Source organism: Schistocerca nitens, chromosome 8 (assembly GCF_023898315.1).
Source record: "Schistocerca nitens isolate TAMUIC-IGC-003100 chromosome 8, iqSchNite1.1, whole genome shotgun sequence".
NCBI classification, from domain to species: domain Eukaryota; kingdom Metazoa; phylum Arthropoda; class Insecta; order Orthoptera; family Acrididae; genus Schistocerca; species Schistocerca nitens.
In genome coordinates, this window is record NC_064621.1 from 191,504,961 (window position 1) to 191,577,049 (window position 72,089).

The following is a 72,089-nucleotide window of genomic DNA, read 5'->3' on the forward strand; positions in this document are numbered from 1 at the left end:
GAAATTAGTAAATTCTTTAAATTGAAATGAATGGTCGTCAAAAGTTACTTTTTATGAGGAAGATTATTACTAAGCGATTTTTTTAAACATTTACTTGATATAACAATACTACATATGCACGAGGCTGCTTTTACGTTATACACTCCTGGAAATGGAAAAAAGAACACATTGACACCGGTGTGTCAGACCCACCATACTTGCTCCGGACACTGCGAGAGGGCTGTACAAGCAATGATCACACGCACGGCACAGCGGACACACCAGGAACCGCGGTGTTGGCCGTCGAATGGCGCTAGCTGCGCAGCATTTGTACACCGCCGCCGTCAGTGTCAGCCAGTTTGCCATGGCATACGGAGCTCCATCGCAGTCTTTAACACTGGTAGCATGCCGCGACAGCGTGGACGTGAACCGTATGTGCAGTTGACGGACTTTGAGCGAGGGCGTATAGTGGGCATGCGGGAGGCCGGGTGGACGTACCGCCGAATTGCTCAACACGTGGGGCGTGAGGTCTCCACAGTACATCGATGTTGTCGCCAGTGGTCGGCGCAAGGTGCACGTGCCCGTCGACCTAGGACCGGACCGCAGCGACGCACGGATGCACGCCAAGACCGTAGGATCCTACGCAGTGCCGTAGGGGACCGCACCGCCACTTCCCAGCAAATTAGGGACACTGTTGTTCCTGGGGTATCGGCGAGGACCATTCGCAACCGTCTCCATGAAGCTGGGCTACGGTCCCGCACACCGTTAGGCCGTCTTCCGCTCACGCCCCAACATCGTGCAGCCCGCCTCCAGTGGTGTCGCGACAGGCGTGAATGGAGGGACGAATGGAGACGTGTCGTCTTCAGCGATGAGAGTCGCTTCTGCCTTGGTGCCAATGATGGTCGTATGCGTGTTTGGCGCCGTGCAGGTGAGCGCCACAATCAGGACTGCATACGACCGAGGCACACAGGGCCAACACCTGGCATCATGGTGTGGGGAGCAATCTCCTACACTGGCAGTACACCACTGGTGATCGTCGAGGGGACACTGAATAGTGCACGGTACATCCAAACCGTCATCGAACCCATCGTTCTACCATTCCTAGACCGGCAAGGGAACTTGCTGTTCCAACAGGACAATGCACGTCCGCATGTATCCCGTGCCACCCAGCGTGCTCTAGAAGGTGTAAGTCAACTACCCTGGCCAGCAAGATCTCCGGATCTGTCCCCCATTGAGCATGTTTGGGACTGGATGAAGCGTCGTCTCACGCGGTCTGCACGTCCGGCACGAACGCTGGTCCAACTGAGGCGCCAGGTGGAAATGGCATGGCAAGCCGTTCCACAGGACTACATCCAGCATCTCTACGATCGTCCCCATGGGAGAATAGCAGCCTGCATTGCTGCGAAAGGTGGATATACACTGTACTAGTGCCGACATTGTGCATGCTCTGTTGCCTGTGTCTATGTGCCTGTGGTTCTGTCAGTGTGATCCTGTGATGTATCTGACCCCAGGAATGTGTCAATAAAGTTTCCCCTTCCTGGGACAATGAATTCACGGTGTTCTTATTTCAATTTCCAGGAGTGTACAATAATGCTCAGGCTCCGCCATCGCTGCACCACGACCGGCCCAGCCAACACGATACACCAGACCGCACGCTAGCAACAACTTACTGCCACTGCTACGCAGTTCCTACTGCAGTCAACACTACTCTTTGGTCTCAGATTCTCTTATATCTTACATATCGCAGGCAGCGCGTGAGCAATCCATCGAAATTACATCTGCTCGAGTGCGCTAGCAACAAATTCTTTAATCATGGACCTCTTACAAGCGGAGCGTGGAATTTCCACCTTCCAGTGAAGAGGATTCAAGTCCAGCACTTACGTCTCCGCCGTGTGCCGGTGTTGTGGAGTGCCGTTTATTATTTTTACCGTTAATATTTATAGTATAAGCTCTCCATCACGGCTTGCTGCCTTACAACAGTTTATTTATGATTGCGTCACTGATATCGAGTATTTGCAAAAAGTGTTATTTGGTGTGATTTGTCTCTCAACTTCTTTTATGCTCCATCTGGATCTGGTCGAACATTGACCGCTCGATCTTTTATATGGAAGATGCCATTTATTTACTTCGTCAAAATCCACGAAACTATAACAATATAAATATAAATTAATAATATGGTGGTGCCGTTGACACTACCGGATGCGTGGATCTGCAGATATCCCAAACTAGTGCGTTTAGCTTCCCTATGTAGCCAACTCTTGTGAACTGATGAAACTCCTGCCAACTTCACCGACTACTGCGGTGTTTCAATGAATCTTAGTCACGTCCAAGCCAAGCCAAATATTTTGCATCTGGCGGAACCTTCTCTGGATGATATCATTGCCGCCGTGTGGGGGCGAGCAATCCGTTCCCAAATGCGTCATCCCTCAATCATGAAATGATGGTTACCATTGCCAAACCTCGGCTTCGCACTGCACTCATGCGTTTTAGTACTCGTGAAGCGGCTGAACTGAGGTCGGCTCGTGAATTTTATAATGCAGTCCTTTGTGATCTTTGTGATAGACCTCAAGACGTCCCTTTAAGAATTGCGGAAGTTCACCGCGTGAAGTCGGAAATCCTGCAACTCAAAAGACTGCCATTAGATGGTGCTTGTTTGAAATATCAGCCACTTTCGATTCTCCAGGATGAGTTAGCGTCTCTGTATCATCTAATTCGTTTTCGACCGCGATCTCGAAGGACATTTTTCACTGTCATTCGTTGTATAGACGGACGCGAGTGGTCTTCCAAACCTGATATTTTTCCGATTTTAACACCGGAGTGGCATCAGACGTTATACCTCCTCCTGATTCTACGCTCCTCCTTGATAGTGTTGTTACGCCAGCTCTCCGAGGAGTTTTTGGCAGATTTTTACCGTGTTGAGGTATCTGACATCGCAGTTCGCACGGTTTCTCGCAAATCACAGAGTTTTGATGGGCTTCCCAAATAATTTTATGTTCGGTTTTGGTCTCTGATAGGAGGTACGATAATAGCTATGGTGAATAAAGTGGTGCAAGGGGTACACATCTTGCTATCGTTTAAAGTCGGAGAAATTGTTTTAATTCCATAAAAGACAGGACGTCTCTCCGTGGATCATGTGTGACCCATAAACTATTCAGTTCTGGGTATAAAATCGTAGGGATGTATGGATGGCTGTCGGTTCTGCTTGCTGACATTGTCTCGCGTTATCAAAGTTGTCTCCGCGTCGTACTGTCCTCACTCCTGTTGCTGAATGTCGTGATTTTATCTCCATTGCTTCCACAGTTCCGATGTCGGGAGCGTTACTTTTTATTGATTATCATACGTTAGACTGAATTAGTCATGATTTCCTGTTCCGAGTGTTGACGGCTGATGGTTTTAATGATGTCGCAGGACGGATATTTACGTCTGTAGTTACTGGTATTCAAGCGTCTATTGGTGTCATTGCTCGTCTTCCCCCCCCCCCCTCCCACCCCCCCATAGAAGTATGCTGAGGTGTCCTGCATGAGATCTCCCGTTCTATGTCGGTATTCGTGCTATTTCAGGAACCCTTACTGCGTTCCTTACCTGATCGATGGGAGGCTGGTCGTTATCGGGAGAATGGGTCGTTGTTCGGACATGGGCCGATGACGTTCTGGTACATCTTCGTACCCACGACGACATACCAGTGCTCAAGGACGTTTTTAATGCATTTTGTTGACCTACGGGAGCACAGATTAACGTCAGGAATTCTCGGTTACTCAGTTTGTGTGGTTTGACATGGTTGAAATTCCAGCGCCTGTGGCAGTCGCCGGCCATCGATCATGGCTATTATAAACGACAGGTCCGATGTAGATGGCTGCTTGAAACTGGAAGTGCGTCACTGACGGGATTCAACGAGCGATCTTCGAACACCAGAGTCGCTCCTTTTCGTTACTTTGCAAGGTTCTGTCCTTGGAAACTTGTGGGTTGAGCAAAGCCTGCTTTGTTGCCCAAACTCTTCCCCTTTCTGCAACGATGTCCCTAAAGCTACAACGATTGTGAGGCAAGTTTATCAGTTGAAACTACGAGGTTATGGTGAGATCCCGGCTGATGGGAGTTTTGGGTCTTCCTGATGTTCGGTCCAAGGCTTCTGCTTTATTTCTTCAACGCATTGTTCTAACGTGTCTTCGCCTACCCCAGTCACTTGCGACTCTCCTTTTTTTCCTCTGTCCGATCATCGAGCTTAATCCCTCCCATAGATGCTGATTGGATAAATAATGAATTAAGGCAAGTTTGTGAATTTTTTTTGACGTCAGTTGCCTCTGTGGAGTCCCTACAACCAGAGACGTGTGGGAATACTGAACCAAAAAATGTCAGCCATCCTGGGGTCCTCAAGGTACTAAGTCGTTCATAGCCTTTTCCCCGCCAACACACGAGATTTTGGCTTTGGCCTTAGTCAGACAGACTGATACAGTTGTTACCATGAAACAAATACACTGTCATCTGTTGGCCTCCTGGGGACACAAACATTGTTATTTGGCTCCACCATCAATTGGCCTTTCTCGCCAAGACGACGGAAGCGGCAATCTCCAGTGAGATTATCCTGCGTCCCGGTTTAACTTTCTTTCCTAGAACAAAGAACAGCACGGTCATTAGGTTTGTGAGGCGTTATGTTCATTACGTGCTGGGAGCGGGTATGACACGGACCCATGTGCCTTTTACCAGTATATGGTCACGGACCACTGGACGTGGCAAGCGATGCCACGCTAGTTGAGCTTCCTGCAAATGTGATGTACCTGGTATTTAATCGTCAAAGAGTTTTATGAAGTGTAGAACCCCTTTTCTATTCGAATGTTTCATTCTTGTTCCTTGCTTTTGGTGTCCTTCACAAAACAAAGAGTAAAGCAAAAGGAGAAGGCGTTAACTGGCCCACTTCGTTTTTTTTTTCATGGTCACTTTTCGTGTGTATTGTTGGAGACTTTATTTCATTTCTGTGGCCATCTTTGTCTTGCTTTTTAGAAGGCTATGACTGGAAAAGATTTTTTCCCTTTTCGAAGTGGTAGAAACCATGTAAGATTAAGTCCGATTTTCTCTCTTTCCTACTTGAATAGCAGGTATAAGGTATCAACAAAAAATAAAGATAAATATAAAGGTCAATACCATGTGCATTACCAGCACAGGGACAGTGGCCAGGCCTCGAGATTCGACCTCTGCGCACCTTACCTCCACCAAGCTAACTGGGTCTGTCCTTTCGTGAAAGATAAAAGAAAAAAAAAGGCAAAGCCTAAGTTTAGGAACCCAGAGTCACGGGATCATGGAATCTGGTTTGGAATACGGATTTTGGAATGTTCAGTTTAACTTTGCTTTCACCTTCAACGGTATGACGAATAGTCAGAAACAACACCTGGTTCGAATTTCACGTTGAACTATAGCTCCTCATTACCCGGCTGAATAACTGGGGTAGGTTAGAGACGTCCAGGTCGTAAAGTTGTCTAATAGAAAGAGTTGCGAGCATGTTCTGCCCGATAGGGACCAAACATTGGCTTTTGTTTACTTCTAAATACAGTCACTACTTCACATTCCTGATGGTTACGTTATCAAATGCGTTTTGATGGTTCCGTTCCAAGACTGCAGAGCTGTCTGCATAGAGTCAGGGACTGGCACATTTGTAAAGTGAACAGGACCGAAAATCGAGCCCAGCATCGGTGTTCAGATCTGAGATTATGTGTTAGACAGCCACGTTAACGCTTCTTTGGAGCTATATACGGAGGGGACGGACGTGTGGTACAGTTATAAGCTAATTAACGATCCTAAAGAGGAGGCCGTCGTACCAACGCTGTCGAAGGTAGAGATGATGTCCAGAAAGACGGATCTCAATAATTCTCCCTTGTGTCCATCGCCTCCTCCATCAGCCTTAGATGTTGATGGGTCGCGGACTACCCGTACCCATGGGTTCTCGTGGGTGATGTGTTCCGCCTGCAGGTCGCAGGAAAGAGAAAGCTCCGTTTGTACAGCATCTGTTTGCAATCAGAATCCCATGTTGCCGGCACACTGTGCCACTCACATTCCGAGTTTTGCATTCATTCAGGATAATTTCTCTGGCTGTTTATATTTTCACAAAATTTAGTGTACTTAAATGATTGATTTAGTATTATCAAAGGAGACAGATGAGCGCTCGGTAATGTGGCCGTAAGTGGAAAATGCAGGAAGATCTGTTACATCACCGGAAGCAATAATCCTCAATGTAAAAAGTGTGTGAGTAGGTAAGTATGAGTCCAAACATTCCTGCAGCAGGAGAGATTATCAGCCAACAAACAGCAAACATTGAAACTGGTGGGTTACCGTCAGTGTTCCTGCGTGTTTGTTAATGATACGAAATGAAAAAATTTGTATACCCTGAGGAGACTGGTGACCTTTGTATCGATTACAATATAAAAGTCAACGTTTCGGTTACACAATATTTTACTAAAATTTATCGCTGGTTTCGGCTTTGTAGCCATCATCAGATCTAATAGCTATACGTAGGCAAAGTATAACGTGACCAGTACACTGAATTTTATGCTTTAAATAGCTCTGCTCCCCATGTTTGGTTTGGGTTGACTATATGGTGTGCCCATATTTCTTTTGGTTTCCTTTAATGGAATTTTTATGTTGTTTACAAATTGAAACACCTTATAAATTATTCACGCTCTTAAGGCCTCAGAAGCATGGCCTTTTCCTAATATATTTGTGACCAAAAAGGAATTCTGATAGCTGGAGTCGGAGTTTCGTTAATCCTGCCTTTTGAGATCTTGTGGTGATGTTTCCCTAGAATCTTTCATCTTCCAAAATATTTAGTTATTTCTAACCAAGAAGTGAAACACCAGTTTTCCTACGTTTAGCTTTAAAATGATTTATGTAACGAAAAATATTCTTTAAAAATTTCGTCTCCTATTTCCCTCCCTTTGGGGGTTGAACTTCAAAAAACACTGAAACACGCATTTTTTTTTTATTTCTAACTGAAAAGTCAATATGATTTTTCATAGATGTAACTTAAAAATGCTTTAATAGTTGTTTCATATTGATTTATTTTTAAAAAATGGTTTCACGCCTACCACTCCACAGAGTGGTTGAATTTTCAAAATTGCTGAAAAGATTTTTTTAAATTTCTGAGTGTGGAAGCAAATACCAATTTTCGTAGTTGTACCTGTAAAATTGCCTTAATAGCAACGTATTTTCCAATACCTTTTCATCCCCTATTTCACCCCCTTAGACGCGGAATTTCTGAGAATCCCTTCTTAATAGTTGCCTACAGTATAAAAGCAACATCATCTCAAAATGTCAAATTTCTGTCCTCAGCAGTTTGGCCTGGGCCATGGTGAGTCAGTCTGTCAGGACATTTCCTTTAACATGTAGAGGCTTATGTTATTTCACAAAACGAAGTACCACATGTGAACTACGAGACAGCGTGTAGTAGTAGTTGTTAAGGAGTTTCAGGCAATACTGCTAAGTGAGAAAGGATGTCTTCGAAATTGGATGCGATTCAACAAAGAAAAATATCTAAGGACGGGTCTTCTGTGCTCTTTAATTTTCAAACGTAAGGGTAGAATGAAGTTCTCATTTAATTAATGTAGTATTGTGTTTCCCGGTTCGTAGTCTTCTGCAAAGCCCTAGTAGTACCAAGCACTGCATAATTACAACGGATTTAATTAACATCTCCGGAAATATGATTTTGCATTCAGTGCATCAGTTCAGTTTTCCATTTATTTGTTACCTGAATAACTGATAATGTGGGTGTAAATATTTTACCCGTAAAGTGTTCTTGGGGTTGCTTACTGAAAATCGAATTCTTTCTAGGTTTAGGTAATTCTGTATCATTCGCTGATGATGGGGAATGGGATGACAAATTGAGGGTCTTCCCTCACGTCAAGCACAAGCGTTCACCATCGTTCACGACGGAGAGAAAGTGCAAGCCAGTTGGGTTTCTGAACTTTTTTAATGTGTTCCTTGCACCATTCCTGAATGGAGGAGCGCAACGGTGTTCCTGTTAATGCCCTGGAATGAATAGTGTAAAAGGAACTGCCGTCTCGCGGGGCTTAGTAAAAATTTCTCTAGAGTCTAGGAGTGAAATGATGTGCGTTCCCAGGGAACAATATCTGCTTCAAAGGTAAACTAAGATAACCACGTAATCCACAAGTACTCCAAGAATGAACCACGAGCCGTACAAACGTATGTGATGATTACCAACAAATAACTGAAAGAATGGGATCCCAGTTTTTCAATTCAAACCGCCCCATCGAATCAGCTAGCAGATAAAAAATAATTAAGAGCTGTGATAAAACAAAAAAAGAAGATACAGCTTTACATTTCTGTCGATGACGTTATCAGTGGAGAGAGCAAATTCTCGGATTGTGGCAAGAAAGAAAACTACCTAGTACATTCCATTTCGAAAGAACTTTCCCATACATCACCGTAAGCCATATGAAACAATCACAGGGGAGTTAAATGAATATTGCTAGACCAGTATCTGAACTGATCTCCTCCAGAATATGAGTCCGGTGACTTACCACAGCACCGACGTTATGGTCAACAAAGGAAAGAGTACCATTTATCCCACGAGGAATGGTAAATATTCAGGGATGTGAGGGAACAGATCGTTCGAAGCAAAAAGGTCTATTAAACATGGGATCTAAAATTCGTAACTTAGGAACTGTGAAAAAGTCATCGGCGCTACTATGAAACACATCTCTTCTACTGAACAAGAGCTCATAGCTCTTAAGGTATGCGTTTTAGAGCCCGCATTTACAAGAGAAGTTTTCTTGTTTTATTCCGTATTACAGCCACCCAAAAGCGCTTTCAGTAGAAGAGAACTGCTTAACAGTATCGAAGATAAAGAAGTGTTCATAGCTCTGAAGATATGCACTTTAGAGCAGATATTTTATTGTTTAGGTCCATACTACCTCCTCGCAAAATACGGAAAACAGAGAACTTGAAGTGCGAGAGATTTGCTTCACAGCATCGAAGATGAGGTACTTACAGCTCTTAACCTATGTATTTTAGAGCCGATGTCTAGCTGGTTCTTTTTTTTTTTTTTTTTTTTTGCTTCGAGTGATCTTGCTTGTCATATCTCTTGAGACACCAATATTAAGACTGAACAGTGTGGAAGACGCAGTACTTGGGAAATGAACTTGACGATTGCGTTCCAGCGATTGGCCTGATGATGGTAAGTAAAACAACTGTGGGGATACGGGCCGCTTACCACGTAACTAGTGCCATGGCCAGGCACGTCTCCCTTTGACTACACGATACAAGATGACGAATTCCATTATGGCGCTGGTTGTAAATTTAAAGATGCAAGATGTCACTGGTAGGAGATTTCAAAATGCATGTTAACTGGAAATTCAAAATAATTTCAAAAGAACATTCAAAAAGTTCAAGAAAATTCAAAAAGATCCATGATGGCAGAACGAGCCCAGTTGTGCCTTGTCAGGTGCTGTGATGCCGTCGTAACACTTGAAAAGCATCACAGAACAATTTAGACGTGATGCATTACATCTGAAACCAAAAGTGGGCATAAATAACGGAATTAATTACAATTTTCCAGAAGCCTTAGTAATTCAGAATGCGTGTTTGCCTGCTTAGATTCGTTTTCTACAGTTATAAGCCTGATCACGTTAATTTTACTTCATCGACCTAATACAACAAACTTGAAATGTCAGCCATCTTTTCAGTATGTTTCTTCTTCTTTTTTTGTAACTATTTAGCCATGGAATATTTACTGTCAAGTTCACAGTCATGTTCTAGGTATCGATTTGGCGCATGTTTGTGTGTGGGTGTGTGCCTGAAAAATCACACTATGAGACGTACGTTTTCAAAAATTTTAAACTCTGAGCTAACAATGTGACAGTTGTCAATGAACATAGAAAAATTTAGGTGTGGGAAGTAAATAATTTGAGCCTCCATGATGCAACACCACTAAGACACTATCCTAAGGTTTTCTGTTTTTTATTGTCATTTCAGTTCCCTGCGAAGGCTAGGATGGCGTCGATGAAACCACTCTTCAGTAAAAGGTTAAACGAACTGAAAGGATGGATTCAAATACATGAAGACAGATGACAGTATGTGATGAATTGCAAAAAACTCATTGGTCAGTAATATTCATGATTTTTACATAAGAATTGACGACAAAATCTGATGTTTGTTTTTAAAAACCACGTACGTGAAAAATATTGAATTTTTTTCAACTTTGTAAATGCCTATGAATTACAGTTAAAAATAACCAGTGAGGTGGTATGACGAATTTGCCTATGGGGCTATTCAGAACAATAGGAAGAACTAAAGGTCAACAGGGCGGAGGAAGCATGAGGGAGAAATTGGAAGGTTGGTTTGAGGTGCAGGGTTGTGACTAGGGCTGGAAAGAGAAATATATGAATCTTAGGATGGCTTACATCGTTGGGGAGAAGGAACTCGTTAATTATTTGGTGGGAGAATGAGCGTATCGGATGAAGGTGCGTCGAAGGTGGAATACGGATGTAATGACACAGTGGAGTACCTGGTTTTGTGATTAGTGGATGAGATACTGGGTGCCGGGGGTGGGTTTTGCAATTAATGTATTTTAATGCTCTTGGAAGAGAAGAGGGTGTGTGAAATCGATGAGTTGGTATTAGATGCAAGATTTTCCTAGTTGTAAAGGAATTTGTATAATTTAAGAGAGGCGGAGATCAAGGCAATGTTGGTGTTGGTGAGGATGGCGTGGATGAACGATTTATAGCTGTGGATAATGGTAGAAGGATGGAAACTTAAGGTGTGGCCTGTTAGTAGTATTAATTGGCTACAGGTATGTGTTGGATGTTAAGAAGGTTTGCATTCCACGTTGCTTTTCTGTTGAGGTTTAGTCCTAGGTACTTGACTGTGTTAGATGGATGGATATTGATTTAGAGTTGGATATCTGGACGATGGAAATGTCGAGTGTCTCGACCAAAGACTGTAGGTTGAGTCTTTTGTGGGTTTACTTGAAGTTTCCACGTATTGCAACACTCGACAAGGAGATTCAAATGGCACTGCATGGAGGCTTGGGACAGTTAACCCGTAGAATGAAGTATGAACATTACTGGCTAGGAACTGAACATCTATGGTCTATAGAATGCTAACACGACAGTACTGGCGAGCCCCTGCAACACAGTTATTACTGGAAACCCAGATGTGCGACTAGCCGAAAAACAGGCAACCGCAGGGAAACCGCACTGTACACAGCACGCAAACCAGCCACACACACCCCATACACCGTCTGCGAGCCGATCTATGACCGATCGCCCACTAATCTACAACGACCTTCAACTGTTGCAGGGACGCAGCAACTGCAGCAAGCGCCGCAACAAGCTCCAACAACGACAAAGGTAACGATGCACGATATCTCGAACTAACACAACCACACCTTGCATGCACTGTCGCAGATAGAAAGCCGCTACTGCCCTTACTACCCATCCTACTGTCGCAGAGGTTTTTTTCCATTGGCTCTTGCCTTGGCACTTTTTTTCCTCTGCCCTTACAACCGCTACCATTCAATCGTTTTCGACCACTTCTATCTCCTGATGGACCATGTTAATGAGTAACCTTACCCAGACGCATGGACAACATCACAGCCCGCATCCTGTGACGCCTGATTCAAAAACTAACATGTTTACGGAGGTGACAGTAGAACTTTTGGTTTGGTCACCACGTTGGTGTGGGCGTGGAGGGGCCCCATCCTTTGTCAAAAAACGACGCTATATGTTTGTGATGACAAGCAGCAGCAGCATAGGGCAGCAGATGACTTTATATCATATTATAAAGTTTAGAGGAATAGTATTGAAAGTAACATTATTTTCACAAGCGCTGTAGTTCTAATTTCTTAATCACGTTCTGTAGTTAAACGTACGTTTTTAGGTATTTATGGAGAGTATGTTTTGTACTCTTCTCTTATTCAATAGCGAATACTATATTTTCCAATAAAACACATTCAAGATGAGATTTACTGGTGAAACAGTCCAGTATCCAACAAAACCCATTTTTTTGTAATTAAGAATCAAAACTTTTATTTAATATGACACCATTCTACACAATTCAGGTGAAGGTTATGTAAGTTTCTTTAACCATCTGTGTGTGTTTGACATAATACAGGTGCTTCTAATATCAAGGCGATAAACAAGTTTTTACCAAGTACGGCGCAGCATGTCCCTATCTATCTGTTCATCACTGATCAGTGATGGACTGGCACAGACAGGAAGTCATAAAAACTCTCGTACTGAATGACAGGCTTCTAACCCTGGACTGTCGAATGGTTCATATGCAGGCTCATGTGAGAAAGCATGTGTTTTACAGGAATAATAATTGAGAGTCTATCAGAGTGCCTCATGCAAGGATTTTAAATTAACATTCTTTCGTGACAAATCTCCAGAGAAACGATGGGTCCGACATTTTTCCTAATTTGGTGTCTGCACCTGTCTTCCATGTCATCTTTACAAAAGGATTTCCTTAGCCATCATACAATAGAGTTTTATAGGAGTGAGCCGGCCCCTCAGCCGCCCCCTACCGTGACATGAAACAAAGCAAATTCTGCATGGGGGCTTAATTAATATATAATGCAAATACTTTTAATTTTTCGATTTAGTAGCTGTCTGTCCGATTACGAAGTCTCGTAAACGGTTGGCCCTGACTAGTATTATTACGCAATCTGACTGCTTAGAACAATAACAAAGCATGAAATGGAAATTTTCATTAACACAATTAATTAATTAAGTCCCCAGCAACTATAAAAACCTACGAAACCAAAGCACAAGTGTAACTGTTCTGTGTGTGGAAGTATGACTCAACGTACGCATCTGGCACGGTTCTTCTTCAATAACACAAGAAATTCTAAATATCATTTATACTGAATTAATTAAAGAAAATAAAAATACCATAAGTACTCAAGAAAACCAGGATTACACTCTAATACAAGAACACAAGCCAGATGCTTTGTTGACTGAACCTGTAATGACGCATTATTTAAAACATGGAAATAATGAAAAATAAATCAAGTTTCGTTACCTTCATATATTGACCAAAATCACTCTAATCATTACAATATATCTCCACACCGACTCGCTATTACCACATCTCAACAAGAACTTTTCAGTATCACATCTCAGCAAGCACTCCCTACTAGCACATCTGAACACGAACTGACTACTACGAGTCCTCGACAAGCACTACCCACTATGAGTTCTCAATAATCACTGCCAGTGGAGGCGGCGGAACAATGCTCTCTAGCGATCTCTGGCGCTGTGGCTCAGTGTAGCCACCTTTCACATGCCCTTCCTCCACGGCTAGAATTTGATGGTATTTTTGCCAGCATTGGTGGTGAAAATACCACCAAATTCGTCAAAAAAATACAGACAAAAATAAAAGATAATATTAATACGTAAATATCATGTAACTAGATAAAATTTTGGCTTTGCACTGACCTTTCAATAACCTATTATATAGAATACAGTAAGCAATACAAATTCTGTCATACATGTGACTTTACATAATAGTTTACACAAGTATTATGTGGTTAAACAATTCAATCAATAGCGTCAGCAATGACGAATATGTGCAGGTAAGAGTCTCATAACTTTTCACAACCAGTAATACACAAAAAATCTGTTTATACAAATATTCACATAAACGCTTTCCATAGCTCAAGAATAAGCAGTTGACAGTTCCAGCAGTAGCACCCAGCAATGGTCAACAGGTGCAAAAACCAACAAGTAACATTTTTTCAATAGAAACAGTCCATCAGTGGCACCCAGTAATGTTGAATAGGTGCAGACACCAACAAGTAACACCATTTCAGTATAAGCAGTTCCATTAGTGGCACGAGCAATGTTGAGCAGGTGCACACAGCAACAGGTGACATCTTTTCAGTAGAAGCAGTCCATCAGTGGCACCCAGCAATGTTGAGCAGGTGCAGACACCAACAAGTAACACCATTTCAGTATAAGCAGTTCCATTAGTGGCACCAGCAATGTTGAGCAGATGCACACAGCAACAGGTGACATCTTTTCAGTAGAAGCAGTCCATCAGTGGCACCCAGCAATGTTGAGCAGGTGCAGACACCAACAAGTAACACCATTTCAGTAGAAGCAGTCCATCAGTGGCACCCAGCAATGTTGAGCGGGTGCAGACACCAACAAGTAACACCATTTCAGTAGAAGCAGTCCATCAGTGGCACCCAGTAATGTTGACCAGGTGCAGACAGCAAGAAGCAACATCATTTCAGTAGAAGCAGTCCATAAAATTCAGTATCACTGATCACACTGTTGATCAGAGTTTATAAGCAGAAATTAAACATGTCCTAGTGGCACCAATCATGTAGAAAAGGTACAAGTAACAGTCCATAATTTTTACAATCACTGATCACACAGTTCATCAGCAGAAATTAAACATGACTAAATGTCACACATCATGTTGAAAAGTGCAGCACCATCACTAATCAGACAGTTCAGGCACGAACAATAGTTTGAATACACATACAATGCTTTTACACCAAACATACAAATCATAACAACACACAAATGATATCATATAATTGTCCTATTAACTATTACAATACACAAATACCAGTAAACCTATAACATTTATGGGTGTCAGTGCAAGCCACTACCAACAAATAAAATAATATTTAGGAGATAGGTGGGTAGGATTAGGAAAGGAAAACACACAAAACACACTCACTCATCTTTCATCCACATTAAGTACTACTGTGTAATTGAATAGTGTTAACTGTGTAAATGTAGCTCTGTCCAAGATTTGATGTTCATCATGTGTACCAAGTAGTAGTGGCAGCAATGTATAACAGTCAATAATAGTTAAGTCAACGTCATAGTCATCATATCAAGACCAATGTTTGCCAAGCCAGATCAAAATGTACGGTTGCTGAACAACTGTCAGTGAGCCAAGATATGCACATGCTTCCTCTCTCAAAAAAAAGTATATACTGCTTTGTGATATGACAAAGTGTGTGTGTAGACAATCTTCCTTCTACTTGAGTGTTCTAGTCTGCCATCTTCATCCTCCTTGTTCCATATGGACCAACAAAAAAAAATATGCTCCTCACTTACTTTACCTCTTATCCACCAAAACTACAATAATCATCAGCATAATCTCAATACTTCACTAATACCTCTTCAATACGTCAATACATATAAACCTTAGCACCAATATCATTTTACCTCCATAACAACTCTTTCCTCTAGTCAGTCTCCTCGAACAAGTACAGACAAAATTCTAGTGCAAACTTCAATTCATCATCTCATACAATCCGAAGACACAATGTCAACACACAACCTCTCGTGTAATCCATCTGATCCAAATCTGCTACTCATTATAAATTATAAGATACATTTTGGTTCCTTGTCCATCATTAAATAAAAGAAATGCATACATGAGCTCTAACAGACTTAGTTCGAATAACTCTCAGTAATTAAGTACGATTACGGAGTGTGAATGATCATAATATTACACAGTGTGTACACCACTTCAAGAATCATAGCAGAAGCAAACATGTGGAGTATTTTTTGTGTCAAGTGTCACTTCCTATTTCAATTGCTCACGAAAAATGCAGTGTAATACTGTCAATGGTCTAAACCTAGTTTTGGTATGTCATGTCGTTAGCTTCCTTCCTATTAGCATAAATTTATACAGCTTCCATAAAACCTCAGCTCATGTGACTTCTATGACTTTCTTGTACTAATGTCGTTCGTCGAATTATAGCAGTTCATTTTCTTATCTTAAAAATATAAGGCACTGAGCATAAGCAAAACATGCAATAGCGAGTAAATATACCAGTAGAGAACAGAATGTCAACAAGTGGATGCAGCACAATTCTTACAACGAGGCTCTGCCAAGCGAACAATCTATAATTAATACCACAGTGTAACCTAAACTCTATGTTCGTACACTGTACATCATCATTGCTATATCCTAAATTGAAGAGTAGTTATGACAACAAAACAGAAATGTGTAAATATGCAATCCATACAAAAAGCAGCAAACATATATCTTACGTGATAAACAAGTCATTAGCATCATATCAGCATAAGCAAATAAATGTTTATATGTAATCTTAATAAGTAAACATGAAGGCGCAAGCAGATAAATCACAAAGTGTAACCTACATACATAACAGCACAACTAATCAGGTGGCAATTATAATTTAAATAAATAAGCACAGCAGGCACATAATTAAAAAATATGACATCAGTGAAAAAGCATAGCAGCCAAGCGATGCATAATATACACAAGTAATAACACTGTTCATTAATCAATTGTCATAATCAGTAAATGTACACAAGCACGTCGCTTCACAAGTAAATTCACAGAACATGAGATTTAGCACAAAGTATGAATCACGTAATCGCAAGCAGCAAATTATGTCTAAAGTACGTACCTAAGTGGTAATATGTTACCTGAAAAATAAACTTAATTAATCGTTACCTTTTTGGTTTTTTACTTCTTTTTTTTGGAAATTACATTCTTCCTGAAAATTTCTCGATAGCAAGTCCTCTTAACGTCGGACACACACAGAATTTACCTGAAGTTCTTAAATATTTTATACAACCGTATCCTGAAAAATACTGAACGTTAATAACATAATTTATAAAGTCACCATAGCTTTATACTGAATTTAATCCGAGAAATTAGACTGAGTATTTGTTTACGTCTGTCAGTGCATTCGCACTGAGCGCTCGATCAGCTGTAGGCGCGTGACGTAGGAAGCAATTGTTTGCGGTCAACGACAGCCTTGTGCGGCGCGCAGACTTCACTGTTGCTTTGAGTACGCGCCGCCGCCGGAACACGGCGCGGTATCCTTGTATTCTCCGCATGTTTACATGTAGCTGTTAGTTTCTCTAAAGTATGTCATTCCACAAAAGTTTTAACGTTAGATATGTGATGTATTCCCTTAGAGCGTCGAGATTTAAGAGTTTCTACTTCAACAGTGTTATCATGGATAATTTTGCGAATTCTGTATGGACCGTTATAAAGCAGAAAAAATTTGCGACATAAGCCTTTTCCTTTGTGAGACAAACGATGAGACTTAATTAACACCTTTTGGCCAACTGACAAGATTTTTAAACGACCAGGATGTTTAGCTGATTTCTCTCTTCTAGCAGCCGCAGATGCAATATTTTGTAGAGCCAGGTTGACAACTTCAGAATGCCGCAGTTTCCGTGAAGGCGGAAAAGGAACGATTTCAGAAATGCGATTTGTTGGTACTTTATTTTTTAATATCAATAGAGGCGGTAAAGAGGTTGAGTCATTAGGAAGTTCATTCAGAATGTTTTGAAAAATATGAAGATACTGATCCCAAGTTCTGTGATTCTGATGACAATAAAGACGGCACAATTTATTGATTTCCTTCATCCATCTTTCTGAAGCGTTAGATTGAGGGTGAAAAAATGAAATGAAGATTGGTTTAATTTTACGACGCCGTAGAGTACGAAGCCAAATTTTAGAGCGAAACTGTGATCCATTATCTGATATAACCTTATCAACATGACCCACTTCTTTAAGAAAATGTTTGATGAAAGCATTAGATACTGAACGAGCTGTTGCTTTGCGTAAAGGTGTAAAACACACATATTTTGATGTCAATTCCACTGCTACGAAAATGTACGCAAAACCATTAGTAGAACGAACCACTGGACCGATCAAATCGACTGCAGCCATGTCCTTTAATTTCGCTGGAATGATAGGAAACAACGGTGCTCTGTGAGAAACAGTTGGCGGCTTAGCCTGTTGACATAATTTGCATTTGGCAAGAACAGATCGAATACGTTTTTCCATATTACTGAAGTGGCAATTTTCTCGTAATTTATGAAAGCATTTTCTGGGACCAAAGTGCGCATAACTAAAATGTGTGTACCAAATCAATTTATTGACCCACTCATCAGGAATACAAACTAACCAAACAGAGTTGTCGACCGATTTTCGTTTGAAAAGAATATCATTGCGAACTAAATAATACTGTCTGATCGCTACGCTTTCCTTTCTCCTCCACTTCTCCTTAATGTCCTTCCAGATTGGATCCTTATTTTGCTCCTTAGCGATGTCCTGGAGCGAAGATGAAATAAAGTTCTCAAACGCAACACCTTGAATGTACATCAAACAATAATGGTTTTCTTTGCAGTCCTCTTCAGCACTTTGTTTCAAACCCATAGGTGCACGTGATAAAGCATCAGCAACAATATTTGAAGATCCCTGTATGTAAACAATACTAAAATCAAATTCCTGTAGGTACAACGCCCATCGTGACAATCTGCCATGAGTTAATTTTGTCGACATAAGAAATTCCAGAGCTCGATGATCGGTGTAAACCTTAGTATGTCTGCCAAACAAAAATGTGCGAAATTTTATGAAAGCCCATACAACAGCCAAAGCTTCAAGTTCCGTTATCGAATAATTCTTTTCTGATTTAGAGAGAACACGACTTCCAAATGCAATAGTTTTCTATACTACAACGCCGTTTTCTTCTATCTCTTGAAATAAATGTGCACCTAGGCCTTTGTACGATGAGTCCGTCGCCAAACAAAAATCTTTAGATAAATCCGGATGTGAAAGAAGTGGAGCAGCAACTAAAGCATCACGAAGTTGTTCAAATTCTGACTGAGCTTCCTCATCCCAACACCAATTAGAATTTTTTCCAGATAGTTCACATAAACGAGGTGTGGCCAAATTGTCCAATCTAACAAAGCGTCTAAGAAAATTACAGACACCAAGGAAACTACGAACATCACGTTTTGTGGTAGGAACAGTGTAATTACGAATAGCGTCTAGTTTCTCTGGATCAGGGAGAATACCTTCTGTAGAAATAATGTGACCGAGAAATTTCACCTGAGAACGACCAAATTCAGATTTTTCCAAGTTCACTGTCATGCCAACTCGTGCAAAAATACGTAATAATGAATCCAAAATTTTGTTATGCTCACTCCAAGAATGTTTAGCAATAAGAATATCGTCAACATATGAAGTAATATTGTCACGAAGATAAACAGGTAAAATTTCATTTAAGCTACGAATGAATGCTGCTGAAGATACAGTAAGTCCAAACGGTAATTTCCGAAACTGGTAACAGTTACCAAAGGCTAAAAATGCAGTGTATTTTCTACAATCAGGGTGGAGTTCTATTTGCCAAAAACTTGCGCGCATATCAATCGTGGATAAAACTTTAATTCCATGGAAATGTTGAAGAAGTTCATCTAAATTTTGTGGACGGTCAGTCTCAGGAATGATGATATTATTTATCTGTCTGGAATCCAGAACCAAACGAATTGACCCATCCTTTTTAAGAACAACGTGTAATGGGCTGTTATAAGGACTGACTGCTGGCTCAATAATGCCCTGATCTAACATGTATTGAAGTTCATTCTTAACCTTGTCTCTGTAAGCCAAAGGAATAGCGTACGTTTTCCCGTGAAATGGTGTGTGTTCTTTTACTTTAAATAAATATTGTAAGCCTTGTATAGTTCCTGTGTGATGACTAAATACTGTAGCATGTGAAGTCAAAATGTGGTGCAACTCTTCTCTTGCAACGTCATCTGGCACTTCAGCTTTCTTAACCTTCTCATTAATTAATTCTTCGCTATTAATTATATCATCCATCGCGTCTCTGTATCTATTGTCATTGTCATGAATAAACATACTGTCGTCATAATGCTCAACAAAAACATCAGAAGTAAGAAACCTTAAACATTTTGTATCTGATTCAGATCTTGCTAAACACTCGAAAAATTTCAAACATTTCGGCATTCCGGCAACAGTCAAATTCACACTTCCTTCTTTAAAGTTCAAAATTGCCTTATTTGTGTTAAGAAACTCCATACCTAATATAATCTGTGTACTGAGTAATGGAACAATAATAAAATTAGCAGAAAATTCGTATCCTTGACAAATGAAATTTAGGTTGGTCTGTTGTTTAACTTCCACACCTTTTCCAGAAATCGCTCCTCGAATTGTAGTTTTAGAAATAGGTAACACAGGACAGGCAATAGTTCTTTCACATATACGAAAAACTGATTCACTAATGACGTTCAATGGGCTCCCAGAATCTAAAACTGCAGTGAACTTATTCTTACCCACACATACTTCAATAACAGGATGTAAAAATGCGTCTACATTATTTTCCTTTTCGCCTAGCAAAATGTCTCTCATATCTTCCAGGCGTACGTAGTGTAAAGTTGTAGTGTCATTACTTTCTGAACCGTCTATATTGCTGCCAGAAGCCGAAGCTGCAAGTCATGGTCGATTGTTTGCGTCACGTCTTTGATTATTCCCGTCATTTCGCGGATCAATTTCTACTATTTCCACTTGTCTCTCTGTATTTCTGTCACGCGGAGGATGCCAATTAGGTCCTTCCTGTCTGTTAGATGCAAATTCTTGGTTGTGTCTGTTATTAAAATTTCTGTTTTCCTGTCTGTCTGCATAACTACTTCTTGTATAATTTCGACTGTCACTTATGAAATTATTGTTAGACCTACTACCCTGGTTATTTCTGTAGTAAGAGTTTCTATTATTGTATGAATATTTTCTGTCTTGATGATACCGATTACTGTTTCCGTATGATTGATCATTCCGGTACGAATTACCGTTATTATAATTGTCTGTGTAATTTCTGTTAGAACGTCTGTTATTGTCATAAGGCTAGTATCTATTGTCCTGTCTGTTACGTCTGTCATTCTCAAAATTACCCATATAACGCCCGTTCCGATCACTATCCCTTTTCTCTGAAAATCTATTGTAATTACTGTTACTGAAAAAGTTACAAGAAGTCCCGTCGTCGTTGTCATACTCAAGTTCTTGCAATAAAGTCTTAAAAGTCTCAATGTCGTCTTTACATCTTCCAGCTAAAGCAATTTGTCTTATGGATTGTGGCAGCTTAGTTAAACAAATGCGAATTAATTCAGTCGGGCTATAGGGGTTGGACAGGAACTGATTCTTTCGAATCATGTCTTCAAAGTATTCTGCCGGTGTGCGGAACTCAGACTGTTTAAAATTACGCTGCATAATCAGACTATGTTTGACTCTGTCTTGTGTGTTTTCGGACCAATATGCCGATAGAAATGCATGACAAAAATCATTCAGATTATTACACTCTCTAATGAGTGCGCGCATCCGCGTCGCCGGTTCGTTTTCTAAATATCCACACATAAATTCCAGTTTGTGACTTAGTGGCCAATTTGGTGGGAGTGCGTACATAAATTGATCTAACCATGCACATGGATGTATGTCATTCTTAGAATTGCGGAAGATCTTAAATTTCCGAACAGTCAAAAAGTGTTTATAGTCAAAGTTTTCGCCTCGTGGCGACAAAGACCTACCGCGTCTGTCCCAGTTTGAATGTCGATTATTGTCAAGTTCGCGCGCCTGGCGCTCTCTTGTTGCGTCCCGTAAATGAAACAAATTATCTTCTTCAAAGCCCTCTGCTATCTGTGATTCTAAATTTCTTCTGCTGTCTTTTCCTACGATTTCGCCTTCAACTTGTTTGACTTGCTTTTGTAATGCCTCAACTTCCCTTTTAACGCGTTCATTAAATTTTCCCTGATTTTCAACATGCTTATTTATGTTCTGATACTCTTCGGTTTCTGCAAATGGCAATGGTGCTGTAACATCTGAATCTCTGTCCCCATGTAAACTAAGATTTGTCAATTTATCTGAAATCTCCTCAAATCTTTCCGATAAGTCACCTATTTTTTCTTTCTGTTTATTTACGTCTTCCGTAAGTGTCGCGACTCGGGTTTCAGTGTTGACACATTTGGCAGTTAACTGTTCATATTGTTGTGTTAGATTATTTATTCTGTCATTTGGTACCGATTCCTCGATTCTCTCAAATATTTCTTTCTTATCGTGTGCACGTTGTAAATTTAACTCTGAAAATTTTTGTACTATCACGCGATCTCTTTCTTCCTGTTCTCTATCCTGTTCCCTTTGTCTAATCTCTACTGCAATTAATCTATTATTGTGAGAATTCAAAATCGGTTGTACTTCTTCTCTGATTTCTTTCTTTAACTCATCTTTCATATTTTTGAAACAAGTCCCTATTCGTGAGTCTAACCGTGTTTCCATTGTTTCCAACTCTGTTTCTAAACGTGTTTCCATTGTTCCCATCCGTGTTTCCATTTGTGAGTCTAACCGTGTTGCCAAAGTTCCCATCTCTGTTTTTAATTCAGATCGTAACTGTGATCCCAAATTTAATATTGCACTCATAAACTGTTCCGTATGATCTGGTTCGAAATTCTTTTCGCCCCTAACATTTCTCGCAAAACCAGTTTCCTTCGTCATAGCTGTAAACCTATCTGTGTTCGATACTATTACAGAATCTTCGGTCGTTAATCTCTTATTCTGTGAATTTTCTGATTGAGAAAAATTTTGGAATGGTTCCGGACTATTTTCCCGACTTATTACATTGTTTTCCACTTCATTATCCATCATACTGTTTTCCTCTGTTGGCGAGTTCGCCATGTTAACAATTTCGTCATTCTCACTATCCATCATTTTTGCCTTTTTCATTGATCGCGTGATCATTTACAAAATATACAAAACTCGTCACTATAAAAAAAATTACACACAATGACACTTTATCATCAACAATATCATTCACACGAGATGTTTCCCTCAAACACGATCATCGAACAACTGAAATAATTGCACTAATTGTCAAACCCGTAGACAAGACAACAGAAATGAAATTTTGCAAAAAAAAAAAAATACCATTAGAAGAATGACAATTACCAAATCTACACATGCAATATAGACTACAATTACTAAACTACAAATTACTACAACAATCCTACTGTCTACTATTTCTACAATCAGAAGATTCCAAGGGACGATCCGAAGCAGCGGTCACCACGTGCATGGGGGCTTAATTAATATATAATGCAAATACTTTTAATTTTTCGATTTAGTAGCTGTCTGTCCGATTACGAAGTCTCGTAAACGGTTGGCCCTGACTAGTATTATTACGCAATCTGACTGCTTAGAACAATAACAAAGCATGAAATGGAAATTTTCATTAACACAATTAATTAATTAAGTCCCCAGCAACTATAAAAACCTACGAAACCAAAGCACAAGTGTATCTGTTCTGTGTGTGGAAGTATGACAACGTACGCATCTGGCACGGTTCTTCTTCAATAACACAAGAAATTTTAAATATCATTTATACTGAATTAATTAAAGAAAATAAAAATACCATAATTACTCAAGAAAACCAGGATTACACTCTAATACAAGAACACAAGCCAGATGCTTTGTTGACTGAACCTGTAATGACGCATTATTTAAAACATGGAAATAATGAAAAATAAATCAAGTTTCGTTACCTTCATATATTGACCAAAATCACTCTAATCATTACAATATATCTCCACACCGACTCGCTATTACCACATCTCAACAAGAACTTTTCAGTATCACATCTCAGCAAGCACTCCCTACTAGCACATCTGAACACGAACTGACTACTACGAGTCCTCGACAAGCACTGCCCACTATGAGTTCTCAATAATCACTGCCAGTGGAGGCGGCGGAACAATGCTCTCTAGCGATCTCTGGCGCTGTGGCTCAGTGTAGCCACCTTTCAATTCTACACTTTCTACCTGCTGCTCTGAAAGGCAGCTTCAGTTCTGAACATACTTGTTACGCCTCCTAGTCCTTTTACGTAATCTTGTATTAGCAACTAGAAAGGGCTTTCCAGGGCTGCAAAACATCACAGGCACCTCAACGTAATGAAAGGGCAGGAAGAGAAGAAGTAATTAGCTGAGCATTCACTGATGGTATCGTGTATTGTCTGCAGTGACAATACAGCGTTAAAGAATTGCCTACATTGATCAAGGGGATGTCCAAATAACATTTTCATATATGTAGTTTGACGGTTTGGGGTAAACTGCCTCTTAACACCACGCTGCAGTTGGGCAGGACACAAAGTACGAGGATCTTTGGCCATCATGTTCGGACAGATGCAGTTCGACATCCGTTTCAAGCTGGGATGGTCTAAACTGCCCACAGCACATAGCACTACATCTACATCTATACTCCGCAAGCCACCCAACGGTGTGTGGCGGAGGGCACTTTACGTGCCACTGTCATTAACTCCCTTTTCTGTTCCAGTCGCGTATGGTTCGCGGTAAGGAAGACTGTTTGAAAGCTTCCGTGCGCGCTCGAAACTCTCTAATTTTACATTCGTAATCTCCTCGGGACGTATAAGTAGGGGGAAGCAATATATTCGATACCTCATCCAGAAAAGCACCCTCTCGAAACCTGGCGAGCAAGCTACACCGCGATGCAGAGTGCCTCTCTTGCAGAGTCTGCCACTTGAGTTTGCTAAACATCTCTGTAACGCTATCACGGTTACCAAATAACCCTGTGACGAAACGCGCCGCTCTTCTTTGGATCTTCTCTATCTCCTCCGTCAACCCGATCTGGTACGGATCCCACACTGATGAGCAATACTAAAGTATAGGTCGAACGAGTGTTTTGTAAGCCACCTCCTTTGTTGATGGACTACTTCTAAGGACTCTCCCAATGAATCTCAACCTGGTACCCGCCTTACCAACAATTAATTTTATGTGATCATTCCACTTCAAATCGTTCCTCACGCATACTCCCAGATATTTTACAGAAGTAACTGCTACCAGTGTTTGTTCCGCTATCATATAATCATACAATAAAGGATTCTTCTTTCTATGTATTCGCAGTACATTATATTTATCTACGTTAAGGGTAAGTTGCCACTCCCTGCACCAAGTGCCTATCCGCTGCAGATCTTCCTGAATTTCGCTACAATTCTCTAATGCTGCAACTTCTCTGTATACTACAGCGAAAAGCCGCATGGAACTTCCGACACTATCTACTAGATCATTTATATATATTGTGATAAGCAATGGCCCATAACACTCCCCTGTGGCACGCCAGAGGTTACCTTAACGTCTGTTGACGTCTCTCCATTGATAACAATATGCTGTGTTCTGTTTGCTAAAAACTCTTTAATCCAGCCACACAGCTGGTCTGATATTCCGTAGGCTCTTATTTTGTTTATCAGGCGACAGTGCGGAACTGTATCGAACGCCTTCCGGAAGTCAAGGAAAATAGCATCTACCTGGGAGCCTGTATCTAATATTTTCTGGGTCTCATGAACAAATAAAGCGAGTTGGGTCTCACACGATCGCTGTTTCCGGAATCCATGTTGATTCCTACAGAGTAGATTCTGGGTTTCCAAAAACGACATGATACTCGAGCAAAAAAGATGTTCTAAAATTCTGCAACAGATCGACGTCAGAGATATAGGCCTATAGGTTTGCGCTTCTGCTCGACGACCCTTCTTGAAGACTGGGACTACCTGTGCTCGTTTCCAATCACTTGGAACCTCCCGTTCCTCTAGAGACTTGCGGTACACCGCTGTTAGAAGGGGGGCAAGTTCTTTCGCGTACTCTGGGTAGAATTGAATTGGTATACCGTCAGGTCCAGTGGACTTTGTTGACTGATTCCAGTTGCTTTTCTATTCCTTGGACACTTATTTCGATGTCAGCCATTTTTTCGTTTGTGCGAGGATTTAGAGAAGGAACCGCAGTGCTGTCTTGCTCTGTGAAACAGCTTTGGAAAAAGGTTAGTATTTCAGCTTTACTTGTGTCATCCTCTGTTTTAATGCCATCATCATCCCGGAGTTTCTGGATATGCTGTTTCGAGCCACTTACTGATTTAACGTAAGACCAGAACTTCCTAGGGTTTTCTGTCAAGTCGGTACATAGAATTTTACTTTCGAATTCACTGAACGCTTCACGCATAGCCCTCCTTACGCTACCTTTGACATCGTTTAAAATGGTTCAAATGGCTCTGAGCACTATTACGGGAGCTTAAGCGATAAGAAAAATGGGAAAGCAGTGAACGCTATGTACAGGGTGATTATAATTAAAGTTAAACTTTGAAAACGCTGTAGAAATAACATCTCTGGTCAGAATGACGTCAAATTGCAACGGAATATTAACGGAGAAGGGGGAAAACGTATGGCAGCAGAAAGAAAATTGTGTGAAAATTGGTCAATTGATAGCGCTGAATGTGTCAGAATATGTAAATGAAAACACCTGTTATGTGCACGACCCATTGAAGTTGGTATAAGCACGCCGGGTACACGGCCATGAAAAATGAAACCCAGTGATATGAAATGTCACGAGCTCAACAGTAGAAAAATATATTCTGAGGTAAACGGCATTCGACTATTCACCGACATTGGCGGAGACCGTATATACGCGTTCTGTGACCGTGAGCAGTGGTTTAAAACCTTCTAGGAAGTGCTTACTCGCGAGTTGCCACTGATGCTTCAAAATGTTACCGTCTCCCTTACCAAGATGTTTATAAATTTCAAGTTCTTCTAATAAATTTAATTTCCAGCTTTTTATTCCCTTAAGTAAAAACTACGGTCTCTTCCAATTCCTTCGAAGAATGGTCTGAAATAAGTAAATGTTCAGCAAATGAAGAATTATTTACGTCCCCTTTTTTTTACCCAACAGAAGCTCCTTATATCTAGGTTAAAGGAAATAAAAGGCTGGACATTAGATTTATTAGAAGAACTTAAAGTTTATAAACATCTTGCTAGGGCATGGTAACATATTTTTGTCCAGCCCTTCGAGAAATTAACTGCAATTAACATCAAAATTAGTATTAGTTGTTCTTCACGTTGTGTGCATGATTTTTCAACGGAAAAGGTATGTGTCGGTGCTGATCCAGCAAGCAGAGCCGAAGCTGTTTCTTTTCCAGAGAGTGAGTTTACCGAAAAGCTGTTATAACAGACTGGGCCGACATGACCACAACGCTGGAATGGGCTCTAGGCCTTGTTACATCACACACTTTCATGTTTGATGAGACACTTGTTACGGTCATTCAGATCCACGTAAATTCAATTTTCTACTGCTGTGCGTACTAAAAAATGTTTGTGCGAAGTATGTGTTCTCTGTCTAGGTAATATTATATAATATTTGCAATGTATGTGTTCTCTATCTAGATAATATTATATAATATTTGTAGTGAAATAGTGTTACTAGTTCGTTTCATACATTGTCAGGTCTATCATGAACGATTCATTCGTTTTGTGGGTTCTATATTTTCCAAAGCATTACATGGTAAAATATGAGCGATTCGTGAATAGAGCAGTAAACTCAACAAGTTTGCATTATGCCCACCACTTGTCGTATGGAATGCAGTGCATTGGCAAAATGGCGACAATACGAGAAAAGAGTTTTAGTGTGGTGGACTAGGCGAGATGTTTATCTGCTACAACAGTGAAGCGTGCATTCAGAAGGAATTACGGGAAAGAAGCACAATGTAAATAGAGCATTTTTATGTTGGTACCGACAATTTAGGCAACAGTTGTCTCTGTATACAGAAAAGTACCGGTCGATCAAGTGTGCCAGATGCAACCGTGGAGATTGTGAGGTAAAGTTTCGCACGCAGTCCAAAAAAATCTACCACCCGCGCAGGTTACAAACATGGAATACCGCAGGCCACTGTGTGGAAAATTTTACGATGGCGGTTATATTTCAAACCGTACAGTCTGCAACTCGTGCAACAATTAAAACCCGAAGATTATTTTCGTCACCTTCAGTTTTGTATCACGATGCAGGAAGCACTCGAGGATGAACATGTCGCCTCCAAGATGATATTCAACGACGAAGCCAATTTCCATTTATCTGGGAGGTCCAACTGGCAGAATGTCCTAGTGTGGGACGCTGAACATCTTCATGAAATTGTTGAACACGGACGAGATTCGCTGAAGTTAATGTTCACCGTGCAGTGCTACAGACGAAGCTGTATGGACACCTTTTCTGCTGTCACAAGACTGTGAGGGTACCTCCTTCCTCAACGCATTGCAGTTGTGGTTATTTTCTCAATTGACTGCCGAGTCAGAGAATTTCATCTTCAAATAAGACGAAATTTTCACTGTTTGAAGCATCGAAGCTCGTTGCTTCCAAAACGATGAAACTACCGCATCTCTGGGCGTAGTGGTGAAGATCGCTGCCCAGTTCGCCTGACATAACGCCTTGTGACGCTTTTCGTTCGGGGAACATTAAGGATAGTTTTTAGGTACCCTCACTGCCAAGAGCACTGGAACCGCTCAGATAATGTACAAATGTTGCTGCGTTGACCATTGACGCGATGTTACTACATAGGGTATGCAACGAACTTGAATACTGCTTGGACATGTGTCTTGTGACCAGAAGAGCGCACATTGAATATTTGTAGAGTGCAAAATGCCAACTTAATGAGTTGACAGTTTTATTAATCCATAAACCATATTTGTGCTCTACCTGACAAATCCTGCGTTGATCGGCTATTTATTTATTGCCTTGCCCGGTACTTCATAGGCGTGGAACTTATTTTGGCTTTATAAAGTGTCCTCGTATACAACGTTCAAAGTTGAATGATTGCAGACTTAAACTAAGGTCTTGTTTGCTTTACTGAAACCGAGAGCCGGCTGCACGAAAAGGGACTGCCCACTAAGGCCTACGCCCGCAATATGCAGTGTCTGTTCAAATGGCTTTCTGAACTATGGGACTTAACATATGAGGTCATCAGTCCCCCAGAACTTAAAACTACTTAAACCCAACTAAACTAACGGCATCACACACATCCATGCCCGAGGCAGGATTCGAACCTGCGACCGTATCGGTCGCGTGGTTCCAGACTGAAGCGCCTAGAACTGCTCGGCCACAACGGCCGGCTTGAAGATTGCGCCAGAATCATCAATTGACCATGGTCTCAGAACTGATCCCTTTGATCATGGTAGTGCTGATTGGGGGGTGGGGTGGGGGGGGGACGGCGAGGAGAGCTGGATGGTTGTGGGAAAGGGTGCGATGTCTGAATAGAGACCAAAACAGAAATTTGACATCTTCTGGAGAAGAGTCTTTTCCAGGGATGATCTGCGATATGAGTTCAGAAGGGATACATTTTATGGTTTGAAGGAGGATGGTTTTGGATTTGAGGAAGTTGGCGTCAGGACAGGAGAGAAGAAAGGTACAGAGTTCTGAAGTAGTAGGTACAGACAGGATGGCTGGCAGTCCATGAAGTCTGGGTTTTCTGTTTGTTCATTTGTTTTCTTGGGATCGGATGTGGAGGCAGCGCCAGCGCTAATGCTTTTGGTAGTCTTGGCTGACAGATGTTAGGAGGGAGTGGCGTGTACAGTTGGAGGTAACAGGTGACAGGATTATTTGGAAGGGTGTTTGGATGAACAGGGTACCACAGTCCAGAACCCCACTACAGAAATATGTGGCTGAACCGATGGTGCTGGCACAGGTGGATTGGTGTATGGCGGTGGCAAGTCAGATGTTGGTGGTGTACTTGATGAAGACGGTCCTCGTGCTCGATATTGGGATGGTACTGAGGATGGCGTATCTGAACAGGAGACGACTGAGGGGAATGGGATAGTCCTGATGGAAAGTAGAAGTGCTCCAAGTGACGGTTGTAGGGGAGTGTGAGGGAAAATGTAAACAATGGTCTGGTTGGAGAAGGCATGGTAGCGGCGAAGTTACGTTGATTGATGGGTGACGAATTCGGCGACGTCGATGGTGGAACAGCGACGAGACGGATGCGACGACAGAGATGACGACGCTGTAAAGAGAGTGACGATGAACAGGCACACACACGGAAGAAGTCTTGATGACACAATAAACTACAGAGATGAACAGACTTAAAGCATAGGGAGTTTCCCCTACCAGTCTCTGGTATAAGGATGATACCAACAAGCGAAATAGCATTAGTATGTACACTAACCGATTCGTACTAATAAAAACAAGTAAATTCGTTTTCCCTATCAGCGAATAGAAATAAAGCCTATCGAAAGAAGCAATGTAGAGTCTTTAAGTTTTTAATACATAAAGCGAAGTCAAAACATCAGAATATCCTAGCCAAAAAAGACGCTGTTAGTTTGTAGCCATAAAGATCACATGGCGGTGGTTAATTCTGTCACTGACGTGAACTTCTGAAAATACGTATGTCCCAGAGTTAAAAGGACATAACTTCTATTGGTTCTTTGGTATATTGAGCCACAAGGATTAAACATCGGAACTACTAACCTGAGCAGGCGACTTCTTATAAAATTTAAATTACGATATCTGTTTTTTTGATGTTCCGATTTGGATGAAATGAAGCCTATATCTTGCCGCAAGCTATGCTCAAGTTACCTGTCAAAACTCCGTGAAAATTCGTGTATTAGTTTTGGAGATTAGCGTGTTCAGAGAGACAGACAGACACCACGGTTTTACAATTTTATTATAATTACAGAATGGTGTAATACTTAGAAAAATATGGAGCTTTGTAAACGATTTAATCATTTGTAGTTGCCCTGTATACGAGACGATATTTTTATATACTCAGGACACGTTCGGATTACTTTCACGCGTAAACCGTTATTCATGCTTGGCAGGAACCTTGCAGTGTTAATGAGCCAGGATATCACGGAGATATAAGAAATATTAGAAACTAAAAGATGTAAATCTAGTGAAGCAAGGTGGTTTTGTTGGCGTATATCAGCCGTCGGGACGTGTGTCGGCAAGCAACCTTTGGCACTTGCGCCGGCGGAAGTAGCCCGCGCTAAGCGATCCGCCGCGCTGCCTGCATTCATCGCAGCGCGACGACGCGCACCGGCTGAGTACGTGGCCGCTGCCGCGGATCCGGCGCCAGGTGTCCCTTTCACAGGGAATTTAGGCGAGCGGTTTCGTCAGGCGTGGCTGCGTTCCCCTCTCCCGTGCTCGTTTTTTCCATACACTCGAGCCGCAAAAAAATAAAAACCCCGTGTAGCACCAGCAGCGCTGAAAGGGAGAGCCCAGCGTAAAAGTTTTAATGAGCCCGGCGCTCTCTGCGCCGCAGATAAACACTAAATTTACACAAAGCATTCACGCTGTTTGCCCTTTCTTCTCCTCTTCGCTGTTTCTTCCCGCGGACTAATTTTGTGGACAAGTCTTGCTCTCTGAGGCAGTGAATAGGAACTGGGACCTAGTTTATTCTAGATCCGGAGACGCCACGATGAGGTTAAAGCAGGCGAACTTACATCGACAATAGCATGATTTCTTTCTTACGGAGTTCTGAGCTAAATACTTAAAACCCTTTAACGCGAAGTTCTGCTCTTTATTCAGAACAAGGGCGTGATTTCTCTGCCTCAGTACGCAACTTATCATAGCCTTTCCCATTTTTGTTTCTAATGTACATTTCATAAAAAAATGAAAGTGATACAAGAAGTCGAACACATCACTTATTTAAAAGATTGCTATTTTAGTGTCAGTTAATGAAAAAGGAATACATACAAGACAGGTTTCAAAATAACGATCGGAAATTCTCACCATTTTAGACGAAACAAGGAGGGAACAATAAGTCATTTCATGGCTCTGAGCACTATGGGACCCAACTGCTGTGGTCATCAGTCCCCTAGAACTTAGAACTACTTAAACCTAACTAACCTAAGGACATCACACACATCCATGCCCAAGGCAGCATTCGAACCTGCGACCGTAGCAGTCGCACGGTTCCGGACTGCGCGCCTAGAACCGCGAGACCACCGCGGCCGGCTAAGTCATTTCATATGGGGAGAAAGACTGTATCATGGCGAAAGTTAATAACGTTAACGTACAAAGATGACAGTAAAACGCGTTCTGGAAAAAGCTTATAGGCATTTCTTCCTCACGTTTTAAATACTGCAACTTGACATAAAGTTTGGCATTACATGTCAATACCGTCCCCTGGGCGTTATAGCTATAAAACTGCTAGTTTCCATTAGAAGCCGACAGCAGTCACGCGGAGTCTGGTGGAGCCATTGGTGCGTGGCTGCTGAGCCAACCCTGCTTTGCCTCTGGACTATAAGGCTCCTCTGCCGCCATAACACGGGCCAGTCAGCAGTAAATCGCTTGCACTTTGAGCCTCGTCATTACAACACCATCGTTCACACTTAGCACAGCGAGCCTCATCGTAGTTGCTATAGTACTATCTGGATACTAATTCTTGCGGCATTATCTCTAATGAGTCTTCGTACGCATTGAGAAATACAATTTATGTAAACATCCTGTTTTTTTTTTTTAGTTATTTGGTATCTAATTATTTCTGTTCCTGTCCATCTTCCCGATCAATTCCAATTACAAAATGGTCTAGAGAGAATTTCTGTATGGTGCGAGAAGTGGCAATTGGCACTAAACAGAGAAAAGTGCGAGGTCATCCACATGAGTACTAAAGAACTCCTATAAATTTTGGGTATATGATAAATCGCTGTCAATTCGACTAAATACCTAGGAATTACAATTACGAGCAACTTAAATTGGAAAGACCACATAGATAATATTGTGGGGAAGGTGAAACAAAGACTGTGCTTTGCTGGCAGAACACTTAGAAGATGCGACAAACCCACTAAAGAAACAGCCTACATTACACTTGTCCGTCCTCTACTGTAATATTACTGCGCGGTGTGGGGTCCTTAACTGGTAGGATTGACGGGGGACATGGAAAAAGTGCAAAGAAGGGCAGCTCGTTCCGTGTTATCGCGCAATAGGGGTGAGAGTGTCACTGATATGACACGCGAATTGGGGTGACAGTCACTGAAACAAGGCGTTTTTTTTTTTATAGCGGCGAGATCTATTTACGAAATTTCAATCACCAACTTTCTCTTCCGAATGTGAAAATATTTTGTTGACATCCACCTACGTAGGGAGAAATGATCATCATAATAAGATAAGAGAAATCAGAGCTCGAACGGAAAGATTTAGGTGTTCCTTTTTCCCACGTTCCATTCGAGAGTGGAATGGTGGAGAAGTAGTATGAAGATGGTTCAATGAACCCTCTGCCAGGCACTTAAGTGTGAACTGCTGAGTAACCGTGTAGATGTACATGTAGATTATGTCCCTTGGCGCACCACTCTGTAGCCCACCCCTCTTCACTGTGGTGTAAAAACTCGTACACAACATAAAGACGAATGTATACGTCAGATCCGATGAGCAATACAATTGGATGTGCACTCTTGCTGCGTGAGTTACTAAAATCGGCAGCGGCAGTATTTACTATGAGTTGTAAAGCGATATGATATGGCGATTATGATACTGTACTGAATGAAACAGTTCAACCGAAACAAATTTCAGCCATCAGTTCCTGTTAGTGGCGTATAATAATTTAAAAGGTTTCTTCAGTTGAAACAGCAGTATTGAGGAACTAACATCAAAGTCCCGGGATACTGTTAAATTTTCCAGCACAATATGGATGATTGTGGCCCTGAATTTAGCGTCTGACTACCTATAAATAGTTCAACTCCCTGGGACAATCGAGTTCCGAAGCTCCGAACGTCAGTCAAAGAAACAAAGAATACTTCGACGCAAATCTAAGAATAGACAGTTTCCCTAGCTTCTCGCATCGATTATCTGTAAAAGTAAACTTCACAACTTGTAATTAAGTTCAAATAAGAGCTCACACATTAACAAACATTCTCTCAGAATGTAAAAGAAAACGATTAATTGCTATGATCCCATAAAATCGCCATTCTTTCTTTAAGAATAATATGTTCACTGCGCTTCGTAACAATGAACTGGTAACTGACCTTAAAGGAAATCCTCAGTAAAAAATTTGTGTGTTGGGTTTCGGGCCGTGGATACTTCGTCAAAATGTCTAAGTGTTTCGTACTAATACATCATTTAATGTCAATATTTTTAATACAGTATTTACGGAGTAGTATAACGGTTACAGATTAAATAAATCGCAAGTCTGCCCTATCGCTGGCCGCTTTACACCTGATGGGCCAGCTACGCAATTTCTTTCCCCGTTTTTCTTATGTTCTTTTTGACGCCGCAATAGTTTTCGTTACATTCAACACTGGACTTTCAGGCTTTTTCATTTCCTTTCGACGTGAGTTCTCGCCTGTCTTGCGTTTCCTACAATGCTCAACATGAGACGACACCTTTCATTATACAGGGTGATTCAAAAACAATACCAAAACTTTAGGAATTTAAAACTCTGCAACGACAAAAGGCAGAGCTAAGCACTATCTGTCGGCGAATTAAGGGAGCTATAAAGTTTCATTTAGTTGTACATTTGTTCGCTTGAGGCGCTGTTGACTAGGCGTCAGCGTCAGCTGATGCTGAGATGGCGACCGCTCAACAGAAAGCTTTTTGTGTTGTTGAGTACGGCAGAAGTGAATCGACGACAGTTGTTGTGCATTTCGAACGAAGTATGGTGTTAAACCTCCTGATAGGTGGTGTATTAAATGTTGGTATAAACAGTTTACAGAGAATGGGTGTTTGTGCAAAGGGAAAAATTCTGGACGGCCGAGAACGAGTGATGAAAATGTAGCACGCATCCAGCAAGCATTTGTTCGCAGCCCAGGAAAATCGACTCGCAGAGCTAGCAGAGAGCTGCAAATTCCACAATCAACTGTATGGAGAGTCCTACGAAAAAGGTTAGTTATGAAACCTGAACGTCAACTACCTGAGGCGATGGATCGGCCGCCAGGCAGCCCGTGACAGAGCACTTCATCACTGGCCTCCAAGAAGCCCTGATCTTACCCCCTGCGATTTTTTCTTATGGGGGTATGTTAAGGATATGGTGTTTCGGCCACCTCTCCCAGCCACCATTGATGATTTGAAACGAGAAATAACAGCAGCTATCCAAACTGTTACGCCTGATATGCTACAGAGAGTGTGGAACGAGTTGGAGTATCGGGTTGATATTGCTCGTGTGTCTGGAGGGGGCCATATTGAACATCTATGAACTTGTTTTTGAGTGAAAAAAAACCTTTTTAAATACTCTTTGTAATGGTGTACAACAGAAGGTTATATTATGTTTCTTTCATTAAATACACATTTTTAAAGTTGTATTCTTTTTGAATCACCCTGTATTGTAATTTCCAATTTAATACCGATTTCCCTTTACACTCCAGCGAATATTTTCCATGTGACCCATGTCTCACTATGGGTCCTGTTAGTGCTCTGTATGCTCCTAACACTGACGCCAGTATCGTATACAAGCGCGTTTCCACGCTACACCAGTTTATAAATTCATGCAAAGCTAATTCCTTAAGGCGCGTGCGGCTACACTGGTATGATGACGTCAGAGGTAAAACAAAAGCCTCGTGACAAACAGGTGCACAAGTGATCTATCCATCGTGGGCACAAATTGTTAATAGTCGCGTAGTTATTGACGATTCAAATGTTGTGTTATTTTGTCATACAAGAATGTTCGACCGACGAGAGAATAGATGTTTTCATGTAAAAACATTTCGGCTTGTATACCATTGCCAAAATAAATAACAAATTCCTTACCGTCTTCAGAAAGGAGAATTTGTGCATTCTATACTGAAATATCTCCTTTTAATTTAGCCGCGGCGAAGGTCATTGTTATCTATAATTTACACCAAAACTGATAAGTGTGAGACGCTGTCACAGAAACTGTTTAATTCACGGGATGACTAACAAGCCTGAGTAATTAAAATCTCTGCTATTAGAGGTCTCTGACTTTCAAGTGGGTCATTAATCTACCCTATAGGACAGAGTAAGCATAGAACTAAAAAAAATGATTTCTCTCTATACGGTAGCAGATATGCATATATAAAAACAAAAACATAAAAAACTAAATTTTAATTTTTGTCTGGAAAATGGAAGACGATTTATAGAATTAAACTAAAAAGGTTCAACTCCTACAGTTCTGACAAAGGTTTCCCTTTCTCGTCAGAAATGTGCTTCATCTTCTGATCTCCCATCCCCTTCCACCCCCACCCCCCCTCCCCCATTTATTTTAATTGCGAACCCCTCTCCCTCATTATTAGCCCGCGTTGTAATCGGCTGATAACAATCACCATTCTGTAATGGACCGAGTCTGAAACAGCACGTACTGCTTCTGGGAATGTAGAAAAAAAAACACGTGAATTAATACATGATACGTCGAACCACATAGACCAACAGCCCAGGGAGGAAATAAAAAAAATGTCATGAGCTGAATTATTTACTAGTTATGCATCACTTAAGACAGTACTGCTCTCAATGCTTGCAGGTTTCTCAGCTTTCGTTTTCCTTTAACAGGCAGCGCGACAGAGAGAGATAAGGGAAGAATGGCGGAAAGAAAATTAATTTGACCTGCTTTTATCAACAGGAATTTTTTACAGTGAGCTAGAGAGGCATTGTATCAAGTCAGCGAAATAATTTCATAAAAGTTCGCTAAATTATTAGTAAAAATTTGAGTTGCGAGGCCTCCGCTAGCCACCAGCCACGAATTATGCATGTTGTTTATTATTCTACGACAGGTTTAAGTATAGCACAACGCTAAGATGTGTTTTATTTTTTATTTTATTTTGTTTTTAAATAAGGAAGTATCTGAATTTGGGTTGCAATTTCAACACGACTGTACTACTATTATGTCTGAAGAAGTACATTCGAAAAAATTTACAAAGAGAAAGATCTTTTATTCGCAACTGATTGTCTGTAGGTAGGCGTTGGTTTTTGCAGAAGCCATACGGGGCCTGACAGCTTCGCAAATGTAATTTACCGCGTGAAGCATGTATGTATATAATCAATAATGGTTTCCATAACGAATCTTAAGTTTACAATATTTAAGTTCCGTTCTCATCCCCTGCTAAATTATTATATCTCAGATTTCAGGTAAGAGGAAATTACTTTGTGCACATTTGTAATAAATGTCACTAAACTGCTTCATTTTAACAGCCAACACCTTTCAAGCGAGACAGGTTACGAAAATACCAAAAGTGAACATGTCATAGAAATTGTAAATCCTCTTACCGAGTGATCTTGTGCAGTGGTTATCACAATGTACTCGCATTTGGCAGAACGAAGGTTAAGATCCCCGTCCGGGAATCCAGACTTAAGTTTTCTGTGATTTCCCTAAAGCGCTCCACGTAAATTCCTTTCAAAAGGGACGTCCGATTCCCATCTCCATCCTATCGTAATCAAGGCTCGCACTACGTCTCTAATGACGTCGCTGTCAATGGGACGAATTCTTATCGCCCTAACTTCTTTTTGTAAAGACACTTAACCCCATTTATCGTAACACTGAAATACTTCTCTACTACATGTACTAGAAACTGTCGAACATATACAATTTTCCCCTTGTTGTTGTTTGGAATGTTTTACGTTCAGATCTATTAGCAGGTCCACAGTGCTCACTACTAAGTGTTCTTACATCATACGGTAGTGTACACTTATATATATGACACCAAGCATATGTTCTAAAGATAACGTAACAGCAGTCTCGATCTTCCCAGATAATAAGAAACACTGCCACAACGGTCTAAGGAAAACAGAATATGCTACTGAAAAATCGCCGTAAATAAATAATACGAAACTTACTATAATGTTTTCAGGTGGACACGACACTGTTATTTTTTGTGTCCCTCATTCAGGACACTGGTTTCTTGCTGCTCTCCACTCTTACATGTGTGGAAGTCTCTTCATCTCTGTGTAGCTATTGTAACCTACTTCCATTTGAAAGAGTTTAATGTAGTCAAACCAGGGTCTTCTTCTACAGTTTACATCAAGCAGGCTATCTTGTATTACCAATCTGACGATTCATTAACGCCTCAGGATGCATTCTATCAACAGACCCCCTGCTTTAGTCAAGCTTTGTCAGAGATTATTTTTATCCATTTCGATCCAGTATCTCATCATTAGTTATTCGATTTACCAACCTGATTTTGAGCATTCTTCAACACTACCACAAATACGTCATGTTTGAGTTACGTACAGGGCTACACTCCATACAAATATCGTCACAAAAGACTTCCCAATAGCTAATGTTATTGATTTTGTTTTTCAGTAACGGTCTCCCTGCTGTTGCCAATCTGCATTTTATATCCCCTCTAAACCGGTCATCATTAGATATTTTGCAGCTCAAACAGCAAAACTCATCTACTGTTTTTAAGCGTCTCATTTCCTATTCTAATTCTATCACTGTCGTCAGATTTAGTGCGATTACATTCCATTACGTTCGTTTTACTTTTGTTGACATTCATCTTGTAACCTCTGTTGAACACGCTCCTTCAACGAATCTTCCAAGCTCCTTGCTGTACCTAACAGAAACTTTCATTTCCTCTGCCTGAACTTTAACCCCCTTTCCGAATTTCTCCTTGGCTTCCGTTACTGCTTGGTGAACGCATAGATTAAATAACACCGTTGAGAGAATACAATTCCGTCCTACTTCCCTTTCATTAAATTCGGCTCTTATAGCTGTAACCAGGAATGCATACAGGTTGTAGGTAACTTTTCGCTCTGTGTTTTATCACTGCTACCTTCAGAATTTCAAAGAGTGTGTTACTGTCAACACAGTCGAAAGTTTTCTCTAAATCGTCAAATTCCGTAAATGTAGGTTTACTCCAACCTATCGTCTGAGGTAAGTCGTAGGATCTGTATTGCCATACGTTTCACCGGAACCCAACTTCATGTTTCCCGAGGTACGTTTCTACTATTTTTATTTTCACTATACTGTAAATAATTCATGTCAGTATTTTTCAACTTATGCTTCGGTATGAATCACACTTGTCAGCACCCATCTTCTTTGCAACAAGAGTTATTTCATTATTCCTGAAGTCTGAGGATATTTCACCTGTCTGAAATATCTTGCTTACCAGATGAAACAGTTATTTCATCGCTGTCTGTCCCAAGGACCTCGATACTTCTGAAGAAACGTTATATACTCAAGCGACCTTGTTTCGAGTTCGGTTTATCAATACTCTGTCAAATTTCTCTCTCAGTATCATATCGAACTTCTTATCTTCATTTATTTCGTCTTTCAGTTCTGTAGTATTTTGGCAATCTTGGCCACTATAATGCATTCACTACGCTGTTGATAGCAGTTTACCAGCATTCCGATTTCATTATTAGTCCTACTCCTGTGTTATCGCTATTTGGTTTTGTGATGATGACCCTACACTAACCTGACCAGTGGTCCTGTTCTTCCTGCCACGGTACAATGCTGTGTCCCATTGTATCTAAATTTCAAATTCTCTAAGAAACTTAGCTGCTTAAGGAATCTGACATTCTGCCCTCCGACAGGTAGAACGCCAGTTCTGTTTCTTGTGATGGCAATATTCTCCTGAGTTCGCAGTACCAACATAGCAAGTAAATGTTACAAGAGTAGAAGTGTCAGACACCATTAAAACATCTATAAAGCGTCTCGTGCATAAAACGAGTGATGAACAGTCGGTTTGGCTTTTCTGACCTAAGGTCTGGACCAAAGATTATGAGCGTGTCGGTTGTATCTTAAGCTCTTTTCTGCACTTATGAATTTATATCTGATGATATCAAGCTAGAAATAAACAACTGTTAGCAGAAAAAAGCCACGCTTTAGTGGAGTGGAGCTGTAGATGTACAGCTATGGCGTGAAGCTGAAATGTATCAGGGATAGTACTTGTGCTCTGAGGATTCCGTGCAAACTTAATTATATATACAGACAGTCGATCCATCCCGAGAATCAACAATCTCGACAGTTATTCCTGTTATTAAGAGTGGTACTGGCTAGATATCGGTCCTGGGAATTTCAAGACTTTTGAGAACGTTGTTATTTTATAAGGGGCGATTTAATAGTTCCCGTTCAGGGGCGTTACTTCAGTGCACATGAAACGTATTATGGATCCGACGCGGATATACAGGGCGTCCCAGTAACGTTGTGACTATTTCTAGGGGAGATGGGGCACATAATAAAGATTGGGAATTGTATAGCGACACATGGCCGCAAACGTAGTCGTACGCTGCTAGTTGGAGCTATACATGAGAGCTTGCAGACACGCGCTTAACATATGGATTAGCTGAGTGCAATGGAAGAGCAGCTGGACGCATTTATTGAGAAAACTTCCCAGGCAGACATCAACTGCCCCACAGTTTTTTAGCACGTCTGAATCAAAATTTATGCGAGTACCGGCCATTAACAAGTGGGACAGCTCGAGATATAAGGTCAAGAGCGGGGTTTTCGGTCGTTGGCGAAGAAAGTGTGCGGGATGGCGTAGAGACTAATCCAAGCTTCAGCACACGTGCTGCTGCTTCAGACATAAGGATGTCTCGTAGCAGCGTCCTGTGTGTTTTGAACGCCGAGTCCTTACACGGCTTTAATCTCAGAACTCTGAAGTTACTGCACGAAGATGACCATCACATGTGTGCGTTTCCCACAGTGGATTTTGTTGTTCACTGATTAGACCACATTTACTAGGAATGGCAAATTTAATCACCGCAATGAACATTGTGGGGCACCACTAAACCCTTCACTGTTAATGTGTAGTCGGGTTTGGTCGGTGACTACTAAGTCGGACCATGCCTTTCACCTTCGCGCTTGACCTCAGCGAATTATCAAATGTTTCCGGAACAGGTTATGCCTGGTTTGCTTGAAGATGTTACAGCAAATGTGGGGCTCAGCGTGTGGTTCCAACATGAAGGGGCACTTGCTCATACTGGACTGGCTTTTCGTGGGAATTTCCTGGGGAGCCACTAAATTCCTCATGCATCACAATCCTGTGGAGTCTGAAATGGACCTGATAACAAGAATCGTCTGTGCAGCAAGCACAATTGAAGAAACTTGCGTTGTGTTCGAGAACAGTCAACGCTTCGTCAGTGTCAGGCACACGTGGCTAAGAAGCGTAAATTTCAAGAATCTGCTGTACAGTCACAGCTCTATTCATTTCGTAGAGCATGTGTTCTCGTTATGTCCAAGAAATGTTTCAAATGACTCACTCTTCTCTTTTCTGATCTTCGACCTCTGCTGCTGTTTACCTCTTACGTTTGCCGCCGTGGGCTGCTATGCAATTCTCAATCCGTAAGAAGGGCCCATCTCTCCTAGAAGTTAGTAGCAACATTTCTAGGACACCCAATTTACGCACTGACATGTAGGCAAGGGACTAGTGTCATGTGTTTTCGGAATGTGTGCGCTAAATGCGGAAACGTGAAATATTGCTGTGAAATGCGTCCAAACAGGACCAACGTGCTGCTGTTCTTTTCTTGGCTGCCGAAGAACCCACACATGTATGCATTCACTGGAGGGTAAAGAATATGCGTGGGGCACCATGTTTGTCGAAAACCACTATAAAGGGTGTTGCTGCTTAATGATAACGCAAATCCTCATTTCGCAAATATCAACGCAGAAGTTACGCCATCTGAAGTGGGAGGCAATGGAGCAAACTCGTATTGTCCTGACGTCCCCCGTGCGATTATCACGTCTTCCAGCCTCTAACAAAGGCTTTGAAGGGTCGACGATTCCTGTCGGACGAGGGTGTGCGGCAGACTCTTCACGCAGTAGGAAAAGTTGTTGTCAGGCTGGTGCATCGGTGGGATGTTCATGTCGATTTTGCCTGCGTGACACACAGATTCTGGACTGCACGGCTTCGAACGGAAACTTTTTGATTGTCCCTTATAAGTTTGAAGTTGGATAACAAATGCCAAAAGAAATGTTTTTCTTGTGTGTGTGTGACATAATTACAATTTAACAATTTTCTGATTTTGCATGTTAATTATACTGTGAATTCCATGATTTTTCGTTTAAGGGAACTTCCCTACAGATCTCGATGAGTGCGGTTTTGATTATCAGAATATGTGGCATACATGCCCCTACCTTTTGATTACATTGAATTGGAAGGTTAACACTTTTACGTCAACAATGGACTGTAGAACTCCAACTTGATACTTGTACTCAGTCCTGAGAAAATAGGGTCTTAGCAGACGGACTGACAGACGGTTAGATAACATACGTAGGTTGGAACTTAAATGGTGGCAACACTGCTGTGGAGACACTACGCAATGAAATCTACTGTTGTCTCTGATAGCACACGTTGTTGACACACTTACCTTAATTCCGAGCAAATGGACTCGTCCGTCCCAAGTCACCGGCGTACGCACTATCGAGGGAAACACTGTCACTGGTCAGCGAGAAGTCTAACGTAACGGTGTCACTATGTTTTCGAAACAGGAACGACGGAGTTGTATCGAGACTGAATGTGCCAGAGGTCGTACAGCACGACAGTGTCATCAAGGTCTTCTAGAGGCGTGCGCGGAATCACCATTGCCGTACAGAACTGTGACACGTTGGGTAAAAGCTTTCAACGAAGGTCGGCAGACTGTGGCAGACATGCATCGGGCAGGTCGTCCTGGCGTCTCTGAACAAGAAGTGCATGCTGTTGCCGCGTTAGTGGACAGTGATCGCCGCCATACAATTCTTGAGCTCGCCCACGAAACCGGATTGGCGCATACGACTATGCTTCGCATCCTGAAGGAACGCCTGGGCACGCGAAAAATTGCATCACGATGGGTTCCGCATGACTTCACGGAAATGCAGAAATGGATGCGTTACGACGCTGCTCAGACGCATTTGGAGCGCTATGAGCGCAAGGGGGAGGCTTTCTTACGCCGTATCGTAACACTGGGTGAGACATGGGCTACATCGTACGAGGCAAAACTGAAACGCCAGTCCAACGAATGGCGTCATTATGAGTCGCTGCGGAAGTCGAAAGTGCGTCAGAGCCCCAGTGTGGTGGAAATTATGGTGATACTCGTGTACGACTGTGACAGTGTTATCATAACGCATTACGTCCCTCCACGGCGCACCGTCATGCACAGTCTTACTGTTCCTTTTTGGAGTATCACCTGCGACCAGCTTTGCGAAAGGAGCTGCGACACTTTCTGCGCAACCAACCCATCATTTTGCACGACAATGCGCGGACGCATACAACGCAAGCGGTGGCTGCTCTATTCGGTCGATGAGACTGGGAAGTACTGTACCATCCACCATACTCCCCGGACCTAAGTCCTTGAGACTTTGATTTGATACCGAAGATGAAGGAGCCACTTCGTGGCATTCGCTTCAGAACTGTTCCAGAGATTCGACGGGCAGTGAACCGTTCCATTCACACCATCAACGGAACAGGCTCTGCTAACGGTATACTACGGCTTCCACATCGCTGGCAACGGGTTCTACACAACCCTGGTGCAAACATGTAACTCTTTTGTATCGGTTGTGAATAAATAGTTGTCGCTATTTAAGTTCCAACCCACGTATGACAAAGAAAATATTATGTTTGCTTGATACAATAACAAATTAACAATTATAGGATAATATTTTTGCTTTTCTGTTACTGTGACAGCTTGCTGCTTGCCAAATTTCATAAGTCAAGGTCAACGGGAAACACCGTACAGGTTTTGATGAGTGAGTTTGCGATTTTCAGAATACGTGACACAAATGGCCACACCTTTCGGTTGCATTTCCTTAGAGCGTTAAGATTTTTCACCGCCAAGGGGCTAATACCCTTAGTAAGTGAAATAAATTTCTACTGGGTAAGTCTACTTGCTCCTGAGAAAAAAAGAGTCTAAACATACGGGCAGATAGTTAATCAGATAAGAAATGAAAAAATCGTGTGATATAATTATTTTCAGATTTTTCCTTTGGTTGTATTGCGAAAATTTGCTTCCTACACCATTTCTTGATTCTAGGCCAAAGGGAAATACCCTATAGGTTTTGATGAGTGAGCTTGCGAGAGCCAAAATATGTGACATATATGGTCATATGTTTTGCATGCATTGACTTAGACGCTAACCTTCTTTACGACGCCAAGGGACCGTAGAGCTCAGTATGTGGCATAAATTTCAACTCGATATGTCTATGAGTTCCTGAAAAAAATTGGTTATAACAGTCGGACAGACAGACCGACTGACAGACAAATGGATCGACAACAAAGTGATCCTATAAGCGTTCTTACCGACTAAGATACGAAACCCTAATAACAATAAAGGTTCGCCACAGCAGCATTCATTCTGGAACAGAGGATGTATGCGGAAAGAAAGAAAGAAAGAACTATTCACCTATTCACTCTATTCACAATCCACACAATTCGCAATGAGGGACGTAAATTTCCTAAATAATAATTTTTATAATAAATAATATTATTTGGAATGGAGTTTATTACTCAGGTTTTAACTACCTGTTTCCTGTTTCAAAGAACGTAATTAGTTTCAGTGAAAACGTGTTATTTAAAGAAATGATCACAAAGCTACTATGTGAAGTGATTTCGTAAAATTTCAACATGGGAAAAATTTATAGATTAACTGTTACATGCCTTAATGGAACCTTTCTGTTATCTACCGACGAAAGAATAATCTTTGGCGATCAAAAAATATTTTTCTCAAAAATATTGTTTATAAACGAACTGTTCGTATTCCAGGAACTTTGATCATGACTTTGAAATTAACTTAAATAACGAAAATTATTCTTAACTAACATTAAAGAAGAAGTTTTCAGAAATGTATATTTTTATCGAAATTTATGTACTAATTAGAATACGTTTGTAACTGAAAAGTGTAGATTTGTAAAATGTTATTGCCTGCACAAGTAGCTTACAAACAGGTAAAAAGTGCGCCAATTTAAATATTCAAACGTACAGTTATTATTCAGCAGTTTACTAACGTTTAGCCACCTACTTGATATGATTAGGTTTATCAGATTTTATTCTGAGCTGTCTTTTAATTGTGTTTATTTTTTAAAATGAAGTATGGACAGAAATGAATGCCAAGAAGTAAAATTCTGAAAAACGTTTCAATCAGTACAATAATAAACTCGCCCCTGTAGACAACGAGACGAAACCGAGCTGCAAACGATCCACATCGGAGAGAGCTAAGTAAAGTCTTCCAGTATTTGTAATTATTTTTTGTCAATAATAATTATGTAACGCAACGTTGGTTTTTTAAGATTTACCAATTACTGCTATTTTGGCGGAGACACATCACAATATTTGGTCGCTTGTATGGAATGAAATTATACGGTATGCTTAATTTATCTGTGAAGAAATGTTGTTGTTTGTTGTTCTGATATTCAATGCGACGACCCGTTTGATGCACATCTCTCTACTGCTCTATGCTGTGCAAATCTTTTCATCTCCGAATAATTACTGCAGCTTGCATCCTTCTGAATCTGCTTACTGTATTCATCCTATGGTCTCCCTCTACTATTTTTAACCTTGCCACTTCCTTGCAGTACTAAATTGGTGGTCCCTTGATGTCTCAGAATTTATCCTACCAAATCGATCACTTCTAAAAGTCATGTTGGGCCACAAATTTCTTTTGTCCCCACTTCTATTCCGTACCTTGTTATTAATTATGTGATCTACCCATCTAACTTCTACTCCAGATTTTTCTTTTGTTTCCTTTCCTGCTCGCTCAGTGTACGGATTGAATATCATTGGGACTAGGTTACAACACTGCCTCACTCCTTTTCCGACTATTGTTTCCATTTCATGCTCCTCGACTCTTATAAATGCCGTCTTCTTCATCTAAAAGCTGTACATAACCTTTCGCTCTCTGTATTTTACCGTTCCTACTTCCATAATTTGACAGACAGTGTCCAATCATTATAGTCAAAAACTTTCTCTAAGTCTACAAATACTATAAAAGTATGTTTGTCTTTCTTTAAGTTATCTTCTAAGAGAAGTCGTATTGTCAGTATTGCCTCGTGTGTTCCTGCATTTCTCCGGAATCCAAACTAATGTTCCCCGAAGTAGTTCCCAGCAATTTTTCCGCTATTCTGTAATGAATTCGTTTAGCATTTTGCAACCATAACTTATTTAACTTATGAATTGAAGACATAATGTCTGAAAATGAGTCCGTGATCATGTTTTTGGCACTATATTTTACAGGTACGTCTTGATCATACAAACTTTTACACTTCACTATAACCGGTTTCGGCCACTGCCGTCTTCAGATCATAAAAAATTCTGCTGTAGCATCAACGTCAAACTAAACACGTCGTCACATAGTAAGTACTATCCATCGTTTTCCTTATAGGCCCCTTTTGTGGAATATTTTGGAAATAAAAGGTTTTCTGAAACATCTTATCTGCAAATAAGACAAAGATATGGCTTTCAAAGGAAAGAATCCCGTCACATCGAAAATAACTATAAATGAGGAAATTAAAAAAGATGTCCTATTTGAGTAATCTAGTTATTAATTTTAACTATGTCAAAGGCAGTGAGAAGAAGATTATTAAATATCTAACAATCTGCGGAACAATTGGAGGAACTTTGGGAATAAAAATAAGAAAAGAAACACTAGTGAAATTCTATAAAATTATGGCTGTACCTTCTCTTGTATACAGTGCTGAATCGTGGACAATAAGGGAAAAAAATCAGATTGTATGTATGAGGCTGAAATAGAATTAATAAAATAAGGAGTGGAACAAAAAGTTCAGATTAAAAATCTTTTCAGTGAACTACACGATAAAAAAGAATAGAATGAATTAGAAGGATAGAATGACAGAAAATAGATTGTCAAAAAAATGTAATTAATTATCAGCCGACTGGGAAGAGAAAACTAGGTAGAGCTGCTATCAAATGGATGGCTGATAGAGACTGTTATACCGGAGTCAAGGTAGCCCTGACCGGCCGGCAACCCATATTACACCGCAGACGACGAGGTTATCTATGCCCAAGGCGTACCAAAAGCACCATGGTAAACACCAGCTATTTACATACAAGATAATGGAAACAGACATTCCGAGCACTCCTTCCTGCAGGGGGAGCTGGGGTCACGGCCTGCAGGAAGTACCACTACGCTAAAACCTTATCCGCTCGAGACACATATTAAATATCTGGGGCTAGAACGAACCCCTAAGTTCAGTTCACGCCGGATGCCAACCTCGTGTACTGCGACAGCTGAAGATTACGTCTTCGTCTCTGAATTGGACTGTTACTAGTGTGTTTGTGTTACCACGAACCTTTGTGGAATATTAGAAGTGTACTTTTGTTTGCCTAAATTAGGAGACATTTACTGGCATCGTTATTGTTACCTTTCGTTTGGTGTTCAGTCATCAACCTTGTGAACTTACATCAATAAAAGTTGTGTTTGTGAAACATTGTGAATTGTCAGTCACAACAGAGACGGGTACAGGTGATTACAGCTCCTTCCTTAGATGGAGACAGTGATGATGATGATAATGATTCATTTACCTGATAGTTCGGTAATATCCATACCTGTCAGCCCTGTCATCACCTACTTTCTTTACGAACCATACGTTTGTCTGCTCTCTCAACAAACCGCTCCGTTCCCGTTGCACTATCTCTGTCGTAGAAGCACGCAAAACACCCACCATAGGCAAGGTCTTTGGAGGCGCGGGGGTTGGGGGAAGGATGTTATGTTACCAGGTACACGTTACGTAGTTAATAAGCCAGAAATCCAGACCGTGATCTAGACAGTAGAGCGCTAGCTGCGCTCCTGGGGGCTAGCTGGCTAAGTACGTGACACAGCCGTAGCCCGGCATAACGCACCTCGTGCGCCCTCCCGATGCTGAAACGCAGCGCCAGGGCGCGGTTTGCGCAGGCGGGGCACGCCCGCGCAGGAATTAGAGGGGCGCGACCCATTTAGGCAGCCGCCGTGAACTGAGCCGAACCCAACTGAACTGCACCGCCAGCCGGCAAACATTCACCATCCGCGCGCTCCACCGACTTCGCTGCCGACTGCTTACGCACGCGGAATGTCTTACACGCATTGTGCGAGCGGGCCCTGGGAATGGAATGCGTCAGTCCAAACGGTAGAGCGCATTTACTCTGGAACGATCAGTGCTTACAAGCCGCAAACGAGGCCTCGCGATGCTGAGCACGTTCAGCGGAAACTCATTTCTTGTTCCACCCGGCAGACTGAGTACACTCGTGTTAGCCAGATTCATGTGGTCCCCGTTTTTCTCGTGTTCATGTGTTGTTCAGCGTCTAATCCATTCATTTATACAGAAAGTTCCGGCCAGTGTCGCTGCATATTATTATTGCAGCGTTCCAAAACTACCAATAACTTTACACTCAATTGCCGCCTATTCTTCAGATCCTTTAGTTAATAAACCTAACACATTCTCCGAAATACACACTAAGATTCAAAAAAGTACGAAGCACGACGAAGGAATTATCCAATACACATGAAAATTGGTGGATGTGATGTACATATGCCGGCCGGAGTGGCCGTGCGGTTCTAGGTGCTTCAGTCTGGAGCCGAGCGACCGCTACGGTCGCAGGTTCGAATCCTGCTTCGGGCATGGATGTGTGTGATGTCCTTAGGTTAGTTAGGTTTAATTAGTTCTAAGTTATAGGCGACTGATGACCTCAGAAGTTAAGTCGCATAGTGCTCAGAGCCATGTGAACCATTTTTGATGTACATATACACAGAAACAAATAATTATAGTTTCAGAAAAATTGGATGACATATTCGTGAGAGTGAGCTTCATAAATTGAGCAAGTCAGCAACGCAATTATTCCACCTCTGGCACTTACGCAAGCTATTATTCGGCTTGACATTGACTGAAAGATTTATTAGATGTCCTCCTGAGGAATATCGTGTCAAATTCTGTCCAATTGTCACGTAAGGTCGGCAAACTCCCGGGATGATTGAAGAGCCCTGTCGAAAATGCGCCAAAAGTTCTCATTTGGAGAAAGATCCAGCGACCTTGTTGGCCAAGGAGGGTTTTGGAAAGACGGAAGACATAGAATCTCTCAACGTGCGCCGGAAGGCATTATTTTGCCGAACTGTAATTCCAGGATAACTTTCGATGAAGAGCAACAAAAAGGGGCATAGAATATCGTTGGTTTACCTCTGTGCTGTAAGGATGCCACGAATGACAACAAAAAGGTCATGCTATGAAATGACATGGCAACCCAGACCTCACTAGTGGTTGTCGACCCGTGTGGCGAGTGATAATCAAGTTGGTATCCCACCACTGAGCAGAGTGTCTCCAGACACGTCTTCGTTGGTTATCGGAACTCAGTTCGAAATAGGAATCATCACTGAAGACAGTTCCACTCCAGTCAATGAGTTTCCAGCCCGAATGTGCGCGAGCCCCCTGCAAACTAGCTTGTTGGTGTACAGAGGTCAATAGCAGTTGGTGCAATTGGCGGTATGATCTCAGCCCCCTTTGAGCCGCCTGTTAATGGTCCTTGTGGTCACAGTAATATCAGTTGGATCGACGATAATGATGAATGCGGGACTCTGAGTGCCACATTGACGATTGCTTGGTCCTCACGTTCTGTGGTCTCTCTAGATCGATTACTTCCTTCTTCACGCTGAGTTGGGCCGTGGTTCACCATTCTCTTCGGCATCGTCGAATAGTGGCTTCGCTCCCGTTGAAATGCAGAGGGATTCGTCGATTACTCCACTTGGCTTCTATGAGCTCAACTACACGTCCTCTCCCAAATGCTGGTGCCTGTCTGCGAGACGTAGTTACTGTCAAACTGAGTACACGATATGAAATTCACAAAGAATTTATGCCTTGGCATCGACATGTCCCTTGCTTACTGTTCTTCCCAGTTGGGCAGTGAAATTTTGCTGCAGCCTCACACATTCATCCATCCGCAGTGGCAGTTTATACTATTGTAATTACTATTAAAAACAGTCTTGATCACGATTTATTTAACAAGGTGACCGGTTTCGACCACTACTGTGGTCATCTTCAGACCTATAAGTTGTATACAAAGCTCTAATTAGAGGGCTACATACATTAAACAAAATACATAAAGTTATAAAGCTATAAAACGTTGAATTACCATTGAGTAGGTGCTCTAGAAGGTGTAAGTCAACTACCCTGGCCAGCAAGATCTCAGGATCTGTCCCCCATTGAGCATGTTTGGGACTGGATGAAGCGTCGTCTCACGCGGTCTGCACGTCCAGCACGAACGCTGGTCCAACTGAGGCGCCAGGTGGAAATGGCATGGCAAGCCGTTCCACAGGACTACATCCAGCATCTCTACGATCGTCTCCATGGGAGAATAGCAGCCTGCATTGCTGCGAAAGGTGGATATACACTGTACTAGTGCCGACATTGTGCATGCTCTGTTGCCTGTGTCTATGTGCCTGTGGTTCTGTCAGTGTGATCATGTGATGTATCTGACCCCAGGAATGTGTCAATAAAGTTTGCCCTTCCTGGGACAATGAATTCACGGTGTTCTTATTTCAATTTCCAGGAGTGTATTTATAAATCAAAAATATTTGGTCGCTGAATGTACTAATGCGTCGAAAGCTTCCTTGGGTGTTGCAGTACGCCTACAAACACACTTAGAGGAAACAGTCACAAATGTCCGCTACAGGTAACAGAATTCTGCGGAGGTAATTTCATTTCAGCTTGTCTCGCCTTTCGCAATGGCAGTTTATTATCACACCACTAGGTTATGCTATAACGTCCACCCACTACATTACCAATACTCCTGTTTCATAAGAAGTTATACACAGTTTGGTTCACCCTAAAATTTGTCATTAGTGTAGAGTTTTGGAGGAAATGTTTTCCCATCAGCATGACATCATTTGACATTTTTGTCGGTTGTAAATCATTATTAGTGTCTACAGCGCCGCTTGTGGCGAAGAGGATGGGGTGTAGCGACACGGTATTGTTGAGGTTGCTATGGACGTCATGTATACTTTTAGCATGTCGTAAGTTTTGCTGTGTTTCAACGTGATTTCGTCTTTTGCTTCCAGATAACTTACAGATCACGTGATCTTCCTGCATTAGTATTGGCATATTGCGAGACTGCCAGCCCTACATACTGGATTTCAAAGAAGTCACCGTACTGCACAAAATTTCCTTTCTTGTACTTTGGTGTACGATATGAAGAGTTTATATGCGTGATGATCTGCACCTTATTATAACCTGTATTTTAAAGTATATTTCGTTGGGGTGATATATCCAGAAATGAGGTGCCGAGTTAAAAATCATTTCCTTCTAAGCTTTTCTTGTAAAGACACAACAGTGAAAACTACTGTGCAACACCCATCATCAAATACCAATGCATGCCACTGTTGCCAACCAGTACCAATTTGTCAGGAATTTTCGTCAGAGGTAATGCACCGTGACACATTTATTCTCTCAAAAACTTTGACTTCACCTGGATGTATCATTAGCGTTGAAGTACTACCATAATATGTCCGCCCCTCGTGGTCTCGCGGTAGCGTTCTCACTTCCCGAGCACGGGGTCCCGGGTTCGATTCCCGGCAGGGTCACGGATTTTTCCTGCCTCGAGATGACTGGGTGTTGTTTTGTCGTCTTCATCATCATCATTCATCCCCATTACGGTCGGAGGAAGGCAACGGCAAACCACCTCCATTAGGACCTCGCCTAGTAAGGCGGTGCGGGTCTCCCGCATCGTTCCCCTACGCTCTGTAAAGAAGCATGGGACTTCATTTCCATTTCACTACCATAATATACGTGAATGACTGTAATACATCTACATTTATACTTTGTAGACCACAGTGTAGTCCATCGCACAAATTGTATGAGATTTCTCATCTTGATGGTGGGTTACTGGACTGCGCCACTGCTATCTTTTTACTGTTTGATTAAAATCCAACGTGCTATTCCGTCAAGTCCTCCACAGAAAAAAAAACTGTTACAGTTAAAAACAACTAGGTCCGTATGGTATTTCACCAGCTATAAACGTTAAAATTGCTTGCGTGTATTATCAATTTTGTCACATTTTCCGATTTAGCTTAGCGAAAACCGCAGCTCCATGTATGTCTTTACTCTTCCTAGACGTACTTGGGGTGGCCTATGTTAGCTGTGTTAGCTTTGTATCATAAAGCGTCGAACCTGTTTTTTTAGCTTTACCCGGTGTTGACACTTCGTATAGCTTAAACAGCAATACCGCTTAACTAAATGAGATCAGGCCGGCCGGTGTGGCCGAGAGGTTCTAGGCGCTTCAGTCTGGAGCCACGCGACCGCTACCTTTGCAGTTTCGAATGCTGCCTCGGGCACGGATATGTGTGATATCCTTAGGTTAGTTAGGTTTAAGTAGTTCTAAGTTCTAGGGGACTGATGACCTCAGATGTTAAGTCCCATAGTGCTCAGAACTATTTGAACCATTTTTAAGTGAGGTCACCACTGCTCACTCGACTTGGAAAATAATTAATTGTTCAAATCGTTGTGATATAGCACACTTTAACGTTAGTATTTCGCATAAAAGAGAGGTATATTAGGCTTTCCTGCCTCAGTCTGTAAAGACGAAACTGTTTTATAACCGCTTCGTTGTCTGTCTGTCTGTCTGTCTGTCTGTCCGACTACTGAGAACCTTCTTTGTCAAGAAGACGTTGACGCATCAAGATCTAATTCGTCTCGTCGACCTAGAATCATGAGAACTCATTCATCGAAACCTACAGATTGCTTCTCGTCGACCTAGAATCATGAAATTTGGCAAGAAGGAAGATCATACGTTACGAGAAAAGGAAATAATCGGAAAATTATTAATATCTAATTATATAAAACGAAAACACATTTTTTTATTCCTCTGTCTGTTTGTCCATCTGTAAAGACCTCTTCTCTCCTGATTAGGCTGGCGCACCAAATTACAATTAATGTCATGTACTAAGGTCTCTAGTCCATTGGCTGCGAAATGATTTAAGCTTCTAAGTCAATGAGATCAAAACACTCGGCCATTTATCGTACATATACTGATACTCACTCCTTAAAACCTAAAGGGTACTTCCCGCTGACGTACAATCACGAGATTTCGCAACAAACAATGTTTCACAGTTCAAGTAAAGTAATAAACCTGAAAATTCTTAAATTGTAATTGGTCACATATAATTATTTTCTTGCCATTAGTACATTCATTGCGTTCATCATTCGTCAAAAGCATAATACCGAACCTTATTCCATGGAAACATAAAATGTAAGTTGTAGTTATGTTATAGTAAATAACTGAAAACATTTTATTAAATCTTCTATATCTACATACGTAAAGTGATGCCCCCTGCTCTCTTCTGCTTCTTTTTGTATGTCCTTGCTAGTCTGAGGAAATACAGTAGAGATTTTCATGCGGTCTTGGAACTCCCAGGACCGATATCTCGTTGGTATCTACATCTAAAACAAGCAAAAGTCGTCGAGATTATCGATTCCCAGGATTGATGAGCTATATATGTTTACTTAATTACGTTTGCCCGGAACCCTTAGTGAGCGAATCCTAGTCGCTCATGGCCAGTTTTTATTTGGTGGTATAACATCCCACATTGCCAGGCATTACACCACTATTCCAGGCTGAAGTTAACCCTACGAATTGTGTGACGGAAAAGTGTAGCGTAACTTTCGATGATAATGCGTGCGGTACTAGTACGTTAATGTGGATGGTCAGTTTTATGCTTTCGATACGACTCGTACACACTGTGTAAAAAAGAACCTACACATTCATAATTATAGATTTTTTAGATGAGATAAAAAAGGAACAGCACTTTTTGTGACAAAAGCGACAGAGGTGCAACGTTTTCCTGGTTAGTCGTTCATATAAACCTGGACGCTGGTGAAGTTCAGAGACTGTGCTCAAATTGACGTGTGATAAATATTATTTTCGAGATGTTGCTGAAAATTCATGACTATGATATGCAGGATAACGATTGCCTAACACGTCCGAAACTACAAGGTGTTTTACGAATAATGATTGCAGCTTCAGTCAAAAAGGCAAGCAGCTTTTATGGAGTGTCTATACGTGTTCCGTATACCATACGCTTCATCTCCCCCGACAAGAGGAAATCTACAGGAGTGAGAATTTAGTGGCCTCGGTACAGGTTCGCAAACCTTCCAGCCCTCCTCCGCAACCAGTAAATTCTAAAATTTTCTTTTCGTAGTATTTTTATGTCCGGTATGTATGGTTTCATCCTCTCCCTTCCTTTAAACGCCAAGAAAATAAATAAAAAACATTTCTATGCGCAATTAGTCATCATACCCTTCTAAAGGATACGTAGTCTAAACCGCTTCGTGCTTAGGGTCTGACATCGGGAGACGTCAGTCGAGAGAACAAGCACCTTGTCCAGGACGCCAATGATGGATTTTCTTTTCTGGATTTGGTGATCAGATGACTTTCCACATCAAGAGAAAGCAGTCACTTTCAGATGTTCTGGTGATGGCATTTCCCTTCTGACCAGTTGTTTACGAATATTACCTGCAGGGCAACTGTGTACTTAGGCGCACACTTTCTTGCCACCATTCGCGCTTCGCTTTCTGGTATGATTCCGCTGACAATGTTGTGATATAAGAAGCGAAGTTCGAACGATAAAATAATAAAGAGGCAGTTACATGTAGACAGTTTTCCTGACGTCCCATACCTGTAAAGAGTAGTTGCGGAAGATTTCTACATGCACTTTACATACCTTCGTTCTCCGTTTCCCACGCAAGGTACATCCGCTTAATGCAAAGTAGCACCTCTAGCGCGTGTTGGGTGGCGACGCGGACCCAATCGATTTCCAGAAACTTTTACTTATTCTCCGCTGCGCCCTAATGGACCACGTCACTTCCCCGAGTCGTCTTCAGTGTTAACGAGGCGTAAAACCTCTAAATTACTGCTCCATTTTTCTCCTTCCCTTATTCCATTATCTCTGATTACGTCCTTTTTTACCGGAGCGGATCACTTCCAGATTCAGCCGGGAGCCGATTTATTCGTCGATTTGTAATTCGCCGTCTCACCCCATTAGTTTCCCAGTTATTCTCGCTGGACAAAGGGTGCCGCAAGGTGAGTCCGCTGTAACAGTCTGTGGATACATTATCAGAGGATTACCCTGTGAATGTGAAACGGAAGGCAAACCAGCGCTTGCTTGTCTGCCGGAGCGGCACGAAGTACTTTTGGTCGTAATCCACTAACAAATCTCGACAGAAAATATTCGAGGTTCCAAATTTTAGTTTTTACCGATATTGTGATGTTAATTGTTTACCCGGTATAATTGTTATTCAATAGAGTTGTAGTGCATAACATGGTAATATGAATACTATAAGGTAAGACATGCAGCTTTACGACATGCAGCTTTACTGTATGATTAAATGATGATGGCGTCCTCTTGGGTAAAATATTCCGGAGGTAAAATAGTCCCCCATTCGGATCTCCGGGCGGGGACTACTCAAGAGGACGTCGTTATCAGGAGAAAGAAAACTGGCATTCTACGGATCGGAGCGTGGAATGTCAGATCCCTTAATCGGGCAGGTAGGTTAGAAAATTTAAAAAGGGAAATGGATAGGTTAAAGTTAGATATAGTGGGAGTTAGTGAAGTTCCGTGGCAGGAGGAACAAGACTTTTGGTCAGGTGATTACAGGGTTATAAATACAAAATCAAATAGGGGTAATGCAGGAGTAGGTTTAATAATTAATAAAAAAATAGGAGTGCGGGTTAGCTACTACAAACAGCATAGTGAACGCATTATTGTGGCCAAGATAGACACAAAGCCCATGCCTACTACAGTAGTACAAGTTTATATGCCAACTAGCTCTGCAGATGATGAAGAAATAGATGAAATGTATGACGAGATAAAAGAAATTATTCAGGTAGTGAAGGGAGACGAAAATTTAATAGTCATGGGTGACTGGAATTCGTCAGTAGGAAACGGGAGAGAAGGAAACATAGTAGGTGAATATGGATTGGGGGGAAGAAATGAAAGAGGAAGCCGCCTTGTAGAATTTTGCACAGAGCATAACTTAATCATAGCTAACACTTGGTTCAAGAATCATAAAAGAAGGTTGTATACCTGGAAGAATCCTGGAGATACTAAAAGGTATCAGATACATTATATAATGGTAAGACAGATTTAGGAACCAGGTTTTAAATTGTAAGACATTTCCAGGGGTAGATGTGGATTCAGACCACAATCTATTGGTTATGAACTGCAGATTGAAACTGAAGAAACTGCAAAAAGGTGGGAATTTAAGGAGATGGGACCTAGATAAACTGAAAGAACCAGAGGTTGTAGAGAGTTTCAGGGAGAGCATAAAGGAACAATTGACAGGAATGGGGGAAAGAAATACAGTAGAAGAAGAATGGGTAGCTCTGAGGGATGAAGTAGTGAAGGCAGCAGATGATGAAGTAGGTAAAAAGACGAGGGCTAATAGAAATCCTTGGGTAACACAAGAAATATTGAATTTAATTGATGAAAGGAGAAAATATAAAAATGCAGTAAATGCAGCAGGCAAAAAGGAATACAAACGTCTCAAAAATGAGATCGACAGGAAGTGCAAAATGGCTAAGCAGGGATGGCTAGAGGACAAATATAAGGATGTAGAGGCTTGTCTCACTAGGGGTAAGATAGATACTGCCTACAGGAAAATTAAAGAGACCTTTGGAGAGAAGAGAATCACTTCTATGAATATCAACAGCTCAGATGGCAACCCAGTTCTAAGCAAAGAAGGGAAGACAGAAAGGTGGAAGGAGTATATAGAGGGTTTATACAAGGGCGATGTACTTGAGGACAATATTATGGAAATGGAAGAGGATGTAGATGAAGATGAAATGGAAGACAAGATACTGCGTGAAGAGTTTGACAGAGCACTGAAAGACGAGTCGAAACAAGGCCCCGGGAGTAGACAACATTCCATTAGAACTACTGATGGCCTTGGGAGAGCCAGTCATGCAAAACTCTACCATCTGGTGAGCAAGATGTATGAGACAGGCGATATACCCACAGACTTCAAGAAGAATATAATAATTCCAATCCTAAAGAAGGCAGGTGTTGACAGATGTGAAAATTACCGAACTATCAGTTTAATAAGTCACAGCTGCAAAATACTAACGCGAATTCTTTACAGACGAATGGAAAAACTGGTAGAAGCGGACATCGGGAAAGATCAGTTTGGATTCCGTGGAAATGTTGGAACACGTGAGGCAATACTAACCTTACGACTTATCTTAGAAGAAAGATTAAGAAAAGGCAAACGTACGTTTCTAGCATTTGTAGACTTAGAGAAAGCTTTTGACAAAGTTAACTGGAATACTCTCTTTCAAATTCTGAAGGTGGCAGGGGTAAAATACAGGGAGCGAAAGGCTATTTACAATTTGTACAGAAACCAGATAGATGGCAGTTATAAGAGTCGAGGGGCATGAAAGGGAAGCAGTGGTTGGGAAAGGAGTGAGACAGGGTTGTAGCCTCTCCCCGATGTTATTCAATCTGTATATTGAGCAAGCAGTAAAGGAAACAAAAGAAAAATTCGGAGTAGGTATTAAAATTCATGGAGAAGAAGTAAAAACTTTGAGGTTCGCCGATGACATTGTAATTCTGTCAGAGACAGCAAAGGACTTGGAAGAGCAGTTGAACGGAATGGACAGTGTCTTGAAAGTAGGATATAAGATGAACATCAACAAAAGCAAAACGAGGATAATGGAATGTAGTCATATTAAATCGGGTGATGCTGAGGGGATTAGATTAGGAAATGAGACACTTAAAGTAGTAAAGGAGTTTTGCTATTTAGGGAGTAAAATAACTGATGATGGTCGAAGTAGAGAGGATATAAAATGTAGACTGGCAATGGCAAGGAAATCGTTTCTGAAGAAGAGAAATTTGTTAACATCGAATATAGATTTAAGTGTCAGGAAGTCGTTTCTGAAAGTATTTGTATGGAGTGTAGCCATGTATGGAAGTGAAACATGGACGATAACCAGATTGGACAAGAAGAGAATAGAAGCTTTCGAAGTGTGGTGTTACAGAAGAATGCTGAAGATAAGGTGGGTGGATCACGTAACTAATGAGGAGGTATTGAATAGGATTGGGGAGAAGAGAAGTTTCTGGCACAACTTGACTAGAAGAAGGGATCGGTTGATAGGACATGTTATGAGGCATCAAGGGATCACAAATTTAGCGTTGGAGGGCAGCGTGGAGGGTAAAAATCGTAGAGGGAGACCAAGAGATGAATACACTAAGCAGATTCAGAAGGATGTAGGTTGCAGTAGGTACTGGGAGATGAAGAAGCTTGCACAGGATAGAGTAGCATGGAGAGCTGCATCAAACCAGTCTCAGGACTGAAGACCACAACAACAACAACAAGGTAAGAAAATCGTATGTTTAAGAATAGCGTTACGAAGAATAATTCCACATCATGGTACTACTCTAATTAAATCCCTTGCAATACTACAGTTCCAATTTTAGCGTACTTTTCGTAATCCCCAAGACATTTGGTCTAACAGCTTGTCATTAATCTCTTTGCAGCATCACCTTGACTTATGATATCAATGGCGTCGCTACTTGACATTAATTTTTCAAGTCGTACACAAACATATGGGAGTTTAGACCACAAATGTAAAATTTTGGGTATCGATTGTAATACCGCACAATGATTGAGGAAGCTTTATGTAACTTATTCGTATGTCTGCATACATGAAACTTTCGGAAAAAGTTGACGTGTGCTTTCTTAGGAATGTAATACAGTTTTTAGTGATGACAGAATTAATTACAAGAGAGGCTAAAATTTTTCTCTCGTCTATATATAAAAAAGTTAATGTTACGGTGTGCTTCCTTAGCAATATAATACAGGATTTTAGTGGTAACAGAATGAATTATAAGACGAATAATTTTTTTTCTCTCATCGATATATAAAAGGGAAATATCCTAAGTGACTGAGTGACTCATCATCGCCCAGCCCAAACAGCGAAGAAGAGGATATCGATCCGCTGTCGGCCTGGTTTGTCTAAGGAATTGTTCGAAATTCTATCCCTAACGATGTTCAGTAGAAGATGAAATGCTTTTTGATAATTTGTCGCTACTAAGGAAGTTTTGGAGGTAAGGTTAGGTAAATTTGTCTGATTTTTTTCGTCAGAAATAAAAAAGAAATATATGCTTCAGTAATTTTGGAAACTCAAGCATTTAGTGAGTAAAATACTGAGGCAAAGTTGATTTCGTAGAGCTACATCTATGGAAATTGCTATTTGACTTTCCACTGGAAATATAAATAATACGTGTTTCTGTTTGTTTTTTTGTTATTCTATCTGTAATATTATTATGAAAATATTTCGTTATATTGACTCATTTTTGAAATAAATCTATGAAAGTTGATATTTCACTGATGAAGGAATTCGTTAGGGGATGAAATTTTTTTGGAAATAAATATAGCTACCAAAATTGCTTTTTGATCAGAAGTACTTCCGGAAAATACCAAGTTTCTATGACCTTTATTAGCGTGAAAAGTTTACAAAATATTCCTATTTGTGAACATGACAAAAATCTGAGTAAAGAAGACAAAAAAAAATTTGTGCATACCATAAAGTCAACGCTAGTGAAGCAGCGGCTAGTGACATAGTATCCTATGAAAATATATTTCTTAGTGTAGATAAAACAACACTCAACAATATAGTGCCCTAGGCCCGGACCTCCTGCCTACTGAGCTACCTAACCAGGACTTGCAATCCTCCTTGCAGTTTCGGCTTCCCTCTTCCATACCTACAAAAACTTTCGCTAGTAGTATTGTATATGAAAGGCAAGTGCGTTTTGAGTCCCTGCCCCATGAAATGAAATGTCCTATGAATTTTTTCCCCAAATCGTAAACGCAACTGCAGAGCGAAAGAGTCATTCACGAATGATTTATCTTGATTGTATCGAAGTTTACATTAAAATATCAAATTGTATTGCTGTAATATTGTAAAATGTATTCCTGTTTCTGCAAAAATCTTTATTACCAACCTATCTCATCTGAAGATAAACTACGTTTGGCTTGGTTTCCTGTTCACCGAAGTAGGGACGTAATTAAGAGGTCTTTCCAGCCGTAAAACACAAAAGCTATACGGGCAATTACAGTGGCACAATTAGATTTCTGCGTAAGATTAAAAATCGCATTCTGTGCAGGATACCAGTACGATACGAACGCTTAGATACCAGTACGATTACAGCGCTGAATACCGGAAGTACAATCACAAGAGTCATCCAATGAAACTTGTGACTGAATTGGAAATTTTTAATGGCAAGGACGCAAAGATTAAGCTTGGCTGGGGACTGTAGAAATAAATTTCAGACGTGCCACATGAGAGTGAGTTTGGACCTTTACAGTTAATGTATATTAATGACAGTCAGCCAACAGTAATACTAAGATCGGAAATTTTCCACTTGATGTAGTTACCAATAATGATGTATTACCTTAAGAATGTACATAAATATCTAGTCAGGAGCTGAAGGGTCATCGAAATGGTGCAAAAATTCACACTTTTCCTTAAATGTTAAGAAATATGAAGTTGATCAGAGAGGGCAAACTCGTCGTACACTGACTACAATATCAGTAGGTCATAACAGATATTGATCAACTCATATAAAGGCGTAGACGTAAATATTACAGGCGAGTTTAAATGGAATGATGACAAGGGCTTAATGTAAGATGAAACAGAAGGAAGATCTCGGCTCACTGGTAAGATAGTGAAAAAATGCGGTGTACATAGAAGGTTCCTTACAAAACCGTTCGTATCGCTTACCCTGGAATGTTGCTCAAGTGACTGGATCCTATACTAACAATTGGTATTGAACATGTACTAAGAAGGTCATCATGAATGGTGAAACGTACGTCTGGCTCACGGGAGGGCGCCACGGAAATGCTGAAAAAAAAAAAGAGCTGGGAAAGCCTACAAACATCCACTGTCTGGTCGAAAGCGTCAGGAATCCCCTACGTATTGCGGAATTGACCACTAAAGAGTCACAAGGGGCAGATCCTTCTGCATCAAAGGATATAGTGGGTATTGTGTTATGATGAAACTTCGTAACTTAATTCTGAAACTGCTGAATGAAACTGAACCTTCTTAAACTGTTGAGTGAAACAAAATCTACTGTCTTTTTACTTGTTTTATCACCACAAGACCTATAGAATTTTCCTTGACAAGTACACTTCAGACTTATTTTATTCATTTATTATCCACAATATACAGACGAAACACAATCTCACTGCAAATAATTAACACCAAAGAATGGCCCTGAATTAAAAGACATCCTAACAATAACTCATACATTCCATAAGTCACTTGCCTGACAGAAAATCTTCATGACACGAACTACAGCAAATACAGCAAGCAGCAACTACAACCAGCTAAATAAAAAGTAGGCAAGTGGTTAGCAAAGGAAAGATTTTGATGCAGAGCAAACAATGTGTTTAGCAGATTTTACCTTATTCATGTGACATCCAGTTCCAGAAATTATATAATCCTCAGTAATTCCATTATCCAAACGTTAGCATATACATTAATCATCAATGTACAATCCACTTCCAATCAACACCAAATCTCCACGACAGACACACGTCCTAAGCGTCCGCTCGCGCTAACAGTGTCCACCTCCATCACTGCCAACAACTAACTTCTTACTGCAAGTCCTTCCAGCCACAGAGTCTCTTAGCGAGAATGCAGAGCGCTATCGGTGATATTAATGCAGTCTGTAGTGCTGCCAATATACAAACATATGAACGGGCTACTTACAATGAGAAGGAAAGCAAGAACAGCAGAACGGGACGGTCAGGAGACCTTAGAGACTTCGAATGAGATCTGGTTAATGGATGTCAGCTGAATCACATTTCCATCAGGGAGATGTAAACCATAATGAACCTGCCCAAGATGACAGTTGATGATGTAATTGCGAAGTTGAAAAGCGAAGGAATCACGAACCTTTAAACCAAGACCAGGCAAAGCTCATGTACTGACTAACAAGGGCCGACGAATAGAGCCACATGAAATAGCTTGAATTCAGCAGAAGGAATCACTCCAGAGCTCCAGAGTGCAACCAGTAATTCAGGTAGCACGAGCATTGTGCGCATGAAATTTAAAAGAATGTTGTACAATGGTCGGGCATCCTACTTTTAGGTTACGCTTTTCTGTAATCAAGACTAAGGGATGCTTGAGGTGACGTAAAGAGTGGGGCCACACGATAGTTAATGACTGGAAATAAATGATTTGGAGTGATGAGCCACGCTATAGTCTGTGTTATTGCGATGGAAGAAGGGTTTGCGTTTGGTGAATGCCTTGGTTCAAATGGCTCTGAGCACTATGGGACTCAACTGCTGTGGTCATCAGTCCCCTAGAACTTAGAACTACTTAAACCTAACGAACCTAACGACATCACACACATCCATGCCCGAGGCAGGATTCGAACCTGCGACCGTAGCAGTCGCACGGTTCCGGACTGCGCGCCTAGAACCGCGAGACCACCGCGGCCGGCGCGTTTGGTGAATGCCTGAGGAATGTTACCTGCCAGAATGTGTAGTGGCGACAGCGAAGTTCGGAGGAGTTGCTGTTCCGGTATGGATATGTTTTTGGAGGTCAGAGCGTGATCCCCTTATTGCGCTTAAGAAAATCTTGAATGCGGAAGGATATGAACAAATTTTACAGCATTATGTACTGCGTACGGTAGATGAACAGTTCGGAGACGATGGCTATTTGTATTAGTATGACAATAGACCCAGCCATAAAGCAGCATCTGAGAGGCAGTGGTTTGCGGAGAATAACATTCCTGAAATGGGCTGGCCTGCCCAGAGTCCCGAAATGAACCGAATGTAACAGTATTCACTTTTCTACACCCCAGCATCCTACATTGCTACCTTTCCTGGTTTCGGCTTTTGAAAACGACTGGGCATCCATTGCTCCACAGACATTCAGTAACGTTATTTAAAGTGTCACCAGGAGAGTTCAAGCGTCGTACGGGCGATATATGGACGTACCCCATATTAATGTCCACTAATAGGAGTCAAGACAGTTTTGATAAGATAGTAGAGTTTCAGGAACATATGTTACGCATTAAGTCTACGAATACACTGCTGCCTCTTACGTAGTATCCCGTAGGAAAGGCGACGTTTACAAAGGGCATAGAAGCGTTTAACCAATCGTTCATTTAGTACTCCATGCGCGAATTGAACGGCTGCAGTGGGAGGCACCTTTTGTCAAGCACTTCACGGCAGTTTGCAGTGAATTGTCATGCATGTAAGGTGATTTTTAAGCTGTAAAGTATGATGCACAAATGCTGACAAACACTAAGGTTAAGCATTTTCTCACTAAAACTTTCCTAGCTGTAGTAACAAGACGAGGCAGCGTTCCACTGAAACGCTGAACAATTAAGGCGAAGACAAAATGTTTCACTCGTTATCGTTCAGCATTGGGATACCAGTGAACCAATTCACGCTGCCAGTTCATTTTTTTCAGGAAGTTGTGAAGTGTTTACCTTCTTTGCTCCTGACGTATCTTGAATCCCTGCCGTATTGGCGTTTCATATAATTTCGTAATTAATCGGCAAATCACATCGTTTCCCATTCACGATGTTTCGGCGGCAATAGCGTGCAGCAATTTTCAAGTGATTCCAAACGAGGACTTACGGTGTCGGCCGCCACAGAACCACATAAACTGCTGTATTGATGCTCCCATTACACGCATATGACCGTGAATCGTATATCCATGACAGACTTCCGAATGAAAGCTCTTAAAGCTTTTTATATACTCCCAAGCGTAAAACGTTATGTCTGTATTTCCACCAGCTGTGATAATAACGTTGACGGATTTCGTTTTGCCGTATTATTGTAATACATCTGTGTCATCCAAAAACTATTACTCGTATGGGAAAGCAACCAATCTTAATTTTTTTTTCGCACGTCTCTTTTTGCACCAATTTTTAATGGCTTGTTTAATATATTATACATCATGCTGAAATCAAATTACCTTCTATCTACAAAATCTTCCCAAAACGACATGTGCTAAAATCCTATATGTTATTCAATGAAAAACAATAACTTTTGCGAAAGAAATATGAGTGCGTGCTGAAAAGTAACATCTCCACATCTCCGAATTTCTTATGTGAAAGCTCTTCAAGTTTTTTTTTAAATATAAAACGAAAGTTATTTACATCCTACTGTTTCCAGAATGAGATTTTCACTCTGCAGTGGAGTGTGCGCTGATATGAAACTTCCTGGCAGATTAAAACTTTGTGCCGGACCGAGACTCGAACTTGGGACCTTTGCCTTTCGCGGGCAAGTGCTCTACCAACTCTTCTTTTTCCTTTTTCTTTTCATTTTGTTCGGTATAGTTCGTTGCGTTTGGTCTAGGCGGACGTCACAAGACACCCGTTCAAGTTGATCGTTGATTCCTTTACTCAGTTTTTTACTACAGAGGGCGAGCCCTCTGACCGAACACGCTGAGCTACCGTGCCGGCATCCAACTGAGCTACCCAAGCACGACTCGCGCCCCGTCCTCACAGCTTTACTTCTGCCAGTACCTCTCCTCCTACCTTCCAAACTTTACAGAAGCTCTCCTGCGAACCTTGCAGAACTAGCACTCCTGAAGGAGAGCTGTGAGGAGCGTGCGTGAGTCGTGCTTTGGTAGCTCAGATGGTAGAGCACTTGCCCGCGAAAGGCAAAGGTCCCGAGTTCGAGTCTCGGTCCGGCACACATTTTTAATCTGCCAGGATGTTTCATCCTACTGTTTTATTCTTCATGTGTACATATTTATTTCTCAACATAATCACCCTGGTGATGAGCACATTTCTCCCAGACAGGAACGTTGTTGTTACAGTCATTGTAGAATGGCTGACTTTGTTGATGGACCCACTACTTCACCTCGGTTTGCAGTGCTTCATCGCATGCAGAATGAAGACCTCGAAGGTGTTTTTAACTTTCAGAAACAGATGAAAATCGGACTGGGCCAAGGCGGGAGTGTATGGAGGATGATTGCTGGCAGTGAACCTAAGGCTACGGATTGTTGCACATGTCGCAGCGCTCGTGTGTGGTCTGCCAGTGTCACGTGAAAGGAGAGGGGGCTCTAGTTCAAAACTCCATTACAGCTCGCTGTTTCTCATGAATCGACAAAGTTACATTACACAGCGCCATGTTGCACCCTACAATTCCGAGCCCTCTAGCGGCATAGGGTTACAAATGTATAGACATGAAGAATAAAGAATGATAATAATGTTTGTTTTATTTAAAAAACTTAAAGAGTAATCACATAAAGAAATTCGGAGTCATGACTTTCCAGCACTTCCTCGTAGATTCCATTACCTAACTTAATACGAAGATACAGTTTTTTATTCAACAGATGTTATTAACAGCTGTGCACCAGTGATCAGAATGTAGTCATTTGACGCTATATTATGTGTCAAGGCATTATGTTGGATGTTCCGAGGATGGTCTAAGCCCGTAACGCGTCAGAAACCCGTAACCTCGTAGCAGAGGGGAATTTTTTGTTTTTAAGTGAGCCCTTTCAGCAGGGTATAAGAGCTGCTCAAAATTTACATTACGATCGCAGGCCTCCAACGCGACCTTATGTCGCAACTTAAGTATGGGGTGTGCCGGCTCTGGACTCTATCCTTCTCTCATGGTCATACTGCGCAATATATAGACGTCGATTATAGTCGCTATACTCAGCAGAAACTCTGAGAAGAGAACCGTCAAACGTCATCTGGAAAGATGTCATTTTGTGTGGAGGAAAAATCTTTTTCCGAGTAGGCAGCTGGAAAACCCTACATGTCTTCCAAGCCAACAACCCACAAGACACTTTCTTTCTTTAATTGTCATGTATTTGACCCTTATTATTCATAGCTGGTAATATGACATGTGAAACTCTAGTCGGTCTTCCATATTTTTGTGGGAACGCAATTTATTTGTTATTGGCAAACACAGCGAAAATGTTCTCCATCACTACAGAAATTGTCAGATATCAACCGAGATTAATTTATTTTAACTCTTATATGGTATAAAACAACGTAATAAAAGCGATGGCATGGGCCAAGTAATATTTTAATATTGCATTGTTCTGCAGTACAGTACTTTGTGGATCCTTCACACAATTCTCTGAGAGGCTCCACGTACGTGAAACTACAGTTAAATCCAGACCATTAGTTGCTTACAGGCGTTGATAAATATCAACGGGGACAGTTGACGTACGTATTATGACGCAAGTAGTACTCTTTGTCAACTACTCTAGAAATCTTCTACCAGGATGATCAATTCAGCAGGGTCAGCTGTGTTAGAGCGTTATGAGAAAGTGGCGGACTGTGACTATAGCTCGAATAAAATAAGTTGTTGATTTACAGATAACAGTAACACAAGGCCATTCACAATTCTGTACATTGCGCACTAGAGAGCAGATCACGAAATACTGGTGGGATATTCTTCCTCGTCCTCACGACAGCAATTGTCTCGCACCTTTGGACCTCCATCTCTTTGGCTCAGTGAGCGATGGATTTTGCTGGAAGCACTAGAACTATAATGGGGAAGTTTCTCATGCAGCAAGGATTTATACCCATGACAGCATATAGGTTCTCACATTAAGACGGCGTAAGACTATAAAACTCACCGAAGATTACTTTGAAAACTAGTGTTTTATAACCAGAGAACTGGGAAACAATATGATTCATTTAAATCAAGGATAAGAAAACCTGTTTTGAGAAAAAAAGTCTAGTTACACTTATTGAAGAAGACTCATACGAAACAGGCAACAGGGAGCGCGTGCCGCTAGAGGAGGAATTACTATTGGCTGGTGGATAGCCCCTATCACTCGGCTCGCTGAAACGCCAGTCAAAGTAAAACGCCCACATGTGTTCAACGAACGACCGGTCAGAGGAAAAGGCATGATACAAATGAGGTAGTGTCAATTGTACAGGGGTTACTCAAACAGGCTTTGCAGCACGTGAGAGGATTTTTATTTTCTGTTGGCATACGGTACACGGGATATCTTGGAGAAGGAATTTCAACTTTGCACGTTCAGCTTCGTCCAGGTACATCTGTCGTGGCGACCAAATTTTAATTAGACTAGGATACGATCCCGAATCGCAGTCTCATCGTCAGTAACCACCGACACTATCATACCTGCATTCCCTCGGCACAGTGTCAAACATTCGCCGTCGCCTACTTTTCCTATGGCTGGATGTTATAGCTAATGAAATTTGTTAACAGATTTCACTGATTTCAATATTTCTCTTTATTTTCTACGAAGCGAATGTCGCTATTAAGCTCAGCGGAAAATAAGATGAAAAGGCTCTGAGCACTATGGGACTTAACAAGTGAGGTCATCAGTCCCCTAGAACTTAGAAGTACTTAAATCTAACTAACCTAAGGACATCACACACATCCATGCCCGAGGCAGAATTCGAACCTGCAACCGTAGCGGTCACCCGGTTCCGGACTGAAGCGCCTAGAACCGCTCGGCCACCTCGGCCGGCGAAATTAAGATGAGGTAGGACTTTCTACGTGGTGTAAATTCGAAGCGTGCCCTAGTGCTTAGCCTGAGTAAAGTAGTTAGGTAGAGTCATTCGCAGAACGATAACGAGATATTGACAATTACAGGCGTGGTTGTGTTGGAAGACGCCATATATGTATTCAGAATTTACAGTCAACGTACGTAACATTTGGGTGATTAGAACGTAACGTATTATCTACGTCTGAATTTTGATGAATTTTTTTTTTGTTTTTGCTACGCCAATCCTGCTGGACAGAATGGAATATCGTGAAGTATTGTGGAGACACACATCAATAGGACTTAGTTCATGCTTCGTTGAGACACATGTTTGTAAAGGTGATATACTTGTTTATAGAGTACATTCTATCTCTAGTAATGGACTACATTATGGGTGCAATTGTGATTTCGAAATAGAGTGTAGGCGGCTTCGACCTCTTGCAAGAATTAAGCGACTGTCTCGAGAATGATTGCAGAATATAGGAACACAATTTACAAAAGTTTCCTTTTCAGTTCAAGTTCAATTAACGGATACATGATACTCTAGGAGTGAATCATCCAATGCCTCAATTCGATAAACTGTGACAGAATTTCTGGAATGAAGCTATACAGTAAGTGGTGCTTATTCCAACCATTCGTTCAAAATATCACTGAATAATACAATTTAACAATTCTCCTCGCTACTTGCTCTCATGCGTATTTAGTCATCATAGTAATTTAAACTGAGGCGAAGATACTGATCTTCCAATAGCTGCCATTAGTGGCAAACCTTTTGACAGAAACAAGCGATTCGCGGAACAGAACACGCCAATGGTACGTTCTGATGGAGATTTGCGGTATAACCATCCAGGTAACTGGAGACGAATCAGAAACTGTGTTTTGCAAAGCTGTCGTAGGAAATCGGCCGTGCCATTGTTGACCACACCAATATTCAGCGGCAACGGAGAGACTAAATTACGATGCTCGACCATAGATTTGAATCCCACTGTCTTCGAATATGGCTAAGAGTTCTGATCTCTGGGTAATAATGCGTACGTTTATGATCTTATAGCTGCGGAAATACATCGTCGATGCCATGATGAAACAAATTAATGATGTAAACTTTATTTACGGAACTCACTTGGTCGTCAGGTGAAACGCTATGGTGAGATGTGACCATATACTGTTTGGGACAAACTATGGCCCTCCAATGCTACTGCCCTATAATGATCTCAAAGAGCAACATGAATCAAGGGGTAAACCCGGGAAAGGCGCCGCATGCGGTATAGACCGCGCAGCACTTGCAGTTTTGGCCAGTATAGACATAGAGCATCGCACTGCATTTGCTTAGTGATCATCATGCCATAATAAAAGTGATTACGTTTCTTTCAAATACGTTATACAAGAGATCTGGGGCAATAAGTGAGGTAAGTCTATAAACATCCCTCCAAAACCCTTTCAGCGTAACGATTAGTTCTTTGTCTATGCTAAACAGTCAAATATTTCCAAATGTTTCAGTAGTTGTATTGACAGTAAGTTCCTTGGGCTGGTTTGATTCTAGTACGGCCATCTTAGCTATCAAGGCCAAGAATCTATAAGCGAAAAGAAATCTGATTTATTTACATTTTCGGTCAAATGACTTAGCAAGCATTTTTAGTGTGTTCACAAAGTCTCATGAAGACCAAGGCGCAATATTACGAAAAATTTGTTCGCCCGATATTGACAAAAAAGTGTGCCCAATTTGTAAATAACATTACAAATTTAATTTTTAGAGCCACATACCTAGTCAAAGCTTATAAATATTAATTCTGTTTTTGACTTAATATTTCACTCGAAGATTTTGAGCTTGTAGACCTAAGGTAAGTGGATTACATGTCTCACTTCTAAGATTTCCTACTGTCAATATTTAAACTAATTATACAAACCAGTGAACTACTTGGATATACAAATGATGTATCATTAACAACTACTACTGCTAACACTCCATCGTTTTCTCTTCACCCATAAGATATTTATAACCTAAAATGTAATTTTGTGTATTGACTTAAAAATCAGGGCAGTTTTGCGGGCTGCGGCATTTCATCCATAGTATAAGGAATGGACGCCGCAATGTAAAGATGTTCTCATGGTCGAATATTACGTTTGAAGTTTCCACTGAAAAAAAATCAAAAAAACTGTATATCTTAAACAACTGGTGTGTTTAGTTGTACAAAAAAAATTACTAGAAGTGCACCATGGGCCCGCACATAAGCGATATTGAAAGTGTGCTCCATCTCTTCCCGGCTTTACCCTGTGCTAGTCGCCTCTGCCGAGGGCACGATCGCATTTGGGGCGCGTCGATCGGCGATTAACTGATTCGTATCGGCTCATATATTCGGAAAGTGCATCGCAGTAGCAGTATTACGCTTCATATGACTTACAACACAAAACGACAGAATTTCATGCATGATATGTCCTGAATTTAGATGGAACATTTACCTTTAATGAATAGCTACTCAGGCTGCAGCATACTACTCAAGTAATGAAACTGATAGTGTGCAAAAGAAATACAGCCCGGAAAGTACCCTCAGACACAAGAAAAGGACGCTTCATGATGGAATTATCCGAATAGAATAGAAATCGGTAGATGAGATGTGTGCATGTAGAGACAAATAGATGATTAAAATTTGAGAATAATTTGATGATTTATTAAAGAGAAAGTGCTTTACAAATTTAGCAAATCAGTATAGTGTTGGTCCGCCTCTGGCCCTTATCCAATCAAGGCTTAGCACTTTGTGACAGACTCACTGGAAGTAATCCTGAGGGAGACCGTCAAAACTCTTTCCAACTGGCGTGTTAGATCCTCAAAATCCCAGTTGGTTGGAGGGCCGTGCCCATAAGGCCCCGAATGTTCTCCACTGGGGAGAGATCCGGAGACCTTGCTGCCGAACGCACGGTTTGACCAGCGCGATGACAGGCAGTAGAAACTCTTGTCATGTCCGGATGGGCATTGTCTTGCTGAAATGTAGCCCAGAATAGCCGTGAAGGGCTGTGCTGTAAGGGTGCCTCAGATGACAGCCAAGGGGGACCGGCTATGAAACGAAATGGCACCCCAGCGCAGAATCTCACTGAGGGGACTGGAACTGTCTTCAGTGATGGGTCCCGTTTCGATCTGAGCCCCGACGACCAACGAAGAAGTATCTGGAGATGCCCCAGATAGCGGTGAGATACAACCTGTATGTCGCCCACCATACGGCCCGACAACCGGGAGTAATTGTCCGGGGTGATGCTTAGCAGGATCCCTTTGGGTGTCACATGCGGCACCCTTACGGCACAACGGTACGACGATATTGTCGTTCCGTTTTGCAGCCCTTCATAGTAAGACATTCTGGGCTTAAATTTTAGCAAGATAACGCCTGCACACGACTCGAGTTTCTACTGCTTGTCTTCGTGCTTGCTAAATCCTAATTTGGCCAGTAAGGCCGCCAGATGTCACCCTAATTAAGAGCATCTGGAGCATGACGGGTAAGGCCCTACAACCAGCTTTGGATTATGACAATCTAACGCGCTAACCGGACATAATCTGGCGCAATATCCCTCAGGAGGACATCCAGCGACTCTCAATCAATGAAAAGCTGAATAACAGCTTGCGTAAGAGCCAGAAGTGGACTAACGCGTTATTGGCTAGCTCAGTTTGAAAGATAATTCTCCTGAAAAATTCAGTTTTTCTAAAATTATAATAATTTGTTTGTCTGTACATGTACATGATATCTAGCAATTTCCGTCGCATTCATTCGATTTTATATATATATATATATATATATATATATATATATATATATATATATATATATATATATATATATATATATGTGTGTGTGTGTGTGTGTGTGTTAGAGAGTATTCATGTCGAGTAAGATAGCCAGCCCTACTTACACCATCCACATCTGGAGCAGGTAATCTAAATTTGGTACTATCTTACTGTGCATGAATTACTTTCCGGGACAGTTTCATTTTCCCCGCCCTGCACAGTAAACAGGATGCCTTATTTCATTGGGATTAGAGGTAAATCACAAACTTAATTGGAAAATTCACCGGCTACAACTGACTATTTAGTTAAGGCTCATTTGCAGTACGCATGAATGACAATGCAGTTCTTTTTAACTATGTATTTATTAAATTCTGAATATTTTCAGTCAACAATTGAGAGTCCCCAACCAATGCTCTTGATAATTTCAGAACGACTTCTTCGCAATACATTTATTGAACAATATAATTAGTTATTAACAATATTTCTATTATATCAAAAATACTAACAGGCATGAATATAGCATTGTGACCAGTAGTAACCTATACACTTACCTGATTAAAGTCAGTACATAAACGAGCAAGTTACGAGGGTTCACATGTGTTCAAGAACCTGCAAGAACATGTTAAACATCTCGTACGTCATATGGTTGAATCTAAGACTGAATTAAATTACTTTCTGTTGGACAGTTTTCTTCTAGCTTACAGAGGTCCTTAAAATGAATACTTTGGGTTATTTCGTAATTAACGTCACTACTGTCATACAGCAATACTTAAAAAGTGTAATTCATTTCCTTGTATTGAACTTAAAAAGATAATGCATTTTTTTAATTTCTTTTCATGTTACAGTCGTCCAGTTCAGCACAATCCGTAAAATAATAATATCGTAATGTATTGACAGTTAGCAAGTATCTTACATCGCTTCAGTTTTCTGCAGTGTGACACGGCACGCGAAAACCCTTTGTAACTCATACATTCTAAAGATCAGTTCCTGTTCTGAATGCTCTACTTGCTTTTGGGGATTATTTCGCATAGTTCTTCAGCTGATGTGACAGTTATGTAACGCATGTCATATTGAACCAACGTCTACTTACTCACCTGTTGTTTGGAAACTGTTAATAATTAAGAAGAGATCAATGGAGTATCAAAGAATGCTGAACAACGTTGTGAAAGAAAATGTGCCGTTGTCTTTTAATTTGTAATCCTTGTATTCTAAAGCAGGTTAGAAAAAAAATCCTGATGTTCGGACAGGAATCTGAGTCTCGCCCCTTTAAGACGAAAAGTCAGGGATTCTCGCTATGCGCCGCCATGGTCGATAGTTCTAAACTGAAAAGATATTCATCAGTTTCCTTTCGAGTGAATTTCAGGGAAATAATCTTTAGGGCCGTCCTCATATGCTCACAAGGGAAACGTCAAGTTACGATGCGGCGCTCCACTTATTCACTATCGCAGCTACATATAGCTCTTC